The sequence below is a fragment of the Mytilus trossulus genome, chromosome 2 (assembly GCF_036588685.1).
Source record: "Mytilus trossulus isolate FHL-02 chromosome 2, PNRI_Mtr1.1.1.hap1, whole genome shotgun sequence".
Taxonomy (NCBI): domain Eukaryota; kingdom Metazoa; phylum Mollusca; class Bivalvia; order Mytilida; family Mytilidae; genus Mytilus; species Mytilus trossulus.
In genome coordinates, this window is record NC_086374.1 from 17,114,508 (window position 1) to 17,186,596 (window position 72,089).

A 72,089-nucleotide genomic window follows, 5' to 3' on the forward strand; every position below is an offset into this window, starting at 1 on the left:
TCTCTTTCTGGTATAGATTCTCTATTCTAAGAGAGAGAATGCTTTGTTTACAGTAAACTTTACTCATAGATTGTATATAAGAGAGAGATAATATTCCATATAAATTTATATAAAAAAATGTATTGCTACCATTGTAAAATCAAAATTTTAACTTATAATGTTATATCAACAAATGGTGCGCATGTGATATTCATGATTTGGTATAGGCATATTCTACAGCAAATGGTGTGTTCATTTTGGTTTTAGAGCTAGCTTAACCTTCCCCTTGTATAACAGTTGTTTATATATTGTGTGTAGTACCGTTATATTGACACAATTGGATGTGCTACCAAAACAAACATAATTGGCTTATATGACAGTTATTTAGATTCAACAACCAAAATTGTGTAAACATACATCACTAACATACAATGAACAACACAACTGACTAACATATACTCAAACAAACAAATGTACAAATAAATATGACAAAAAGATGTTCTTTGATATGGTATTACGTATATTTCCCTATCTAGAATGCTCGCCAGTGATTTTCTTTGTCATTAGTTGATAGTTTATTATTTTTTGTATTCTGGAAATGTGGTTATGACGGCACATTTTTTATGTTCTCTAGTTTTATCAACAACTTATCATGACTCTGGCCAATTTAAAGCTTGATATTTTGTATTGACATCTGTCTATAATTCAATGTCGTATGTTCTTTTTGTAGACTGGTGTTTTCCTTTTTTTGCCATGAAAATTTCAGTTTGTGTTTTTACTCGTGAATTTGACATGGAAACAGTACAACTCTATCTGTTTGTTCTTGTTTTTTACTATCATTTGAGTATATAAAGTCTCTCTTATGCATCCAGATATCTTTAGTGTTTGTGTCACTGTGTTTTTGTTCACTGATGGATATCTTAAATCTTCGTTTACTAGCATTAAATAAAATAGATAGATATAAGAAGAGAGATGATGAGACAACTCTCCATATAAGTCACAATTTGTAAAAGTGAATCATTAAAGTAAGGCCATAAATACGGAGCCTTGAATCACACCAAATGTGCATGAATTATGATGGAGAAGACGACGAAGTGTGAGATATATGACATTTTAAATGGACATTGAAACGCTTAATCAAATCTCAAAATGTAAACACAATGTGAAACTAGAGGCTCCAAAGAGCCTGTGTCGCTCACCTTGGTCTATGTGAATATTAAACAAAGGACGCATTTGAATTCATGACAAAATTGTGTTTTGGTGATGGTGATGTGTTTGTACATCTTACTTTACTGAACATTCTTGCTGCTTACAAACATTCTATCTATATTGAACTTGGCCTAAGAGTTTCAGTCGAAAATGTTAATTAAAATTTACAAATTTTATGAAAATTGTTAAAAATTGACTTTAAAGGGCAATAACTCCTTATGGGGTCAATTGACCATTTAGGTCATGTTGACTTATTTTTAAGTCTTACTTTGCTGTACATTGTTGCTCTTTACAGTTTATCTCTATCTATAATAATATTCAAGATAATAACAAAAAACGGCGAAATTTCCTTAAAATGACTAATTCAGGGGCATCAACCAAACAGCAGTTTGTCCGATCCATCTGAAAATTTCATGGCAGATAGATCTTGACCTGATAAACAATTTTACTCCCTGTTAGATTTGCTCTAAATGCTTTGGTTTTTGAGTTATAAGCCAAAAACTGCATTTTACCCCTATGTTCTATTTTTAGCCATGGCGGCCATTTTGGTTGGTTGGCCGGGTCACGCCACACATTTTTTAAACTAGATACCCCAATGATGATTGCGGCCAAGTTTGTTTAAATTTGGCCTGGTAGTTTCAGAGAAGAAGATTTTTGTAAAAGATTACTAAGATTTACGAAAAATTGTTAAAAATTGACTATAAAGGGCAATAACTCCTAAAGGGGTCAACTGACCACTTTGATTATGTTGACTTATTTGTAGATCTTACTTTGCTGAACATTATTGTTGTTAACAGTTTATCTCTATCTATAATAATATTCAAGATAATAACCAAAAACAGCAACATTTCCCTAAAATTACCAATTCAGGGGCAGCAACCCAACAACAGGTTGTCTGATTTATCTGAAAATTTTAGAGCAGATAGATCTTGACCTGATGAACATTTTTACCCCATGTCAGATTCGCTCTAAATGCTTTGGTTTTTGAGTTATAAGCCAAAAACTGCATTTTACCCCTATGTTCTATTTTTAGCCGTGGCGGCCATCTTGGTTGGTTGGCGGGGTCACGCCACACAATTTTTAAACTAGATACCCAAATGATGATTATGGCCAAGTTTGGATTAATTTGGCCCAGCAGTTTCAGAGGAGAAGATTTTTGTAAAAGTTAACGACGACGGACGCAGGACGACGCCGGACGCCGGACGCCAAGTGATGAGAAAAGCTCACTTGGCCCTTCGGGCCAGGTGAGCTAAAAAATGAGATGAGCCACATATACAATGGTATGGAATACAAGCAATGTTAAAGTCGGTCAAATTCATGAAAAACTGTGTTAGTTTTTGTTCACATATTTGGACATGGTTCTTCGTGTCATTTTGTGCATTATAAATACCAATTCAGCTTAATATAAAGTTAAATCACAAAAATACTGAACTCCCGAAGAATATTCAAAACGGAAATTCCGCAATCAAATGGCAACCTCTAAAGCACACATCAAACGAATGAATAACAAATGTCATATTCCTGACTTGGTACAGGCATTTTCTTATGTAAAAGCTAAACCGTTAATGTGTTATGACAGTCGTGAATCAACTTGAATTCCATTATATTGACAACGATGCGTGAACAAAATAAATAGACATAAAATGTAAAAAATAAAAAGGACACAGCAGTCAACATTGTGTTATAATCTTAAAATCACTCTAAAAAAAACAAATATGTAAGAAGGAAGCACAAAAACATACATCAACAGCCTCATTCAATGCTTTTTTTTTATTATTATTATAAGATTTTAATTACCTATGTTAAATCAATCCATAAAGGATTGAAATATTTAAAGTACGAGGACCGAATTATTACTCTGCCAGGCACATGGTTAGGCTAGCATTAACTCTGACATATAATCGCGCGTTTGACGTACATCAGTTGATCAGTTGATCAACATGTAAACATCACACAGGTAGACATAAAATGATTTTGTCGTTCAAAGTATGAACAGAATAATAGTCTATAGTTATTTTAGGCATATCCTCTGCAGAATTTAAATTAGAAGTTTCCCTATAAGTTTATTGTGCATTTCTTCTAAAAGGGGTATAAAAGAAACACAAAAGGGCATATAGACAAAGCATTAACAAATATGAAAACACGAATACAAACATTATCATAGAACAATAATACAATGGCGTTGGTGTTTAAGTACAGCTCCACGTCATATGTTTCAATGAAAGACAAAAAGTCATGTACACAAAGCATTTTAGCAAAAGCGAAAGATAAGAATACAACAATTATAGAACAATAATTATAGAAAAATAACGCAATGACGGGATGCATAAGTACAGAGACACGTCAAATGAATATCACCAAAAACTCACAAAACAGTAAAAGTAATATTAATAAAGTCAAATAAGAGAATACTATAACACGTTATTAACATAAAGATGTTAAACAACGTCAATATCTATACTTCAAGACAAGCATGTATCATTTGTGAAGTTGATACGTAATATTTATCAACAAGGCCTTGGTACCTTCCGATGAACTTTTTGTTTAGAAAAAGGATTAGACTTTCTTTGACATACCCCTGGTTCATAAACTTTCTGTTCAGGCACTGGTGACGTTTTACAGAGTCTGAGTAGGAGCTGTAAGTTCTTGAATACTGAATCGGTTGGAAAATGTATAGCCCATGTGCAGGTGAAGTTGGTAAATTGCTAATAAGGTGGGGACATTTATAATTTCAAAATTAAAACCATCTCGTTGGTCATAGATTCTGGTACTGAGATCACTGTGTGTGTCAAAATTCGAGGTTTAAGTTTTAAAATGAGGCGGAAGAAGCCTTGTCTGTTTTTCTTACATTTCTAGTTCTGGGGGATATATTAATGAAACCCAATCAGAAAAGTTCGGATAGAGTATTTGTCGTATTTGCTATTTCTAATATGTGTTAATTTCGGGGTGTTTTTTTTATATAGTTATACCCCCGCTTTAAAAAAAGGGGGGGTCCTGTTTTACCTCTGTCTGTCCGTCCATCCATCCGTCCTACCGTTCGTCAGTCCGTCCGTCCTATGAATATTTTTCGTCACATTTTTTCAACTACAAAACTAGGATTTCTTAAATTTGGTTTCAGGGTTAATATAAGTCTGCTATCCCGTGTGATGCGTTTTCAGATTCATCACTTGACAACTTCCTGCTTACCAAACACTTGTATTATTTTACACATGATAGCCAAGTTGAAAAGTTTTGTTACATTTTTTTCTCAGGAACTACAATACAAGGATTTCTGAAATTTTGTTTCAGGGTTTATATAAGTCTGCTATACCGTTTGATGCGTTTTCAGATTCATCACTCAACAAATTCCTGTTTACCGAAAACTTGTATGATTTGACACATGATAGCCAAGATGAAAATTTTTGTCACATTTTTCTAAGGAATTACAATACAAGGATTTCTGAAATTTTGTGTAAGGGTTTATACAAGTCAGCTCTACCTTGTGATGCGTTTTCAGATTCATCACTTAACAACTTCCTGTTTACCGAACACTTGGATATTTTTACACTATTAAAATTATCCATTTGCGGAAGGGGTATCATCAATGAGCAGTAGCTCGCAGTTTCACTTGTTTTTCTTGTGTTGTGCTTTAACATCCCTGCTTCATATTAGGGGAGGGTAGCCTATAAACTAGTTTAACTTTGACACATTCTCTATGTGCCTATTCAAAATCAGGAACATTTGGTTTAGTGGTTTTCGTTGGTTCGTGACTACCATATTTGTGCTTCGCAAATCGTTTTGTTTTAAACTAGGACGTTGGGTTTCACAATTGAATTATTTCATATTTTTCATTTCGGTCGACTATATGGTATTGGGTTTCACACTGTTGAAAGCCTAATGGTTGTCTATAAAAACCGCGATATAATTGCTTGCATCAACTTCATTACTTTATGAGATAGTCTCTCATTTGCAGTTAGACCACATCCATATCATTGAAACTTTTTTACGAACTAACGCTTTTACATTCTGTATTTCACTACATATTTGTTAATTTGAAAGAGTTGAAAAAAATCATGTTTAACCGGACTAGATTTAACAGTATGCATTTAAGATCATTTAAGGCAACGGTGCAGATAATCTGGTACACCCAGCCTATAAACTTGTTCTTCGTGTGTTGAAAACTCGCAAAATCACTGTTCTTTATACAAAATAATCACACCGGAACCTCGCCCCTGGTAATGCAAGCATTCAACACATGATTGAACGTTAGTTACCTCTTCGTAAATAGTACATTATCAAACATAGTTCCAATGAACTAAACACATAAAATAATAATGGGAAAGTAATTACTCAAACTCGAATGATAATTTCATTTGGTTTTCAAATTGCGTTCCTCTGATTTACTGAAGTATATAGTTGTAATTCATCGAGAAACAATTAAATTGTTCATTATTCCGAATGACCACTTCCTACACGCAATTTTGCTGAAGTTTTGGTTCAGACAGAGATTTATTAAGACAAGCAATTTCCTAAACTTGTTATGGACGTTTCATTTAAATGTATTTTGCTAAGAGTTTAGGAATTTCAGTTATGAGTATTTTGTACATTAACTCACATACAGTATCTGATCATTGATAGTTATATAAACCACACTATAGCCACAAAAATGTGACACTTCTACTCATTAGCGGAAGTTTGAAATAGACATATTTTCTTTTATGACCGAGCACATGCCACTACGATTATATAGATCATTTTACATCTACGCTATCAGCATATATTTCAGCATAGATATAATCTCAGTTATAACTCAGCATCCAAACCTCAAATGTGTGCTCAATATAATTTTGTACAGTATAAAAAAAACTTCACTATATATATTGTTTTGGTGTTGAGATCTTGAGCAATTACAAGATATTTGAATATATTCAAATGGTTTAGTTTAAACATATTTTATTTGTTAAAGTACGAATTGGATAAGACACAAGTCAAACAGACTAATGAAGTCTTCTCCATAACATTCAAATGGTAGGGGAAAGGGGGGGGGGGGGGGTGACCATTAAGACTAGCCCTGTATGACATTCAAATAGTCTTTACGTGACAAACAGAAGTAAACTTTGGTTCAGGGGTGGGAGTCTCAATCATATACTAGTACAAGATATTGGAAAATTCTCAAATTGCAGAAAAAATGAGGTGGACATTATAACCAATCATATATTTCATTCGATTCTTTTTATCTTGTAGACCATTTGCAGTTATATAGATTCTCCAACTGTCTTTTTGTAATTGAAAAACAATTATCAAGGCCAGTCAAGGCTATAAGTGACCATCGACCTTTGAATTTGAAGAAGGTCATGGATCCTAAATGCTCTTCAACTTTGTACTTGTTTGGCTTATAAATATTTTGATATGAGCGTCACTGATGAGTCTTGTGTAAACGAAACGCGCGTCTGGCGTACTAAATTATAACTTGATCCTGGTACCTTTGACAACTATCATGTGCTACTGATGGCCCCGTCTGTCTATCACTTACTGTTCTTTAAGTTTTAATAATTTAAAGATTTTAAAAAAGAAAAGAAAGAAAAGAAAGAAAAGAAAAGAAAAGAAAAGAAAGAAAAGAAAAGAAAAGAAGAATTTATTTGTTATAGCTAATTTCAAACAGCGTGTTATGAGTATATTTACAACCACTGGATCGATGCAACTGTTGGTTGAGTATAGATTCTCTGAGGGTTTCACCAGCCCAGTAGTGAGCACTTTTGTGCTGACATGAATTATCATTGATATGGTCATATTTATAAATTAACTGTTTACAAAACTTTTGATTTTTTTAAATACTAAGGCTTTTCTACCTCCGGAATAGCTTCCCTTAGCTGTATTTGGCAACACTTTTAGGAATTTTGGTCCTCAATGCTCTTCAACTTTGTACTATAAATATGGCCTTTTTTTTAACATTTTTCGGATTCGAGCGTCACTGACTTGTAGATTAAACGTGCGTCAGGCGTAAATACAAAATTTAATCATGGTATCTATGATGAGTTTATTTAATTAATTTGATGAGACTGTCAACAAAGTGAGAGGTTAAGCGCTATAAAACCAGGTTTAATACAGCATTTTCTACATTTGAATACCAAGTCAAAAATATGACAGTTCTTGTCCATTCGTTTTTGATGTGTTTTGTCATTTGATTTCTCCATGTGACTAGAGTCTCTCCGATTTGATTTTCCTCGTGAGTTCAGTACTTTTGTGAAGACAATCTTGAGCAAATGACACCCAATCAGAATCAAAGTTTGACCATCAGACATTTGAATAAAATAAACTCATAATATTTCACATACGGTTGAACCCCAGTTTGTCTTGAATACTATCGTAAAAGCTTTTTTTTTACGTGAGGAAAAAATGCACAAACTATGTTATTGTTTATTTTCACTAAGTAAACATTTAACTTTATTGTATATTCATTGCTTCATGTCTTTATGTTCCGAAATATAAATGGTACTTTGTTAAGATCGATATTTCATAGGAAATTATATGCTTGCTTGAAAACTTGGAAAGAAACTACGGATCCATCACGGAAACAGCCAAAACTTTCAGACAACAAATAGATTGGTCTGATAGTTTCCCACCTGAAAACATTTTAACTGGCAATGAATCCAATGATCACGTCTCAAACAAATTTGAAAATATATGCAGAAACTTTCATAAATAAAAAATATAATACACAACATAAAATAAACGATGTAACGATGTCTCCTTGAAACCAATTTGACAAAGCAATTATTAAGTACCTTGAAAGATTTTCTCATTAAAATTGTTCACGTCCGCTATCATAGGCAAGCCATGCGAATTTTACAAGAGTCTTTTCAGACAAACTATGCAAATATTAGTCTTTAAACAAATAGCATGTCTACTTGCGATTGAATAATGAATTGTGATGTATTGTTGACAATATATATCAAGTTATACCTGACTTACGCTCGAAAGATTGAATTATTTCTAACGCATGTGTGAAAGATCATTTATACCTTAAAATTACTAACAGAAAACCATTTCTAAAAATAGTAGATATACTCTAGTTTTTCACCTGCAACGGAATACAATCTGAATTAAAAAACTCATTTGAAAGAAAGTTTTTAAAGGTAGCAAACTGTTAAATATGTAAAATAATGTTGTCATTCGTTCAGAACGTGTACACTTAAAGTTAACATAACCTATATATATAATGAATATTGATAATTTCCGCATGACATATTACATTAGCATACAGTATCACTTAGTTCCCACATGTTGTAGGCTAATTTTAGACATAGTGTTCGCTTTATACTGTTGCATCATTTTTCCATCATCTTGCACGAGATAGGGTAAGATTTTATCAATTTGCCATTTTCTTCTTTCTTTCTGGACAGTAAGGTTTGTATCTGCTTTTTTATATATATAAATAGCGAACACTATAGAAATTTCAATTTGTATATATCTGATATATCTGATTGTATAAATAATTTCAAATTTGCAGCAATAACAACATGTGTGGAATTTGGGCAATTTTCGGTAGCCCCGATGATACCAGTATACAATGTAACGCTGCTCACAAGATAACGCATAGAGGCCCAGATGCTTTCCGAATAGAAACAATTCATCATTTCCCGACATGCTGTCTCGGATTTCATCGATTGGCTATTGTGGATGATCTACAAGGGATGCAGCCAATGAGAGTATTTCGATATCCTCATGTATGGTTGATCTATAATGGAGAAATATACAACCACCAACAGGTATGTTAAGACTACGCGTTTTTCTGCTTAAAATACCATAGGAACGTGGGGACAGGGCAACTTTTTGTAGCACTGCCCCTTTTTTTCCAAAAATCGTTATGTCTTATATCAGTTTCACTTACTTTGCAATTCCGTAAAAAAAAAATGAAACTAATAGTAAAATTAATACCAAATACAAATTATTTCTAGTGTATCTAAGTTTATATAATACAGCAAAATGCGAAATTAATAGAAAAGAAGAAAGTTACGGATTTTGGGAAAAAGGGGGGGGGGGGGGGGGGGAGGGCTAAAAAATTGTCCTGTCCTCGCGGCGATCATATGCTTAATACCGCAAATACATAATCAAAAGATGTTCGAATATAAACATTATCATTCTCTTAGACATTTTTTATAGATTTATTTGTTCGTTCAATTTTCACAGGCATTGTGCTTTACTGTATCCGTTTAAATTTAAACATATTTTCCATATCTTGCTTTATTTCTTGTGTGTGATTGAATATTCTAATGACGGTAAAGTCACGGGGGGGAGGGGGTAACTTCGATATTTTTTTGGTAGGGGTGTGCCATTTTTGCCTAAAAAAACGTACCCATTTTCATATAACATTCACTGAAATTCAGTACCTATAGTTATATAAATATTTAAGAAAGAATGACCTATACTTATATGTGACCAGCCACGACATATCCAGGCTTATGGAGGTAAAACGTCATTGTGAGAAAATCGCCGTTAACTATATGTGACTAGCCATTTCCAGGCTTAGTTGGGTACATTGTCTAAAATTTGATTTTTGTATATTTATCTAAAATATTCCGAAACAAAACTCTCTGTCATGTTATTATGACATATTTGTTGTAATATCAATGAAACGAGTCATTTCGAATACCGGTATGAAAATGAGACTGTTCTATGACGACTTTTATTTATTGAAGCCACTAATTTATAAAACACAAAATTATTGTATTTATCGGCTTTTAGTGATGTTGAATAGCGTATTTGAATAAAATTTCAAAGACTTAAATTTACTGCAATGCAAACAATTCTTAGCTCTATTTTAGAACATGTAATTTAAACTTGTTGAAATGAAGTTAGTTTGAAATTTGTCAAAGTAAGCTTTAAGAATTCCTTTTTTTTAATTTAGATTTATTATGCATGTCTCTATACATAGTGAGCGACGCGTAACAGTTTATAAGTAGGTGTTCTCATATATTAATTTGATACGGTGCATTTATTCTGGATATATTTCAGACTTCATTTATGAAAGAAACACTTTAGAGCAGAGCAGTATTTGTTTGTTTGTAGCTCTATTTTAGAACATTTAATTTAAACTTGTTGAAATGAAGTTAGTTTAAAATTTATCAAAGTAAACTTTAAGAATTCCTTTTTTTAATTTAGATTTATTATGCATGTCTCTATACATAGTAAGCGACGCGTAACAGTTTATAAGTAGGTGTTCTCTTATATGCATTTGATACGGTGCATTTATTATGGATATATTTCAGACTTCATTTATGAAAGGAAATCTATAAAGCAGAAATTTGATTTTTTTTGTATCAATTTAAAATGTAGATTCAAATATTTTTCACTTCACACGATAAAGTAAAACTTCTTCAAAACTTATATATGATGTATAGTTCGGCGTCCGCAAAAAAGAAGCCAACGAAAGTGTTTATCTTTTCTTCACACATACGTATTTCATTGAATCTCGATATTTATCATGTTTATAATTTTTCTAACAATGACGTTCTACCTCCATAAGCCTGCAAATGTCATGGCGGGTCACATATATGAAATATATGATATTTTTAAATGTCAGATACTTCCATGCAGAAAAGTGCAAATATAATCAGATTTGCAGAAGAATAGATTGAATTTATATATGATATTTGATCATACCCCAGATCAATATACAGTTATCAAACGTAAATGCATTTTGATATAGGATGTCATTAAAAAGGAGGGTCATTTTTATATAAAATCTCGCAAAATTATGACCCATATTTTTGGCACATCCCCGTATACCCAATTATAGGAAGTTACCCCTTCCCGGGTAAAGTCATAACGGCTTATTACAAATCTTATCATTCTTTCTCTATATACTCTATCCATGTATATTAAAACTTAATATTCGGAACGATTCAACCTAGTTATTGGCATTGCATCTTCTCATTGCAGTTGCAGAAATAATTTGACTTTCACTATGCCACAAAATGTGACGGAGAAGCCATAATACATTTATATGCTCAAGGAGGGATCGAATTTGCTGCAAAGCATTTAGACGGTGTGTTCTCTTTCTGTCTACTTGATACAGCTAACAGAAAAGTTTTCCTGGGAAGAGATACGTATGGCGTCCGGCCGATGTTCAGACTTTATAATGACAATGGGTTTCTTGCCGTCTGCTCTGAAGCCAAAGGTAAGAAAGGATCAAAAGTGTTGAAGTAGAAGGGTGTTGTGCCATATCTTACCCTTCCCGTTTTTGTTTAAGGGTAATTATATATTGACAATTCAATTGGTAACCTTAACTTTATCCAACGACATTTGCGAGAGTATTCAACCCCTAACGACATAAAAGTCCTTGCATACAGTTTACAACTTTATCTACTGGATCTGTTAAACGTTCACTAAATCTTTTTCGTGCCCCATCCGCATCAAGGGCACAAGTCTGTCTGTACGTCTAAACATACATTATTCCGTCTATCCGTAGGTCCAAAAATATAGTATCCGTTTTCGAAATTTAGATTTATAAAACATAAATTTAACATAAAAAGCAGGCTTTACTGTATAATTAAGCAGATACAAGCGACATTCCAAGCTCTTTGTACTTCAAATTTTTCGTTTATATTTGGATGTATCTCTATTTGATTGATCAGCGAGTCGAAAACTAAAAATTTTAAGGACACCTTCGACTTGACTTAATATTTGCCATGACATGCGCTTTAAGAAAAATTAGATAATTTCAATCAATCCATTCCGTAACATAACAAAGCTGATTAGTTCTGTTATGCAGCAAGATTGTTTTGAAGTTAATTAAACTAATTTCTTAAGGTCCTCAATGAACGAATGAATTTAATATTTTAATGAAACTGATTAAAGTGTTCTCTTTCCTAAATCCCCAGTGTGTTTGATGTTTTCTACATAACGAAATGAAAAAAATAATGATTAAAATGTCTCAAAAACAACAACTTTATTTGAAATGCATGTGTTGTTCACTTTGAAAAATATTTTCAATTCAATCATAATTATTTTAATCCAACTATAGTATGTTTTTAAGGACTGCAGTTTAATTCAAGATAATTCTTTTGATAGGTGAAAATCTGCAAAATAAAATACCCAGTTCAATTGATGATCATTGATAATACAAGAGCGAAACCGACAACATGAAACATTTGATAAAAAAATATATTGTCTATACAATTTTAGAATAGATGCCTTGTATTACTATTTCTATATCTATCTAGTTATAATTAAGACTGAACTACCAAACTGAGGGACAATCGTGTTATACCCTATATATTTTTCACAGGTTTAATAGGATTGTCCCAGGAAGCCTACAGTGAACATGTAGAACCATTCTTACCAGGACATGTTGAAACGTATAAACTAGACATGCTAGGTAAAGCTTCATTCGAAGAACGAATTAGATTCCACAAAATTGGAAAAGCACCAGCATATAACACAGTAGCTGAAATTCAAGGTATTACATAAAGCATTGTACGTATGTTGAATTTGCAATAAATCAACGTATCGAGCATAGATCATGATTTGATGAATACAAATGGACTGATTCTTAACTAAAAAAATAAATCAAATCCCTTAGATAAGTTCGATGTTTTCGCTCTGAGCATTACCGATGAAGGTAATTAAATCCATAAATGCTCATTGAAAGAAGCAAACAAGGTTTACTAGTGTTGTCAATACTCAAACCTGCCAAGAGGCTTTGAGAAGACGAATAGACAAAAGTGATTGAACAATTGATTAAGTCCTCTGTAAATACTTGACAATTTAATGATTTCCCAGTCAAGACGAAGTTGACCGAGGCTGACCAAAGGCCAAAATATTAATAGAAAACTATCAACAGCTGAAGCTTTGATGAAGCTCTTGAATTATTTCCTTTTATTTACTTGTCTTTAGGGGCACGACATCGTGCTTTGTTTTGTGCTTAAAAAAGGATTGAACAACAGTGGTGTATATTAGAATCTGTATGAGGATAAAATAATCTGTCAAATAACCATTTACAATCAAAGTCAAATCCATATGTACAAGTGTTGTGCACGCCAAACTCAACTATATTTAAACTGACAATTATATATTTAACTTTGAACAGATAAAAACGAAGTAGAAGAGAATATACGCATCTTGTTTGAAGCAGCAGTTGAAAAAAGATTGATGGCTGAAAGACGCATAGGATGCCTATTATCTGGTATATAATGGATGAGTTAAATCATGTCTGCTACACATATTTAAAGTACTACTAACAATACTTGTTTCTCTATCGGTCTTATTCGTAGACTTAAATGAAATTATACAATGATTTATGTTATTGCTTACTGTCTAGTAAATATAAAACCTTTTATCTTTTATTGTGACAAATTCAAATACATATCTGATGTTATACAACATTATGAAGTAATATGTAATCCTTAGTTACATTTTTAAAAGTATTAACTTGAAAATTTATTTTTACATAAGAAGTATGCTTTGTTTATTTGTGGTTTAAGGCATTTAAACACGACAAAGACGCATATTTACTATTAGAAATTGAACTTTATTTCCCTAGGTGGACTTGATTCTAGTCTTGTAGCTTCAATACTTGCAAAGAAGGCAAAAGAAATGAAACTGTCCTATCGTATTCAGACTTTTTCAATAGGAATGGAGAACAGTACAGATCTGTTAGCAGCAAGAAAGGTGCACAATTCTAGATATTTACATATGTTCTCAAATATAATGTTCTCTGTCTTTGTGTTCTTCTGAATACATGGATATATTATTCCTTCCACTTTCCTATAGTCCTAAACATGCATGAAATATTTGCCACTAGACGTTAAACAGCTTAATTAAATGAGCATTGCAGTGGCTAATAATGACACGTTTGATATTCAAACACAATGATTTGGTGACGACTTGCTGCAACCATTCAGCAGAAACATCACGTTCCCTGGTGTCGGAAAAAAAGATGCACTATTACCTTTAAAATAAGAGAAAACAATTATAGGCAACCGTAATGTCTTCAAAAATAAGAAACAATCCAATTGAGAAAACTAATGGCCTCTAATTTTATAACAAAACACTTTTCCATAAACAAAGATGACGGACATGAACCAACGTCAACCACTGAAGTAAAGTCCCTGACAGGCGCATTAAGCTAATGTATGCTCCTACCTACTCATTTAGTCTTGGAGGTAGTTTGTAAGTTGCTCCTCTACCTAGCAAGAGAGACGAATGATAAGCAGCACACACAAAAACAGGTTGTATTAATGGCTATAAGTCAGGAACCTGTTACTCAGTTTTTGCCGTTGGTTGCTGTGTTATATATTTGTTTTTCGTTCCTTATTTTGTACATAAATTATACTGTTAGTTTTCTTGTTTGAATTGTTTTACGTTTGTCATTTAAGGGCCTTTAACAGCTGACTATTTCCGTGTCATTTGCCACGGTCTCGTGTGAATAGTTGTCTCATTGGCAATCATACCACATCTCCTTTTTTATATGAATTTAAAAAAATGATGATGTTTTTCTTTTTGAAAATATGTGTAACATAGAAAAAAAAGAAGGGTTCATGCCAAAAAAATACCTCTTAAAATGAGCACAAAATAAGTTGGGTTTTTTTCAATTTGCTTCAGGTGGCAAACTTCTTAGAAACAGAACATCACGAGGTTGTATTTACCCCAGAAGAGGGTATCGCTGCCCTCGAAGATGTAATTTATCACCTAGAAAGTTATGACGTCACAACCATACGTGCTTCGGTCGGTAAGTTGTCGTATTATAAGTTATTCAATGTAAGGGTTATATGTAAAGTATTGCTAATTATGAAGTTTAACAAACAAACATACCAAAAAAGTTGATCTCGCATATTTTAGAAATCCAACGAATATGATAAAAATAATATAGTTCCTGTCCAAGTACAAAATGTATGTCGTATTCTTATATTAATCTTGGAGAACTAATTTTTTTGATTCAACAATCAACAATGGGACCACGACAAAACTTCTCACCGCGCTACGTTAAATGATTTTATTGACACAACCACGATTCATATTAGGAACATGGAATTATACTGGTAACATTAGTACTTCCAGAAATAGCAAGTATTATTATGAATCCTTCAAATATTTACCATAAGAGGATTCTAAACAAAAACAATATGTCAAGTGAACGAGCACTTCTCATCTCGTGTAATTTGTAATGTGACTGGTTATTATCTGTTCTATATATATTGTATTCATCATTAGGTTTGGTTTTCTGGTATAAAAGTGACGATTCAGATATGTGATTGCAAAATTATTTTATCGTGGACAACACAGTTTCTTTGACTTTTTAAACATACAAAAGAACCCAAAAATAAAAAAATAAAACAAACTTTTATATTGTGTTAAAACGAATTTATAATGAAATACAACAAAAAAAGCAGCAAAACAAAAAAGTGTCAAAAATGTGGATGATATTTTATAATAAGCACAGAAAGTAACAAACTAAAATGTCGTTGTATCTCGCCTGTCCAAAGAAGTCAGTGCGAGCGATCACCAATACTTAACCAAATGTACATGTGGTTTTTTTATAGACAAGACTGTCGCTCATGTTATAATATTTTTTTTTCCAAAACCATAACATATTTGAATAATTTAATTTGGGATGTTACGCGTCTTCTGATTGGCTGACGTTATTTTGTTATCGGCCCATGGACATAATTTAGTCATGTGACCGTGACGTCATCAACGGTTTTCATGGTTTTCTACGGTTTAAAATCAAATTATAAGAAATGATCGTAATATTTTTTCTGTCTATTCGAAATAAAATAAAAAATGTGGTACAAACTGTTAAATAATCCTCTACGCGCGTTATTCAGTGTGCACCAAATTTTTCATGTTATATTTCCTTTAAAGACAGAAAAAAATATTACAGTCATTCCTGAATTAATGCATACGTTTGACTCATGTTTAATTTACAATTGACATGACATATATATTTTAGTTTGTTACTAAAAGTAACGTGCTATATCATACTGTTTATTTGAAATAATAAGTGATAATTTATTTTTAAATGTAACGCGTCTTCTGATTGGCTGCCATTATTTTGTTATCAGCCCATAAACATAACTTAGTCATGTGACCGCGACGTCATCGGCGTTTTTTCATGGTTTTTACGATTTGAAAGTGAATTCAGAATTAAATTATAAGAAATGACAGTAATATTGTTTCTGTTTATTTGAAATAACATAAAAAAAAATGGTGCACACTGTTAAATAACCCGCTACGCGCGTTATTCAGTGTGCACCAAATTTTATGTTATTTCTTCATAGACAGAAAAAATGTAACAGTCATTCCTTAAAAACTTTTGAAAATATTGAAAACATTAAATATTTGTTTTCTGCAAATTCTGGGTCCAATGTTAGTTCCTCTCCTCTGGTTTATATATATTATAAAAAGGGTTACGCATTATGATGAAAACATGGTGATAGAAGTTAAAACACATTTTTTTTTTATCATTTTAGGCATGTTTCTTCTTAGTAAATATATAAAAGAAAAGACCGACACAACAGTTATTTTGTCTGGAGAAGGATCAGACGAGATAGCTCAGGGATATATATACTTTCACAATGCGCCATCGGGTGCAGATGCAGACATCGAAAGTAAACGACTTTGCGAGGATCTGTATATGTTTGATGTTTTACGTAGTGATAGGTCAACATCTGCGTGGGGGTAAGTGCAAACTTTTTATTTTAATGAGATTATAGGTTTATTATAGCTAAAAGGGGTTAGTAATAAGTAGTAGTGCTTTACGAATGTACATATCAACAGCTTCCTATGAGAGATGTTTATTTGGGAAAAGCAAAAAGCAAGTTCTTCATTTTCTAACTTTTAACATGTCTAACTTGTAAATCAAAAGCTACATTCTTTATGGACGATTGAAATTATAGTAATTGTTTTTGAATGTACCTGAATTATCTGGACATTCATTTCAATTTTTGCTTTAATAAAACTCAAACGTAACATTCTGAATGGTCAAAGTGTCACGAAATAGAAATTCCTTCATAATACAAGTTCAAAGAGGAAGAAATATTCCGTAACATTATTTTGACTGAAACAAATATTACAGTATTTGTTCCTATCGGAATACAGGGTATAGAATATGTGTTCCAATTGGACCATGTTATGTCATTGTGTATAGCAAAGGTTCCAATGGGACATCTGATATAAGTTGACAGACGTTAATCATCGGTTGTACTATTACCTTTTTTCAGGTTAGAAATTCGTGTGCCTTTTCTTGACCACAAGTTTAGTAGCTATTACCTTTCACTCTCGGACAGTATAAAACAACCACAAAAAGGCATAGAGAAATACCTACTACGTTCTGCATTTGATGGTATTGATCTCCTTCCAAAAGATATTTTGTGGAGACCAAAGGAAGATTTCAGTGATGGTGTATCATCAAAGACGAGATCATGGTTTGAAATACTACAAAAATTTATATGTGAACAGGTAATTTAATGAGGGTTTTTTTCTGTTCTGAGGTTTAAAAAAACATATCTCACTTATATTTGGGGTTTGAAAATACATTGTATATTTACGGTACTGAATCACTTTTGTAATTAGCGAATTCCTTTTTTTTTCTGTATGTCGAAGACTTTAGTGAAAAACAAGAGTCTATAATTGTAGAAAGTAAACGCGGACTTGAGCTGTGTTAGTGTAAACCTGAGTAGATAATGATGCATGAAACTGGACAATATTATGTTGGCCTTTGCAAAACAAATATCTGACACTACGTTAAATTTATTTTACAGGAGAAAGACCCTCAAAAAAATGTTGTCACTTTGTGATTACTAGTACATTAAATCTTAACTTCTGTTTCAGGTGAACGACAGTGATTTAGAATCTCTAGCATTAACATATAAACATAACACACCAAGGACCAAAGAAGCCCTTTACTATAGACAAATATTTGAGAAATTTTACTCAGGACAAGGTGAATGGATTCCATATTACTGGATGCCTAAATGGACTGATGCTACAGATCCCTCAGCCAGAACATTGAAACATTATAAGCAGTAGATTATTCATGTTTCATTTTAGGTTTTACATTACTCATTACAGCAATAAAAACTAGGGACAAAACAATCATGTTGTAGGAAATTACATCAATTCATTTATTTTGAAAACGTCACCAATCAATCAATTAATCATTTTGACATATTTTTTTCCTCAAGTATTCCACAATCAATTTAAGAGTGCAATATAGGTAATCTTTATAATGTTTACGTATATGGTGTTTTCATGGTTCCTACTGCATTTGTGTTGCTACAAGATGCAAAACAGAATCACCTTAGACCACTCGACCTCCTAGGCTAAAGAAAACCGAACTTTTCGTTGATTGATGTAATACCTTTCCTTGTCGGCTTTATCTAGGGTTGTAACACAGTACATGATGTATAGTGGCAAGACGATGGCGTACCTTTCAGAGTCAAATTCGTTTCAAGTTTAGCCCAACGATGTTGGATCTTCAAGTTTGCGTTAGCTAATTTTTGTTTTTCCCTCAGGCATGTTTTTATGTATTCTATGGGCACGGTTCAGATGAATGTTGCCACAATGTTACAAAGCATGAGTTCAAATCCCGCTGAAAAAAGAAAACCAATTGCTAACCAAAAAAAGATCTAACGTTGGTGGACTAAATTTGGGACGTCGAATTATATATTTTATGGTGTGAGTCATGTATAACCAAGTGTTATCCGACGAAGAATGTCTGTCATAAAGTTGTCACATGTTTTAAGACGCATAAAACAAATAATACTTAATGTGGTACCATGGTAACTGAACTCTTCATCCTTTACGACAGACAAAAAAGTTAATTTAAAATTACTCCATCTTCTTGCCATTATATAGCATGTACAGTGTTCCATCCTGAGATCAAGTCGACGAGGAAAGGCATTGCATCGATCACCGAAAGCTAAATTTATATTTAGCCTGTGTGGTCAAGTGTCTAGGTATACAATAATGATATATTCAACAGACATATAGATTTAAATTAAGGTCTGCTTTATTTGTCTACAATAGACTCATAAGTGACTCTTGAATCAAAGAGGTTAAAAAGACTAAATAAAGTAAGAATTTGAGTACAGACTGTTATAGACTATGTTTCAAACTCGAAACAGGCATATTGAAGTGTGGCTGGATAACAACCAACGCATACAGGGTTGAAGTGTGGCTGGATAACAACCAACTCATATAGGGTTGAAGTGTGGCTGGATAACAACCAACTCATACAGGGTTTAAGTGTGGCTGGATAACAACCTACTCATACAGGGTTGAAGTGTGGCTGGATAACAACCAACTCATACAGGGTTAAGTGTGGCTGGATAACAACCAACTCATACAGGGTTTAAGTGTGGCTGGATAACAACCTACTCATACAGGGTGTAAGTGTGGCTGGATAACAACCAACTCATACAGGGTGGAAGTGTGGCTGGATAACAACCAACTCATACAGGGTTGAAGTGTGGCTGGATAACAACATACTCATACAGGGTTGAAGTGTGGCTGGATAACAACCAACTCATACAGGGTTGAAGTGTGGCTGGATAACAACCTACTCATACAGGGTTGAAGTGTGGCTGGATAACAACCAACACATACAGGGTGTAAGTGTGGCTGGATAACAACCTACTCATACAGGGTGTAAGTGTGGCTGGATAACAACCTACTCATACAGGGTGGAAGTGTGGCTGGATAACAACCAACTCATACAGGGTTGAAGTGTGGCTGGATAACAACCAACTCATATAGGGTGTAAGTGTGGCTGGATAACAACCTACTCATACAGGGTGTAAGTGTGGCTGGATAACAACCTACTCATACAGGGTGGAAGTGTGGCTGGATAACAACCAACTCATACAGGGTGGAAGTGTGGCTGGATAACAACCAACTCATACAGGGTTGAAGTGTGGCTCGATAACAACCTACTCATACAGGGTTGAAGTGTGGCTGGATAACAACCAACTCATACAGGGTTGAAGTGTGGCTGGATAACAACCAACTCATACAGGGTTGAAGTGTGGCTGGATAACAACCAACTCATACAGGGTTGAAGTGTGGCTGGATAACAACCAACTCATACAGGGTTTAAGTGGCTGGATAACAACCAACTCATACAGTGTTGAAGTGTGGCTGGATAACAACCTACTCATACAGGGTTGAAGTGTGGCTGGATAACAACCTACTCATACAGGGTTGAAGTGTGGCTGGATAACAACCAACTCATACAGGGTTTAAGTGTGGCTGGATAACAACCTACTCATACAGGGTGGAAGTGTGGCTGGATAACAACCAACTCATACAGGGTTGAAGTGTGGCTGGATAACAACCAACTCATACAGGGTTGAAGTGTGGCTGGATAACAACCAACTCATACAGGGTTGAAGTGTGGCTGGATAACAACCTACTCATACAGGGTGTAAGTGTGGCTGGATAACAACCTACTCATACAGGGTGTAAGTGTGGCTGGATAACAACCTACTCATACAGGGTTGAAGTGTGGCTGGATAACAACCTAAAGTGTGGCTGGATAACAACCTACTCATACAGGGTTGAAGTGTGGCTGGATAACAACCTACTCATACAGGGTTGAAGTGTGGCTGGATAACAACCAACTCATACAGGGTTTAAGTGTGGCTGGATAACAACCTACTCATACAGGGTGTAAGTGTGGCTGGATAACAACCAACTCATACAGGGTTCAATTGTGGCTCGATAACAACCTACTCATACAGGGTTAAAGTGTGGCTGGATAACAACCAACTTATACAGGTTTTAAGTGTGGCTGGATAACAACCAACTCATACAGGGTTGAAGTGTGGCTGGATAACAACCAACTCATACAGGGTTAAAGTGTGGCTGGATAACAACCTAAAGTGTGGCTGGATAACAACCTACTCATACAGGGTTGAAGTGTGGCTGGATAACAACCAACTCATACAGGGTTGAAGTGTGGCTGGATAACAACCTACTCATACAGGGTTGAAGTGTGGCTGGATAACAACCAACTCATACAGGGTTTAAGTGTGGCTGGATAACAACCTACTCATACAGGGTGTAAGTGTGGCTGGATAACAACCTACTCATACAGGGTGTAAGTGTGGCTGGATAACAACCAACTCATACAGGGTTTAAGTGTGGCTGGATAACAACCTACTGATACAGGGTTGAAGTGTGGCTGGATAACAACCAACTCATACAGGGTTTAAGTGTGGCTGGATAACAACCAACTCATACAGGGTTTAAGTGTGGCTGGATAACAACCTACTGATACAGGGTTGAAGTGTGGCTGGATAACAACCAACTCATACAGGGTTTAAGTGTGGCTGGATAACAACCAACTCATACAGGGTTTAAGTGTGGCTGGATAACAACCTACTCATACAGGGTGTAAGTGTGGCTGGATAACAACCAACTCATACAGGGTTGAAGTGTGGCTGGATAACAACCAACTCATACAGGGTTTAAGTGTGGCTGGATAACAACCAACTCATACAGGGTTGAAGTGTGGCTGGATAACAACCAACTCATACAGGGTTTAAGTGTGGCTGGATAACAACCTACTGATACAGGGTTGAAGTGTGGCTGGATAACAACCAACTCATACAGGGTTTAAGTGTGGCTGGATAACAACCAACTCATACAGGGTGTAAGTGTGGCTGGATAACAACCTACTCATACAGGGTGTAAGTGTGGCTGGATAACAACCAACTCATACAGGGTTGAAGTGTGGCTGGATAACAACCAACTCATACAGGGTTGAAGTGTGGCTGGATAACAACCAACTCATACAGGGTTTAAGTGTGGCTGGATAACAACCTACTCATACAGGGTGTAAGTGTGGCTGGATAACAACCAACTCATACAGGGTGGAAGTGTGGCTGGATAACAACCAACTCATACAGGGTTGAAGTGTGGCTGGATAACAACCTAAAGTGTGGCTGGATAACAACCTACTCATACAGGGTTGAAATGTGGCTGGATAACAACCAACTCATACAGGGTTGAAGTGTGGCTGGATAACAACCTACTCATACAGGGTTAAAGTGTGACTGGATAACAACCAACTCATACAGGGTTGAAGTGAGGCTGGATAACAACCTACTCATACAGGGTTGAAGTGTGGCTGGATAACAACCTAAAGTGTGGCTGGATAACAACCTACTCATACAGGGTTGAAGTGTGGCTGGATAACAACCTACTCATACAGGGTTGAAGTGTGGCTGGATAACAACCAACTCATACAGGGTTGAAGTGTGGCTGGATAACAACCTACCCATACAGGGTTGAAGTGTGGCTGGATAACAACCAACTCATACAGGGTTTAAGTGTGGCTGGATAACAACCAACTCATACAGGGTTTAAGTGTGGCTGGATAACAACCTACTCATACAGGGTGTAAGTGTGGCTGGATAACAACCAACTCATACAGGGTTTAAGTGTGGCTGGATAACAACCTACTCATACAGGGTTGAAGTGTGGCTGGATAACAACCAACTCATACAGGGTTTAAGTGTGGCTGGATAACAACCAACTCATATATTATCTTATTAAATACAGTACTCAATCTTCACGAATGATTACAGTTTTGCTTATGTTTTCGAGCAGTTTGTCATTATTTGAATAGACTAGAACAGTAACCATTGTTACGTAGTACACGTGATTAAAATATGTAAACCACTTATGTCTTGTTTAGTAAATATTTAAACAATCGCAGGGATATAAAAAGAGAGTTCCTCAAGGGAAAGATCAGCTATACGATGGTAAAAAAGACTAAAGTTTAAGCTTTTGGTTTGGTAGCCTCTTACAGGAACACTAACATTAACATTTTTTTAGACAGACTCTTAATCTCTTGACGCTTATTTATAGTCTACTTCTTTTCAAGATAATAAAGGTATTGAATGTGATTTCTTAAACGATTGCTTATAAGATTTGCGTAAACCCAGAGGCTAGAAATGAAAATTTATTGAGACTGTTCAACATGTCATGTATCCTGACTTTGTTGATGCAATGAAGGAATAAAAGATAGATTTGGTTCAATTGAAGCATTCTATATTAGCCCAGTAAATCTAATAATCAGATTCATGGTTGCTCAAGTGTTAAATCTTGTCTTACTTTATAAGTCATACAGGAAGTGTATATTCAGTAATCAATCCACGAAATGAATAACGACATTTGACAAAAGGAAAATACAACCACTTTACAGTAAGATGGCGATAACGTATGATAATCGGACAAATGAAAATAGTATAATCGGAAATAAACAAGGACAGAGACACTTCTTGTTCATATTAAAGCTAAAAGTGAAAGAATATATGGAATTATACTGCTTGATTGGTATGACCAAATGCACTTGTAATGTAAAAGGTGATAGACGAAGCTAGGAAGAGGCCTTTGTCGTGATTCTTTTTTTTTTTAATTTTAGAAATGATCTTAAAATGCAGTTGGTATCTTTTTAGAAAAAAGTCAGAGTTTAAAATAAAACTGTGAATCCTGTCCCTGAAAAAATGTCATTAAATTCTGTTTGAATTAATTCTGCACCTGGTCCAAAACAAAATACTTTAAACTTGAAAAGTTGTGAAAATCCCCTTTTCCAATTCAGAATTTCAGACTCACCTAAATCTCTTTCTGGTATAGATTCTCTATTCTAAGAGAGAGAATGCTTTGTATACAGTAAACTTTACTCATAGATTGTATATAAGAGAGAGATAATATTCCATATAAATTTATATAAAAAAATGTATTGCTACCATTGTAAAATCAAAATTTTAACTTATAATGTTATATCAACAAATGGTGCGCATGTGATATTCATGATTTGGTATAGGCATATCCTACAGCAAATGGTGTGTTCCTTTTGGTTTTAGAGCTAGCTTAACCTTCCACTTGTATAACAGTTGTTTATACATTGTGTGTAGTACCGTTATATTGACACAATTGGATGTGCTACCAAAACAAACATAATTGGCTAATGTGACAGTTATTTAGATCCAGCAGCCAAAATTGTGTAAACATACATCACTAACATACAATGTACAACACAACTGACTAATATATACTCAAACAAACAAATGTACAAATAAATATGACAAAAAGATGTTCTTTGATATGGTATTACGTATATTTCCCTATCTAGAATGCTCGCCAGTGATTTTCTTTGTCATTAGTTGATAGTTTATTATTTTTTGTATTCTGGAAATTTGGTTATGACGGCACATTTTTTTATGGTCTCTGATTTAATCAACAACTTGTCATGACTGTGGCCAATTTAAAGCTTGATATTCTGTATTGGCATCTGTCTATAATTCAATGTCGTATGTTCTTTTTTTATACTAGTGTTTGCTTTTTGGTCGTTTTCTTTTTTATTGCCATGACAATGTCAGTTTGTTTTTGACTCGTGAATTTGACCTGGAAACAGTATATCTCAATCTGTTTGTTCTTGGTTTTTACTATCATTTGAGCATATAACGTCTCTCTTAGGCATCCAGATATATCTGGTGTTTGTGTCACTGTGTTTTTGTTTCACTGATGGATATCTTAAATCTTCTTTTACTAGCATTAAATAAAATAGATAGATATAAGAAGAGAGATGATGAGACAACTCTCCATATAAGTCACAATTTGTAAAAGTGAATCATTATAGGCCAAAGTAAGGCCATAAATACGGAGACTGGAATCACACCAAATATGCATGAATTGTGATGTAGAAGACGACGAAGTGTGAGATATATGATAGTTATCAAAGGTACCAGGATAATAATTTAGTACGCCAGACGCGCGTTTCGTCTACATAAGACTCATCAGTGACGCTCAAATCAAATATATTTATAAACCCAAACAAGTACAAAGTTGAAGAGCACAGAGGATCCAAAATTCCAAAAAGTTGTGCCAAATATGGCTAAGGTTATCTATGCATGGGATAAGAAAATCCTTAGTTTTTCAAAAAGTTCAAAGTTTTGTATACAGGAAATTTATAAAAATGATCACATTATTGATATTCATGTCAACACCGAAGTGTTGACTATATGACATATTAAATGGACATTGAAACGCTTAAACGAATCTCAAAATGAAAACACAATGTGAAAAAAATGAGATGAGCCACATATACAATGGTATGGAATACAAGCAATGTTAAAGTCGGTAAAATTCATGAAAAACTGTGTTAGTTTTTGTTCACATATTTGGACATGGTTCTTCGTGTCATTTTGTGCAGTATAAAGACCAATTCGCCTAAAGATAAAGTTAAATCACAAAAATACTGAACTCCCGAAGAAAATTCAAAACGGAAAGTCCGCAATCAAATGGCAAACTCAAAAGCACACATCAAACGAATGGATAACAAATGTTATATTCCTGACTTGGTACAGGCATTTTCTAATGTAAAAGCTAAACCGTTAATGTTTTATGACAGTCGTGTTATAACCTTAAAATCACTTTAAAAACAAACAAATATGTAAGAAAGAAGCACAAAAGACATACATCAACAGCCTCATTTAATGCTTTTTTTTTTTTATTATTATAAGATTTTAATTACCTATGTTAAATCAATCCATAAAGGATTGAAATGTTTAAAGTACGATGACCGAATCCTTACTCTGCCAGGCACATGGTTAGGCTAGCATTAACTCTGACATATAATCGCGCGTTTGACGTACATCAGTTGATCAGTTGATCAATATGTAAACGTCACATAGGTAGACATAAAATGATTTTGTCGTTCAAAGTATGAACAGAATAATAGTCTATAGTTATTTTAGGCATATCCTCTGCAGAATTTAAATTAGAAGTTTCCCTATATGCTTATTGTGCATTTCTTCTAAAAGGAGTATAAAAGAAAGACAAAAGGGCGGCATATAGACAAAGCATAAGCAAATATGAAAGACACGAATACAAACATTATCATAGAACAATAATACAATGGCGTTGGTGTTTAAGTACAGATCCACGTCATATGTTTCAATGAAAGACAAAAAGTCATGTACACAAAGCATTTTAGCAAAAGCGAAAGATAAGAATACAACAATTATAGAACAATAACGCAATGACGGGATGCATAAGTACAGAGACACGTCAAATGGATATCACCAAAAACTCACAAAACAGTAAAAGTAATATTAACGAAGTCAAATAAAAGAATACTGTAACAAGTTATTAACATAAAGATGTTAAACAACGTCAATATCTATACTTCAAGACAATCGTGTATCATTTGTGAAGTTGATACGTAATAGTTATCAACAAGGCCTTGGTACCTTCCGATGAACTTTTTTTTTAGAAAAAGGATGAGACTTTCTTTGACATACCCCTGGTTCATAAGCTTTCTGTTCATGCACTTGTGACGTTTTACCGAGTCTGAGTAGGAGCTGTAAGTTCTTGAATACCGAATAGGTTGGAAAATGTATAGCCCATGTGCAGGTGAAGTTGGTAAATTGCTAATAAGGTGGGGACATTTATAATTCCAAAATTAAAACCATCTCGTTGGTCATAGATTCTGGTACTGAGATCACTGTGTGTCCAAATTCGAGGTTTAAGTTTTAAAATGAGGCGGAGGAAGCCTTGTCTGTTTTTCTTAAATTTCTAGTTCTGGGGGATAAATTGATGAAACCCAATCAGAAAAGTTCGGATTGAGTATTTGTTGTATTTGCTATTTCTAATATGTGTTAATTTCGGGGTTTTTTGGTTTTTTTTTTCTTTCATAGTTATACCCCCGCTTTGGAAAAAAGAGGGGGTTTCCTGTTTTACCTCTGCCTGTCCGTCCATCCATCCGTCCTATCGTTCGTCAGTCCGTCCGTCCCATGAATATTTTTCGACACATGTTTTTAACTACAAAACAAGGATTTCTTAAATTTGGTTTCAGGGTTAATATAAGTCTGCTATACCGTGTGATGCCTTTTCAGATTCATCACTTGACAACTTCCTGCTTATCAAACACTTGTATGATTTTACACATGATAGCCAAGATGAAAATTTTTGTCACATTTTTCTAAGGAACTACCATACAAGGATTTCTGAAATTTTGCTTCATGGTTTATACAAGTCAGCTCTTCCTTGTGATGCGTTTTCAGATTCATCACTTAACAACTTCCTGTTTACCGAACACTTGCATATTTTTACACTATTAAAATTATCCATTTTACGGAAGGGGTATCATCAATGAGCAGTAGCTCGCAGTTTCACTTGTTTTTCTTGTGTTGTGCTTTAACATCCCTGCTTCATATTAGGGGAGGAAGCCTATAAACTAGTTTAACTTTGCCACATTCTCTATGTGCATATTCAAAATCAGGAACATTTGGTTTGGTGGTTTTCGTTGGTTCATGACTACCATATTTGTGCTTCGCAAATCGTTTTGATATAAATTAGGACGTTGGGTTTCACAATTGAATTATTTCATATTTTTTATTTCGGTCGACTATATGGTATTGGGTTTCTCACTGTTGAAAGCCTAATGGTTGTCTATTAGAACCGCGATATAATTGCTTACATCAACTTCATTATAACTTTATAAGATAGTTGTCTCTCATTTGCAGTTAGACCACATCCATATCATGGAAACTTCTTTACGAACTAACGCTTTTTCATTCTGTATTTCACTACATATTTGTTAATTTGAAAGAGTTGAAAAAAAATAATGTTTAACCGGACTCGATTTATCAGTATGCATTTAAGGCAACGGTGCAGATAATCTGGTACACCCAGCCTATAAACTTGTTCTTCGTGTGTTGAAAACTCGCAAAATCACTGTTCTTTATACAAAATAATCACACCGGAACCTCGCCCCTGGTAATGCAAGCATTCAACACATGATTGAACGTTAGTTACCTCTTCGTAAATAGTACATTATCAAACATAGTTCCAATGAACTAAACACATAAAATAATAATGGGAAAGTAATTACTCAAACTCGAATGATAATTTCATTTGGTTTTCAAATTGCGTTCCTCTGATTTACTGAAGTATATAGTTGTAATTCATCGAGAAACAATTAAATTGTTCATTATTCCGAATGACCACTTCCTACACGCAATTTTGCTGAAGTTTTGGTTCAGACAGAGATTTATTAAGACAAGCAATTTCCTAAACTTGTTATGGACGTTTCATTTAAATGTATTTTGCTAAGAGTTTAGGAATTTCAGTTATGAGTATTTTGTACATTAACTCACATACAGTATCTGATCATTGATAGTTATATAAAGAGAGAAATACAACTATAGCCACAAAAATGTGACACTTCTACTCATTAGCGGAAGTTTGAAATAGACATATTTTCTTTTATGACCGAGCACATGCCACTACGATTATATAGATCATTTTACATCTACGCTATCAGCATATATTTCAGCATAGATATAATCTCAGTTATAACTCAGCATCCAAACCTCAAATGTGTGCTCAATATAATTTTGTACAGTATAAAAAAAACTTCACTATATATATTGTTTTGGTGTTGAGATCTTGAGCAATTACAAGATATTTGAATATATTCAAATGGTTTAGTTTAAACATATTTTATTTGTTAAAGTACGAATTGGATAAGACACAAGTCAAACAGACTAATGAAGTCTTCTCCATAACATTCAAATGGTAGGGGAAAGGGGGGGGTGACCATTAAGACTAGCCCTGTATGACATTCAAATAGTCTTTACGTGACAAACAGAAGTAAACTTTGGTTCAGGGGTGGGAGTCTCAATCATATACTAGTACAAGATATTGGAAAATTCTCAAATTGCAGAAAAAATGAGGTGGACATTATAACCAATCATATATTTCATTCGATTCTTTTTATCTTGTAGACCATTTGCAGTTATATAGATTCTCCAACTGTCTTTTTGTAATTGAAAAACAATTATCAAGGCCAGTCAAGGCTATAAGTGACCATCGACCTTTGAATTTGAAGAAGGTCATGGATCCTAAATGCTCTTCAACTTTGTACTTGTTTGGCTTATAAATATTTTGATATGAGCGTCACTGATGAGTCTTGTGTAAACGAAACGCGCGTCTGGCGTACTAAATTATAACTTGATCCTGGTACCTTTGACAACTATCATGTGCTACTGATGGCCCCGTCTGTCTATCACTTACTGTTCTTTAAGTTTTAATAATTTAAAGATTTTAAAAAAGAAAAGAAAGAAAAGAAAGAAAAGAAAAGAAAAGAAAAGAAAGAAAAGAAAAGAAAAGAAGAATTTATTTGTTATAGCTAATTTCAAACAGCGTGTTATGAGTATATTTACAACCACTGGATCGATGCAACTGTTGGTTGAGTATAGATTCTCTGAGGGTTTCACCAGCCCAGTAGTGAGCACTTTTGTGCTGACATGAATTATCATTGATATGGTCATATTTATAAATTAACTGTTTACAAAACTTTTGATTTTTTTAAATACTAAGGCTTTTCTACCTCCGGAATAGCTTCCCTTAGCTGTATTTGGCAACACTTTTAGGAATTTTGGTCCTCAATGCTCTTCAACTTTGTACTATAAATATGGCCTTTTTTTTAACATTTTTCGGATTCGAGCGTCACTGACTTGTAGATTAAACGTGCGTCAGGCGTAAATACAAAATTTAATCATGGTATCTATGATGAGTTTATTTAATTAATTTGATGAGACTGTCAACAAAGTGAGAGGTTAAGCGCTATAAAACCAGGTTTAATACAGCATTTTCTACATTTGAATACCAAGTCAAAAATATGACAGTTCTTGTCCATTCGTTTTTGATGTGTTTTGTCATTTGATTTCTCCATGTGACTAGAGTCTCTCCGATTTGATTTTCCTCGTGAGTTCAGTACTTTTGTGAAGACAATCTTGAGCAAATGACACCCAATCAGAATCAAAGTTTGACCATCAGACATTTGAATAAAATAAACTCATAATATTTCACATACGGTTGAACCCCAGTTTGTCTTGAATACTATCGTAAAAGCTTTTTTTTTACGTGAGGAAAAAATGCACAAACTATGTTATTGTTTATTTTCACTAAGTAAACATTTAACTTTATTGTATATTCATTGCTTCATGTCTTTATGTTCCGAAATATAAATGGTACTTTGTTAAGATCGATATTTCATAGGAAATTATATGCTTGCTTGAAAACTTGGAAAGAAACTACGGATCCATCACGGAAACAGCCAAAACTTTCAGACAACAAATAGATTGGTCTGATAGTTTCCCACCTGAAAACATTTTAACTGGCAATGAATCCAATGATCACGTCTCAAACAAATTTGAAAATATATGCAGAAACTTTCATAAATAAAAAATATAATACACAACATAAAATAAACGATGTAACGATGTCTCCTTGAAACCAATTTGACAAAGCAATTATTAAGTACCTTGAAAGATTTTCTCATTAAAATTGTTCACGTCCGCTATCATAGGCAAGCCATGCGAATTTTACAAGAGTCTTTTCAGACAAACTATGCAAATATTAGTCTTTAAACAAATAGCATGTCTACTTGCGATTGAATAATGAATTGTGATGTATTGTTGACAATATATATCAAGTTATACCTGACTTACGCTCGAAAGATTGAATTATTTCTAACGCATGTGTGAAAGATCATTTATACCTTAAAATTACTAACAGAAAACCATTTCTAAAAATAGTAGATATACTCTAGTTTTTCACCTGCAACGGAATACAATCTGAATTAAAAAACTCATTTGAAAGAAAGTTTTTAAAGGTAGCAAACTGTTAAATATGTAAAATAATGTTGTCATTCGTTCAGAACGTGTACACTTAAAGTTAACATAACCTATATATATAATGAATATTGATAATTTCCGCATGACATATTACATTAGCATACAGTATCACTTAGTTCCCACATGTTGTAGGCTAATTTTAGACATAGTGTTCGCTTTATACTGTTGCATCATTTTTCCATCATCTTGCACGAGATAGGGTAAGATTTTATCAATTTGCCATTTTCTTCTTTCTTTCTGGACAGTAAGGTTTGTATCTGCTTTTTTATATATATAAATAGCGAACACTATAGAAATTTCAATTTGTATATATCTGATATATCTGATTGTATAAATAATTTCAAATTTGCAGCAATAACAACATGTGTGGAATTTGGGCAATTTTCGGTAGCCCCGATGATACCAGTATACAATGTAACGCTGCTCACAAGATAACGCATAGAGGCCCAGATGCTTTCCGAATAGAAACAATTCATCATTTCCCGACATGCTGTCTCGGATTTCATCGATTGGCTATTGTGGATGATCTACAAGGGATGCAGCCAATGAGAGTATTTCGATATCCTCATGTATGGTTGATCTATAATGGAGAAATATACAACCACCAACAGGTATGTTAAGACTACGCGTTTTTCTGCTTAAAATACCATAGGAACGTGGGGACAGGGCAACTTTTTGTAGCACTCCCCCTTTTTTCCAAAAATCGTTATGTCTTATATCAGTTTCACTTACTTTGCAATTCCGTAAAAAAAAAATGAAACTAAAAGTAAAATTAATACCAAATACAAATTATTTCTAGTGTATCTAAGTTTATATAATACAGCAAAATGCGAAATTAATAGAAAAGAAGAAAGTTACGGATTTTGGGAAAAAGGGGGGGGGGAGGGCTAAAAAATTGTCCTGTCCTCGCGGCGATCATATGCTTAATACCGCAAATACATAATCAAAAGATGTTCGAATATAAACATTATCATTCTCTTAGACATTTTTTATAGATTTATTTGTTCGTTCAATTTTCACAGGCATTGTGCTTTACTGTATCCGTTTAAATTTAAACATATTTTCCATATCTTGCTTTATTTCTTGTGTGTGATTGAATATTCTAATGACGGTAAAGTCACGGGGGGGAGGGGGTAACTTCGATATTTTTTTGGTAGGGGTGTGCCATTTTTGCCTAAAAAAACGTACCCATTTTCATATAACATTCACTGAAATTCAGTACCTATAGTTATATAAATATTTAAGAAAGAATGACCTATACTTATATGTGACCAGCCACGACATATCCAGGCTTATGGAGGTAAAACGTCATTGTGAGAAAATCGCCGTTAACTATATGTGACTAGCCATTTCCAGGCTTAGTTGGGTACATTGTCTAAAATTTGATTTTTGTATATTTATCTAAAATATTCCGAAACAAAACTCTCTGTCATGTTATTATGACATATTTGTTGTAATATCAATGAAACGAGTCATTTCGAATACCGGTATGAAAATGAGACTGTTCTATGACGACTTTTATTTATTGAAGCCACTAATTTATAAAACACAAAATTATTGTATTTATCGGCTTTTAGTGATGTTGAATAGCGTATTTGAATAAAATTTCAAAGACTTAAATTTACTGCAATGCAAACAATTCTTAGCTCTATTTTAGAACATGTAATTTAAACTTGTTGAAATGAAGTTAGTTTGAAATTTGTCAAAGTAAGCTTTAAGAATTCCTTTTTTTTAATTTAGATTTATTATGCATGTCTCTATACATAGTGAGCGACGCGTAACAGTTTATAAGTAGGTGTTCTCATATATTAATTTGATACGGTGCATTTATTCTGGATATATTTCAGACTTCATTTATGAAAGAAACACTTTAGAGCAGAGCAGTATTTGTTTGTTTGTAGCTCTATTTTAGAACATTTAATTTAAACTTGTTGAAATGAAGTTAGTTTAAAATTTATCAAAGTAAACTTTAAGAATTCCTTTTTTTAATTTAGATTTATTATGCATGTCTCTATACATAGTAAGCGACGCGTAACAGTTTATAAGTAGGTGTTCTCTTATATGCATTTGATACGGTGCATTTATTATGGATATATTTCAGACTTCATTTATGAAAGGAAATCTATAAAGCAGAAATTTGATTTTTTTTGTATCAATTTAAAATGTAGATTCAAATATTTTTCACTTCACACGATAAAGTAAAACTTCTTCAAAACTTATATATGATGTATAGTTCGGCGTCCGCAAAAAAGAAGCCAACGAAAGTGTTTATCTTTTCTTCACACATACGTATTTCATTGAATCTCGATATTTATCATGTTTATAATTTTTCTAACAATGACGTTCTACCTCCATAAGCCTGCAAATGTCATGGCGGGTCACATATATGAAATATATGATATTTTTAAATGTCAGATACTTCCATGCAGAAAAGTGCAAATATAATCAGATTTGCAGAAGAATAGATTGAATTTATATATGATATTTGATCATACCCCAGATCAATATACAGTTATCAAACGTAAATGCATTTTGATATAGGATGTCATTAAAAAGGAGGGTCATTTTTATATAAAATCTCGCAAAATTATGACCCATATTTTTGGCACATCCCCGTATACCCAATTATAGGAAGTTACCCCTTCCCGGGTAAAGTCATAACGGCTTATTACAAATCTTATCATTCTTTCTCTATATACTCTATCCATGTATATTAAAACTTAATATTCGGAACGATTCAACCTAGTTATTGGCATTGCATCTTCTCATTGCAGTTGCAGAAATAATTTGACTTTCACTATGCCACAAAATGTGACGGAGAAGCCATAATACATTTATATGCTCAAGGAGGGATCGAATTTGCTGCAAAGCATTTAGACGGTGTGTTCTCTTTCTGTCTACTTGATACAGCTAACAGAAAAGTTTTCCTGGGAAGAGATACGTATGGCGTCCGGCCGATGTTCAGACTTTATAATGACAATGGGTTTCTTGCCGTCTGCTCTGAAGCCAAAGGTAAGAAAGGATCAAAAGTGTTGAAGTAGAAGGGTGTTGTGCCATATCTTACCCTTCCCGTTTTTGTTTAAGGGTAATTATATATTGACAATTCAATTGGTAACCTTAACTTTATCCAACGACATTTGCGAGAGTATTCAACCCCTAACGACATAAAAGTCCTTGCATACAGTTTACAACTTTATCTACTGGATCTGTTAAACGTTCACTAAATCTTTTTCGTGCCCCATCCGCATCAAGGGCACAAGTCTGTCTGTACGTCTAAACATACATTATTCCGTCTATCCGTAGGTCCAAAAATATAGTATCCGTTTTCGAAATTTAGATTTATAAAACATAAATTTAACATAAAAAGCAGGCTTTACTGTATAATTAAGCAGATACAAGCGACATTCCAAGCTCTTTGTACTTCAAATTTTTCGTTTATATTTGGATGTATCTCTATTTGATTGATCAGCGAGTCGAAAACTAAAAATTTTAAGGACACCTTCGACTTGACTTAATATTTGCCATGACATGCGCTTTAAGAAAAATTAGATAATTTCAATCAATCCATTCCGTAACATAACAAAGCTGATTAGTTCTGTTATGCAGCAAGATTGTTTTGAAGTTAATTAAACTAATTTCTTAAGGTCCTCAATGAACGAATGAATTTAATATTTTAATGAAACTGATTAAAGTGTTCTCTTTCCTAAATCCCCAGTGTGTTTGATGTTTTCTACATAACGAAATGAAAAAAATAATGATTAAAATGTCTCAAAAACAACAACTTTATTTGAAATGCATGTGTTGTTCACTTTGAAAATTATTTTCAATTCAATCATAATTATTTTAATCCAACTATAGTATGTTTTTAAGGACTGCAGTTTAATTCAAGATAATTCTTTTGATAGGTGAAAATCTGCAAAATAAAATACCCAGTTCAATTGATGATCATTGATAATACAAGAGCGAAACCGACAACATGAAACATTTGATAAAAAAATATATTGTCTATACAATTTTAGAATAGATGCCTTGTATTACTATTTCTATATCTATCTAGTTATAATTAAGACTGAACTACCAAACTGAGGGACAATCGTGTTATACCCTATATATTTTTCACAGGTTTAATAGGATTGTCCCAGGAAGCCTACAGTGAACATGTAGAACCATTCTTACCAGGACATGTTGAAACGTATAAACTAGACATGCTAGGTAAAGCTTCATTCGAAGAACGAATTAGATTCCACAAAATTGGAAAAGCACCAGCATATAACACAGTAGCTGAAATTCAAGGTATTACATAAAGCATTGTACGTATGTTGAATTTGCAATAAATCAACGTATCGAGCATAGATCATGATTTGATGAATACAAATGGACTGATTCTTAACTAAAAAAATAAATCAAATCCCTTAGATAAGTTCGATGTTTTCGCTCTGAGCATTACCGATGAAGGTAATTAAATCCATAAATGCTCATTGAAAGAAGCAAACAAGGTTTACTAGTGTTGTCAATACTCAAACCTGCCAAGAGGCTTTGAGAAGACGAATAGACAAAAGTGATTGAACAATTGATTAAGTCCTCTGTAAATACTTGACAATTTAATGATTTCCCAGTCATGACGAAGTTGACCGAGGCTGACCAAAGGCCAAAATATTAATAGAAAACTATCAACAGCTGAAGCTTTGATGAAGCTCTTGAATTATTTCCTTTTATTTACTTGTCTTTAGGGGCACGACATCGTGCTTTGTTTTGTGCTTAAAAAAGGATTGAACAACAGTGGTGTATATTAGAATCTGTATGAGGATAAAATAATCTGTCAAATAACCATTTACAATCAAAGTCAAATCCATATGTACAAGTGTTGTGCACGCCAAACTCAACTATATTTAAACTGACAATTATATATTTAACTTTGAACAGATAAAAACGAAGTAGAAGAGAATATACGCATCTTGTTTGAAGCAGCAGTTGAAAAAAGATTGATGGCTGAAAGACGCATAGGATGCCTATTATCTGGTATATAATGGATGAGTTAAATCATGTCTGCTACACATATTTAAAGTACTACTAACAATACTTGTTTCTCTATCGGTCTTATTCGTAGACTTAAATGAAATTATACAATGATTTATGTTATTGCTTACTGTCTAGTAAATATAAAACCTTTTATCTTTTATTGTGACAAATTCAAATACATATCTGATGTTATACAACATTATGAAGTAATATGTAATCCTTAGTTACATTTTTAAAAGTATTAACTTGAAAATTTATTTTTACATAAGAAGTATGCTTTGTTTATTTGTGGTTTAAGGCATTTAAACACGACAAAGACGCATATTTACTATTAGAAATTGAACTTTATTTCCCTAGGTGGACTTGATTCTAGTCTTGTAGCTTCAATACTTGCAAAGAAGGCAAAAGAAATGAAACTGTCCTATCGTATTCAGACTTTTTCAATAGGAATGGAGAACAGTACAGATCTGTTAGCAGCAAGAAAGGTGCACAATTCTAGATATTTACATATGTTCTCAAATATAATGTTCTCTGTCTTTGTGTTCTTCTGAATACATGGATATATTATTCCTTCCACTTTCCTATAGTCCTAAACATGCATGAAATATTTGCCACTAGACGTTAAACAGCTTAATTAAATGAGCATTGCAGTGGCTAATAATGACACGTTTGATATTCAAACACAATGATTTGGTGACGACTTGCTGCAACCATTCAGCAGAAACATCACGTTCCCTGGTGTCGGAAAAAAAGATGCACTATTACCTTTAAAATAAGAGAAAACAATTATAGGCAACCGTAATGTCTTCAAAAATAAGAAACAATCCAATTGAGAAAACTAATGGCCTCTAATTTTATAACAAAACACTTTTCCATAAACAAAGATGACGGACATGAACCAACGTCAACCACTGAAGTAAAGTCCCTGACAGGCGCATTAAGCTAATGTATGCTCCTACCTACTCATTTAGTCTTGGAGGTAGTTTGTAAGTTGCTCCTCTACCTAGCAAGAGAGACGAATGATAAGCAGCACACACAAAAACAGGTTGTATTAATGGCTATAAGTCAGGAACCTGTTACTCAGTTTTTGCCGTTGGTTGCTGTGTTATATATTTGTTTTTCGTTCCTTATTTTGTACATAAATTATACTGTTAGTTTTCTTGTTTGAATTGTTTTACGTTTGTCATTTAAGGGCCTTTAACAGCTGACTATTTCCGTGTCATTTGCCACGGTCTCGTGTGAATAGTTGTCTCATTGGCAATCATACCACATCTCCTTTTTTATATGAATTTAAAAAAATGATGATGTTTTTCTTTTTGAAAATATGTGTAACATAGAAAAAAAAGAAGGGTTCATGCCAAAAAAATACCTCTTAAAATGAGCACAAAATAAGTTGGGTTTTTTTCAATTTGCTTCAGGTGGCAAACTTCTTAGAAACAGAACATCACGAGGTTGTATTTACCCCAGAAGAGGGTATCGCTGCCCTCGAAGATGTAATTTATCACCTAGAAAGTTATGACGTCACAACCATACGTGCTTCGGTCGGTAAGTTGTCGTATTATAAGTTATTCAATGTAAGGGTTATATGTAAAGTATTGCTAATTATGAAGTTTAACAAACAAACATACCAAAAAAGTTGATCTCGCATATTTTAGAAATCCAACGAATATGATAAAAATAATATAGTTCCTGTCCAAGTACAAAATGTATGTCGTATTCTTATATTAATCTTGGAGAACTAATTTTTTTGATTCAACAATCAACAATGGGACCACGACAAAACTTCTCACCGCGCTACGTTAAATGATTTTATTGACACAACCACGATTCATATTAGGAACATGGAATTATACTGGTAACATTAGTACTTCCCGAAATAGCAAGTATTATTATGAATCCTTCAAATATTTACCATAAGAGGATTCTAAACAAAAACAATATGTCAAGTGAACGAGCACTTCTCATCTCGTGTAATTTGTAATGTGACTGGTTATTATCTGTTCTATATATATTGTATTCATCATTAGGTTTGGTTTTCTGGTATAAAAGTGACGATTCAGATATGTGATTGCAAAATTATTTTATCGTGGACAACACAGTTTCTTTGACTTTTTAAACATACAAAAGAACCCAAAAATAAAAGAATAAAACAAACTTTTATATTGTGTTAAAACGAATTTATGATAAAATACAACAAAAAAAGCAGCAAAACAAAAAAGTGTCAAAAATGTGGATGATATTTTATAATAAGCACAGAAAGTAACAAACTAAAATGTCGTTGTATCTCGCCTGTCCAAAGAAGTCAGTGCGAGCGATCACCAATACTTAACCAAATGTACATGTGGTTTTTTTATAGACAAGACTGTCGCTCATGTTATAATATTTTTTTTTCCAAAACCATAACATATTTGAATAATTTAATTTGGGATGTTACGCGTCTTCTGATTGGCTGACGTTATTTTGTTATCGGCCCATGGACATAATTTAGTCATGTGACCGTGACGTCATCAACGGTTTTCATGGTTTTCTACGGTTTAAAATCAAATTATAAGAAATGATCGTAATATTTTTTCTGTCTATTCGAAATAAAATAAAAAATGTGGTACAAACTGTTAAATAATCCTCTACGCGCGTTATTCAGTGTGCACCAAATTTTTCATGTTATATTTCCTTTAAAGACAGAAAAAAATATTACAGTCATTCCTGAATTAATGCATACGTTTGACTCATGTTTAATTTACAATTGACATGACATATATATTTTAGTTTGTTACTAAAAGTAACGTGCTATATCATACTGTTTATTTGAAATAATAAGTGATAATTTATTTTTAAATGTAACGCGTCTTCTGATTGGCTGCCATTATTTTGTTATCAGCCCATAAACATAACTTAGTCATGTGACCGCGACGTCATCGGCGTTTTTTCATGGTTTTTACGATTTGAAAGTGAATTCAGAATTAAATTATAAGAAATGACAGTAATATTGTTTCTGTTTATTTGAAATAACATAAAAAAAAATGGTGCACACTGTTAAATAACCCGCTACGCGCGTTATTCAGTGTGCACCAAATTTTATGTTATTTCTTCATAGACAGAAAAAATGTAACAGTCATTCCTTAAAAACTTTTGAAAATATTGAAAACATTAAATATTTGTTTTCTGCAAATTCTGGGTCCAATGTTAGTTCCTCTCCTCTGGTTTATATATATTATAAAAAGGGTTACGCATTATGATGAAAACATGGTGATAGAAGTTAAAACACATTTTTTTTTTATCATTTTAGGCATGTTTCTTCTTAGTAAATATATAAAAGAAAAGACCGACACAACAGTTATTTTGTCTGGAGAAGGATCAGACGAGATAGCTCAGGGATATATATACTTTCACAATGCGCCATCGGGTGCAGATGCAGACATCGAAAGTAAACGACTTTGCGAGGATCTGTATATGTTTGATGTTTTACGTAGTGATAGGTCAACATCTGCGTGGGGGTAAGTGCAAACTTTTTATTTTAATGAGATTATAGGTTTATTATAGCTAAAAGGGGTTAGTAATAAGTAGTAGTGCTTTACGAATGTACATATCAACAGCTTCCTATGAGAGATGTTTATTTGGGAAAAGCAAAAAGCAAGTTCTTCATTTTCTAACTTTTAACATGTCTAACTTGTAAATCAAAAGCTACATTCTTTATGGACGATTGAAATTATAGTAATTGTTTTTGAATGTACCTGAATTATCTGGACATTCATTTCAATTTTTGCTTTAATAAAACTCAAACGTAACATTCTGAATGGTCAAAGTGTCACGAAATAGAAATTCCTTCATAATACAAGTTCAAAGAGGAAGAAATATTCCGTAACATTATTTTGACTGAAACAAATATTACAGTATTTGTTCCTATCGGAATACAGGGTATAGAATATGTGTTCCAATTGGACCATGTTATGTCATTGTGTATAGCAAAGGTTCCAATGGGACATCTGATATAAGTTGACAGACGTTAATCATCGGTTGTACTATTACCTTTTTTCAGGTTAGAAATTCGTGTGCCTTTTCTTGACCACAAGTTTAGTAGCTATTACCTTTCACTCTCGGACAGTATAAAACAACCACAAAAAGGCATAGAGAAATACCTACTACGTTCTGCATTTGATGGTATTGATCTCCTTCCAAAAGATATTTTGTGGAGACCAAAGGAAGATTTCAGTGATGGTGTATCATCAAAGACGAGATCATGGTTTGAAATACTACAAGAATTTATATGTGAACAGGTAATTTAATGAGGGTTTTTTTCTGTTCTGAGGTTTAAAAAAACATATCTCACTTATATTTGGGGTTTGAAAATACATTGTATATTTACGGTACTGAATCACTTTTGTAATTAGCGAATTCCTTTTTTTTTCTGTATGTCGAAGACTTTAGTGAAAAACAAGAGTCTATAATTGTAGAAAGTAAACGCGGACTTGAGCTGTGTTAGTGTAAACCTGAGTAGATAATGATGCATGAAACTGGACAATATTATGTTGGCCTTTGCAAAACAAATATCTGACACTACGTTAAATTTATTTTACAGGAGAAAGACCCTCAAAAAAATGTTGTCACTTTGTGATTACTAGTACATTAAATCTTAACTTCTGTTTCAGGTGAACGACAGTGATTTAGAATCTCTAGCATTAACATATAAACATAACACACCAAGGACCAAAGAAGCCCTTTACTATAGACAAATATTTGAGAAATTTTACTCAGGACAAGGTGAATGGATTCCATATTACTGGATGCCTAAATGGACTGATGCTACAGATCCCTCAGCCAGAACATTGAAACATTATAAGCAGTAGATTATTCATGTTTCATTTTAGTTATTACATTACTCATTACAGCAATAAAAACTAGGGACAAAACAATCATGTTGTAGGAAATTACATCAATTCATTTATTTTGAAAACGTCACCAATCAATCAATTAATCATTTTGACATATTTTTTTCCTCAAGTATTCCACAATCAATTTAAGAGTGCAATATAGGTAATCTTTATAATGTTTACGTATATGGTGTTTTCATGGTTCCTACTGCATTTGTGTTGCTACAAGATGCAAAACAGAATCACCTTAGACCACTCGACCTCCTAGGCTAAAGAAAACCGAACTTTTCGTTGATTGATGTAATACCTTTCCTTGTCGGCTTTATCTAGGGTTGTAACACAGTACATGATGTATAGTGGCAAGACGATGGCGTACCTTTCAGAGTCAAATTCGTTTCAAGTTTAGCCCAACGATGTTGGATCTTCAAGTTTGCGTTAGCTAATTTTTGTTTTTCCCTCAGGCATGTTTTTATGTATTCTATGGGCACGGTTCAGATGAATGTTGCCACAATGTTACAAAGCATGAGTTCAAATCCCGCTGAAAAAAGAAAACCAATTGCTAACCAAAAAAAGATCTAACGTTGGTGGACTAAATTTGGGACGTCGAATTATATATTTTATGGTGTGAGTCATGTATAACCAAGTGTTATCCGACGAAGAATGTCTGTCATAAAGTTGTCACATGTTTTAAGACGCATAAAACAAATAATACTTAATGTGGTACCATGGTAACTGAACTCTTCATCCTTTACGACAGACAAAAAAGTTAATTTAAAATTACTCCATCTTCTTGCCATTATATAGCATGTACAGTGTTCCATCCTGAGATCAAGTCGACGAGGAAAGGCATTGCATCGATCACCGAAAGCTAAATTTATATTTAGCCTGTGTGGTCAAGTGTCTAGGTATACAATAATGATATATTCAACAGACATATAGATTTAAATTAAGGTCTGCTTTATTTGTCTACAATAGACTCATAAGTGACTCTTGAATCAAAGAGGTTAAAAAGACTAAATAAAGTAAGAATTTGAGTACAGACTGTTATAGACTATGTTTCAAACTCGAAACAGGCATATTGAAGTGTGGCTGGATAACAACCAACGCATACAGGGTTGAAGTGTGGCTGGATAACTACCAACTCATATAGGGTTGAAGTGTGGCTGGATAACAACCAACTCATACAGGGTTTAAGTGTGGCTGGATAACAACCTACTCATACAGGGTTGAAGTGTGGCTGGATAACAACCAACTCATACAGGGTTAAGTGTGGCTGGATAACAACCAACTCATACAGGGTTTAAGTGTGGCTGGATAACAACCTACTCATACAGGGTGTAAGTGTGGCTGGATAACAACCAACTCATACAGGGTGGAAGTGTGGCTGGATAACAACCAACTCATACAGGGTTGAAGTGTGGCTGGATAACAACATACTCATACAGGGTTGAAGTGTGGCTGGATAACAACCAACTCATACAGGGTTGAAGTGTGGCTGGATAACAACCTACTCATACAGGGTTGAAGTGTGGCTGGATAACAACCAACACATACAGGGTGTAAGTGTGGCTGGATAACAACCTACTCATACAGGGTGTAAGTGTGGCTGGATAACAACCTACTCATACAGGGTGTAAGTGTGGCTGGATAACAACCTACTCATACAGGGTTGAAGTGTGGCTGGATAACAACCAACTCATATAGGGTGTAAGTGTGGCTGGATAACAACCTACTCATACAGGGTGTAAGTGTGGCTGGATAACAACCTACTCATACAGGGTGGAAGTGTGGCTGGATAACAACCAACTCATACAGGGTGGAAGTGTGGCTGGATAACAACCAACTCATACAGGGTTGAAGTGTGGCTCGATAACAACCTACTCATACAGGGTTGAAGTGTGGCTGGATAACAACCAACTCATACAGGGTTGAAGTGTGGCTGGATAACAACCAACTCATACAGGGTTGAAGTGTGGCTGGATAACAACCAACTCATACAGGGTTTAAGTGGCTGGATAACAACCAACTCATACAGTGTTGAAGTGTGGCTGGATAACAACCTACTCATACAGGGTTGAAGTGTGGCTGGATAACAACCTACTCATACAGGGTTGAAGTGTGGCTGGATAACAACCAACTCATACAGGGTTTAAGTGTGGCTGGATAACAACCTACTCATACAGGGTGGAAGTGTGGCTGGATAACAACCAACTCATACAGGGTTGAAGTGTGGCTGGATAACAACCAACTCATACAGGGTTGAAGTGTGGCTGGATAACAACCAACTCATACAGGGTTGAAGTGTGGCTGGATAACAACCTACTCATACAGGGTGTAAGTGTGGCTGGATAACAACCTACTCATACAGGGTGTAAGTGTGGCTGGATAACAACCTACTCATACAGGGTTGAAGTGTGGCTGGATAACAACCTAAAGTGTGGCTGGATAACAACCTACTCATACAGGGTTGAAGTGTGGCTGGATAACAACCTACTCATACAGGGTTGAAGTGTGGCTGGATAACAACCAACTCATACAGGGTTTAAGTGTGGCTGGATAACAACCTACTCATACAGGGTGTAAGTGTGGCTGGATAACAACCAACTCATACAGGGTTGAATTGTGGCTCGATAACAACCTACTCATACAGGGTTAAAGTGTGGCTGGATAACAACCAACTCATACAGGGTTTAAGTGTGGCTGGATAACAACCAACTCATACAGGGTTGAAGTGTGGCTGGATAACAACCAACTCATACAGGGTTAAAGTGTGGCTGGATAACAACCTACTCATACAGGGTTGAAGTGTGGCTGGATAACAACCAACTCATACAGGGTTGAAGTGTGGCTGGATAACAACCTACTCATACAGGGTTGAAGTGTGGCTGGATAACAACCAACTCATACAGGGTTTAAGTGTGGCTGGATAACAACCTACTCATACAGGGTGTAAGTGTGGCTGGATAACAACCTACTCATACAGGGTGTAAGTGTGGCTGGATAACAACCAACTCATACAGGGTTTAAGTGTGGCTGGATAACAACCTACTGATACAGGGTTGAAGTGTGGCTGGATAACAACCAACTCATACAGGGTTTAAGTGTGGCTGGATAACAACCAACTCATACAGGGTTTAAGTGTGGCTGGATAACAACCTACTGATACAGGGTTGAAGTGTGGCTGGATAACAACCAACTCATACAGGGTTTAAGTGTGGCTGGATAACAACCAACTCATACAGGGTTTAAGTGTGGCTGGATAACAACCTACTCATACAGGGTGTAAGTGTGGCTGGATAACAACCAACTCATACAGGGTTGAAGTGTGGCTGGATAACAACCAACTCATACAGGGTTTAAGTGTGGCTGGATAACAACCAACTCATACAGGGTTGAAGTGTGGCTGGATAACAACCAACTCATACAGGGTTTAAGTGTGGCTGGATAACAACCTACTGATACAGGGTTGACGTGTGGCTGGATAACAACCAACTCATACAGGGTTTAAGTGTGGCTGGATAACAACCAACTCATACAGGGTTTAAGTGTGGCTGGATAACAACCTACTCATACAGGGTGTAAGTGTGGCTGGATAACAACCAACTCATACAGGGTTGAAGTGTGGCTGGATAACAACCAACTCATACAGGGTTTAAGTGTGGCTGGATAACAACCAACTCATACAGGGTTGAAGTGTGGCTGGATAACAACCAACTCATACAGGGTTGAAGTGTGGCTGGATAACAACCTACTCATACAGGGTGTAAGTGTGGCTGGATAACAACCAACTCATACAGGGTTGAAGTGTGGCTGGATAACAACCAACTCATACAGGGTTTAAGTGTGGCTGGATAACAACCAACTCATACAGGGTTGAAGTGTGGCTGGATAACAACCTACTCATACAGGGTGTAAGTGTGGCTGGATAACAACCAACTCATACAGGGTGGAAGTGTGGCTGGATAACAACCAACTCATACAGGGTGGAAGTGTGGCTGGATAACAACCAACTCATACAGGGTGGAAGTGTGGCTGGATAACAACCTACTCATACAGGGTTGAAATGTGGCTGGATAACAACCAACTCATACAGGGTTGAAGTGTGGCTGGATAACAACCTACTCATACAGGGTTAAAGTGTGACTGGATAACAACCAACTCATACAGGGTTGAAGTGAGGCTGGATAACAACCTACTCATACAGGGTTGAAGTGTGGCTGGATAACAACCTAAAGTGTGGCTGGATAACAACCTACTCATACAGGGTTGAAGTGTGGCTGGATAACAACCTACTCATACAGGGTTGAAGTGTGGCTGGATAACAACCAACTCATACAGGGTTGAAGTGTGGCTGGATAACAACCTACCCATACAGGGTTGAAGTGTGGCTGGATAACAACCAACTCATACAGGGTTTAAGTGTGGCTGGATAACAACCAACTCATACAGGGTTTAAGTGTGGCTGGATAACAACCTACTCATACAGTGTGTAAGTGTGGCTGGATAACAACCAACTCATACAGGGTTTAAGTGTGGCTGGATAACAACCTACTCATACAGGGTTGAAGTGTGGCTGGATAACAACCAACTCATTCAGGGTTTAAGTGTGGCTGGATAACAACCAACTCATATATTATCTTATTAAATACAGTACTCAATCTTCACGAATGATTACAGTTTTGCTTATGTTTTCGAGCAGTTTGTCATTATTTGAATAGACTAGAACAGTAACCATTGTTACGTAGTACACGTGATTAAAATATGTAAACCACTTATGTCTTGTTTAGTAAATATTTAAACAATCGCAGGGATATAAAAAGAGAGTTCCTCAAGGGAAAGATCAGCTATACGATGGTAAAAAAGACTAAAGTTTAAGCTTTTGGTTTGGTAGCCTCTTACAGGAACACTAACATTAACATTTTTTTAGACAGACTCTTAATCTCTTGACGCTTATTTATAGTCTACTTCTTTTCAAGATAATAAAGGTATTGAATGTGATTTCTTAAACGATTGCTTATAAGATTTGCGTAAACCCAGAGGCTAGAAATGAAAATTTATTGAGACTGTTCAACATGTCATGTATCCTGACTTTGTTGATGCAATGAAGGAATAAAAGATAGATTTGGTTCAATTGAAGCATTCTATATTAGCCCAGTAAATCTAATAATCAGATTCATGGTTGCTCAAGTGTTAAATCTTGTCTTACTTTATAAGTCATACAGGAAGTGTATATTCAGTAATCAATCCACGAAATGAATAACGACATTTGACAAAAGGAAAATACAACCACTTTACAGTAAGATGGCGATAACGTATGATAATCGGACAAATGAAAATAGTATAATCGGAAATAAACAAGGACAGAGACACTTCTTGTTCATATTAAAGCTAAAAGTGAAAGAATATATGGAATTATACTGCTTGATTGGTATGACCAAATGCACTTGTAATGTAAAAGGTGATAGACGAAGCTAGGAAGAGGCCTTTGTCGTGATTCTTTTTTTTTTTAATTTTAGAAATGATCTTAAAATGCAGTTGGTATCTTTTTAGAAAAAAGTCAGAGTTTAAAATAAAACTGTGAATCCTGTCCCTGAAAAAATGTCATTAAATTCTGTTTGAATTAATTCTGCACCTGGTCAAAAACAAAATACTTTAAACTTGAAAAGTTGTGAAAATCCCCTTTTCCAATTCAGAATTTCAGACTCACCTAAAATCTCTTTCTGGTATAGATTCTCTATTCTAAGAGAGAGAATGCTTTGTATACAGTAAACTTTACTCATAGATTGTATATAAGAGAGAGATAATATTCCATATAAATTTATATAAAAAAATGTATTGCTACCATTGTAAAATCAAAATCTTAACTTATAATGTTATATCAACAAATGGTGCGCATGTGATATTCATGATTCGGTATAGGCATATTCTACAGCAAATGGTGTGTTCATTTTGGTTTAAGAGCTAGCTTAACCTTCCACTTGTATAACAGTTGTTTATACATTGTGTGTAGTACCGTTATATTGACACAATTGGATGTGCTACCAAAACAAACATAATTGGCTAATGTGACAGTTATTTAGATCCAGCAGCCAAAATTGTGTAAACATACATCACTAACATACAATGTACAACACAACTGACTAATATATACTCAAACAAACAAATGTACAAATAAATATGACAAAAAGATGTTCTTTGATATGGTATTACGTATATTTCCCTAACTAGAATGCTCGCCAGTGATTTTCTTTGTCATTAGTTGATAGTTTATTATTTTTTGTATTCTGGAAATGTGGTTATGACGGCACATTTTTTTATGGTCTCTGATTTAATCAACAACTTGTCATGACTGTGGCCAATTTAAAGCTTGATATTCTGTATTGGCATCTGTCTATAATTCAATGTCGTATGTTCTTTTTTTATACTAGTGTTTGCTTTTTGGTCGTTTTCTTTTTTATTGCCATGACAATGTCAGTTTGTTTTTGACTCGTGAATTTGACCTGGAAACAGTATATCTCAATCTGTTTGTTCTTGGTTTTTACTATCATTTGAGCATATAACGTCTCTCTTAGGCATCCAGATATATCTGGTGTTTGTGTCACTGTGTTTTTGTTTCACTGATGGATATCTTAAATCTTCTTTTACTAGCATTAAATAAAATAGATAGATATAAGAAGAGAGATGATGAGACAACTCTCCATATAAGTCACAATTTGTAAAAGTGAATCATTATAGGCCAAAGTAAGGCCATAAATACGGAGACTGGAATCACACCAAATATGCATGAATTGTGATGTAGAAGACGACGAAGTGTGAGATATATGATAGTTATCAAAGGTACCAGGATAATAATTTAGTACGCCAGACGCGCGTTTCGTCTACATAAGACTCATCAGTGACGCTCAAATCAAATATATTTATAAACCCAAACAAGTACAAAGTTGAAGAGCATTGAGGATCCAAAATTCCAAAAAGTTGTGCCAAATATGGCTAAGGTAATCTATGCATGGGATAAGAAAATCCTTAGTTTTTCAAAAAGTTCAAAGTTTTGTATACAGGAAATTTATAAAAATGATCACATTATTGATATTCATGTCAACACCGAAGTGTTGACTATATGACATATTAAATGGACATTGAAACGCTTAAACGAATCTCAAAATGAAAACACAATGTGAAAAAAATGAGATGAGCCACATATACAATGGTATGGAATACAAGCAATGTTAAAGTCGGTAAAATTCATGAAAAACTGTGTTAGTTTTTGTTCACATATTTGGACATGGTTCTTCGTGTCATTTTGTGCAGTATAAAGACCAATTCGCCTAAAGGTAAAGTTAAATCACAAAAATACTGAACTCCCGAAGAAAATTCAAAACGGAAAGTCCGCAATCAAATGGCAAACTCAAAAGCACACATCAAACGAATGGATAACAAATGTTATATTCCTGACTTGGTACAGGCATTTTCTAATGTAAAAGCTAAACCGTTAATGTTTTATGACAGTCGTGAATCAACTTGAATTCCATTATATTGACAACGATGCGTGAACAAAATAAATAGACATAAAATGTAAAAAAAAAAAAGACACAGCAGTCAACATTGTGTTATAATCTTAAAATCACTTTAAAAACAAACAAATATGTAAGAAAGAAGCACAAAAGACATACATCAACAGCCTCATTTAATGCTTTTTTTTTTTTTATTATTATAAGATTTTAATTACCTATGTTAAATCAATCCATAAAGGATTGAAATGTTTAAAGTACGATGACCGAATCCTTACTCTGCCAGGCACATGGTTAGGCTAGCATTAACTCTGACATATAATCGCGCGTTTGACGTACATCAGTTGATCAGTTGATCAATATGTAAACGTCACATAGGTAGACATAAAATGATTTTGTCGTTCAAAGTATGAACAGAATAATAGTCTATAGTTATTTTAGGCATATCCTCTGCAGAATTTAAATTAGAAGTTTCCCTATATGCTTATTGTGCATTTCTTCTAAAAGGAGTATAAAAGAAAGACAAAAGGGCGGCATATAGACAAAGCATAAGCAAATATGAAAGACACGAATACAAACATTATCATAGAACAATAATACAATGGCGTTGGTGTTTAAGTACAGATCCACGTCATATGTTTCAATGAAAGACAAAAAGTCATGTACACAAAGCATTTTAGCAAAAGCGAAAGATAAGAATACAACAATTATAGAACAATAACGCAATGACGGGATGCATAAGTACAGAGACACGTCAAATGGATATCACCAAAAACTCACAAAACAGTAAAAGTAATATTAACGAAGTCAAATAAAAGAATACTGTAACAAGTTATTAACATAAAGATGTTAAACAACGTCAATATCTATACTTCAAGACAATCGTGTATCATTTGTGAAGTTGATACGTAATAGTTATCAACAAGGCCTTGGTACCTTCCGATGAACTTTTTTTTTAGAAAAAGGATGAGACTTTCTTTGACATACCCCTGGTTCATAAGCTTTCTGTTCATGCACTTGTGACGTTTTACCGAGTCTGAGTAGGAGCTGTAAGTTCTTGAATACCGAATAGGTTGGAAAATGTATAGCCCATGTGCAGGTGAAGTTGGTAAATTGCTAATAAGGTGGGGACATTTATAATTCCAAAATTAAAACCATCTCGTTGGTCATAGATTCTGGTACTGAGATCACTGTGTGTCCAAATTCGAGGTTTAAGTTTTAAAATGAGGCGGAGGAAGCCTTGTCTGTTTTTCTTAAATTTCTAGTTCTGGGGGATAAATTGATGAAACCCAATCAGAAAAGTTCGGATTGAGTATTTGTTGTATTTGCTATTTCTAATATGTGTTAATTTCGGGGTTTTTTTTTTTTTTTTTTCTTTCATAGTTATACCCCCGCTTTGGAAAAAAGAGGGGGTTTCCTGTTTTACCTCTGCCTGTCCGTCCATCCATCCGTCCTATCGTTCGTCAGTCCGTCCGTCCCATGAATATTTTTCGACACATGTTTTTAACTACAAAACTAGGATTTCTTAAATTTGGTTTCAGGGTTAATATAAGTCTGCTATACCGTGTGATGCCTTTTCAGATTCATCACTTGACAACTTCCTGCTTATCAAACACTTGTATGATTTTACACATGATAGCCAAGATGAAATTTTTTGTCACATTTTTCTAAGGAACTACCATACAAGGATTTCTGAAATTTTGCTTCATGGTTTATACAAGTCAGCTCTTCCTTGTGATGCGTTTTCAGATTCATCACTTAACAACTTCCTGTTTACCGAACACTTGCATATTTTTACACTATTAAAATTATCCATTTTACGGAAGGGGTATCATCAATGAGCAGTAGCTCGCAGTTTCACTTGTTTTTCTTGTGTTGTGCTTTAACATCCCTGCTTCATATTAGGGGAGGAAGCCTATAAACTAGTTTAACTTTGCCACATTCTCTATGTGCATATTCAAAATCAGGAACATTTGGTTTGGTGGTTTCGTTGGTTCATGACTACCATATTTGTGCTTCGTAAATCGTTTTGATATAAATTAGGACGTTGGGTTTCACAATTGAATTATTTCATATTTTTTATTTCGGTCGACTATATGGTATTGGGTTTCTCACTGTTGAAAGCCTAATGGTTGTCTATTAGAACCGCGATATAATTGCTTACATCAACTTCATTATAACTTTATAAGATAGTTGTCTCTCATTTGCAGTTAGACCACATCCATATCATGGAAACTTCTTTACGAACTAACGCTTTTTCATTCTGTATTTCACTACATATTTGTTAATTTGAAAGAGTTGAAAAAATAATGTTTAACCGGACTCGATTTATCAGTATGCATTTAAGGCAACGGTGCAGATAATCTGGTACACCCAGCCTATAAACTTGTTCTTCGTGTGTTGAAAACTCGCAAAATCACTGTTCTTTATACAAAATAATCACACCGGAACCTCGCCCCTGGTAATGCAAGCATTCAACACATGATTGAACGTTAGTTACCTCTTCGTAAATAGTACATTATCAAACATAGTTCCAATGAACTAAACACATAAAATAATAATGGGAAAGTAATTACTCAAACTCGAATGATAATTTCATTTGGTTTTCAAATTGCGTTCCTCTGATTTACTGAAGTATATAGTTGTAATTCATCGAGAAACAATTAAATTGTTCATTATTCCGAATGACCACTTCCTACACGCAATTTTGCTGAAGTTTTGGTTCAGACAGAGATTTATTAAGACAAGCAATTTCCTAAACTTGTTATGGACGTTTCATTTAAATGTATTTTGCTAAGAGTTTAGGAATTTCAGTTATGAGTATTTTGTACATTAACTCACATACAGTATCTGATCATTGATAGTTATATAAAGAGAGAAATACAACTATAGCCACAAAAATGTGACACTTCTACTCATTAGCGGAAGTTTGAAATAGACATATTTTCTTTTATGACCGATCACATGCCACTACGATTATATAGATCATTTTACATCTACGCTATCAGCATATATTTCAGCATAGATATAATCTCAGTTATAACTCAGCATCCAAACCTCAAATGTGTGCTCAAAATAATTTTGTACAGTATAAAAAAAACTTCACTATATATATTGTTTTGGTGTTGAGATCTTGAGCAATTACAAGATATTTGAATATATTCAAATGGTTTAGTTTAAACATATTGTATTTGTTAAAGTACGAATTGGATAAGACACAAGTCAAACAGACTAATGAAGTCTTCTCCATAACATTCAAATGGTAAGGGGGGGGGACCATTAAGACTAGCCCTGTATGACATTCAAATAGTCTTTACGTGACAAACAGAAGTAAACTTTGGTTCAGGGTCTCAATCATATACTAGTACAAGATATTGGAAAATTCTCAAATTGCAGAAAATGAGGTGGACATTGTAACCAATCATATATTTCATTGGGCCCATTTCATTCGATTCTTTTTATCTTGTAGACCATTTGCAGTTATATAGATTCTCCAACTGTCTTTTTGTAATTGAAAAACAATTATCAAGGTCAAGGCTATAAGTGACCATCGACCTTTGAATTTGAAGAAGGTCATGGATCCTCAATGCTCTTCAACTTTGTACTTGTTTGGCTTATAAATATTTTGATATGAGCGTCACTGATGAGTCTTGTGTAGACGAAACGCGCGTCTGGCGTACTAAATTATAACTTGATCCTGGTATACCTTTGATAACTATCATGTGCTACTGATAACCCCATCTGTCTATCACTTACTGTTCTTTAAATTTTAATAATTTAAAGATTTTAAAAAAGAAAAGAAAGAAAAGAAAGAAAAGAAAAGAAAAGAAAAGAAAGAAAAGAAAAAAAAAGAAGAATTTATTTGTTATAGCTAATTTCAAACAGCGTGTTATGAGTATATTTACAACCACTGGATCGATGCAACTGTTGGTTGAGTATAGATTCTCTGAGGGTTTCACCAGCCCAGTAGTGAGCACTTTTGTGCTGACATGAATTATCATTGATATGGTCATATTTATAAATTAACTGTTTACAAAACTTTTGATTTTTTTAAATACTAAGGCTTTTCTACCTCCGGAATAGCTTCCCTTAGCTGTATTTGGCAACACTTTTAGGAATTTTGGTCCTCAATGCTCTTCAACTTTGTACTATAAATATGGCCTTTTTTAACATTTTTCGGATTCGAGCGTCACTGACTTGTAGATTAAACGTGCGTCAGGCGTAAATACAAAATTTAATCCTGGTATCTATGATGAGTTTATTTAATTAATTTGATGAGACTGTCAACAAAGTGAGAGGTTAAGCGCTATAAAACCAGGTTTAATACATCATTTTCTACATTTGAATACCAAGTCAAAAATATGACAGTTCTTGTCCATTCGTTTTTGATGTGTTTTGTCATTTGATTTCTCCATGTGACTATAGTCTTTCCGATTTGATTTTCCTCGTGAGTTCAGTACTTTTGTGAAGACAATCTTGAGCAAATGACACCCAATCAGAATCAAAGTTTGACCATCAGACATTTGAATAAAATAAACTCATAATATTTCACATACGGTTGAACCCCAGTTTGTCTTGAATACTATCGTAAAAGCTTTTTTTTTACGTGAGGAAAAAATGTACAAACTATGATATTGTTTATTTTCACTAAGTAAACATTTAACTTTATTGTATAGTCATTGCTTCATGTCTTTATGTTCCGAAATATAAATGGTACTTTGTTAAGATCGATATTTCATAGGAAATTATATGCTTGCTTGAAAACTTGGAAAGAAACTACGGATCCATCACGGAAACAGCCAAAACTTTCAGACAACAAATAGATTGGTCTGATAGTTTCACACCTGAAAACATTTTAACTGCCAATGAATCCAATGATCACGTCTCAAACACATTTGAAAATATATGCAGAAACTTTCAACAATAAAAAATATAATACACAACATAAAACAAACGATGTAACGATAATGTCTCCTTGAAACCAATTTGACAAAGCAATTTTTAAGTACCTTGAAAGATTTTCTCATTAAAATTGTTCACGTCCGCTATCATAGGCAAGCCATGCGAATTTTACAAGAGTCTTTTCAGACAAACTATGCAAATATAGTCTTAAACAAATAGCATGTCGACTTGCGATTGAATAATGAATTGTGATGTATTGTTGACAATATATATCAAGTTATACCTGACTTACGCTCGAAAGATTGAATTATTTCTAACGCATGTGTGAAAGATCATTTATACCTTAAAATTACTAAAAGAAAACCATTTCTAAAAATAGTAGATATACTCTAGTTTTTCACCTGCAACGGAATACAATCTGAATTAAAAAACTCATTTGAAAGAAAGTTTTTAAAGGTAGCAAACTGTTAAATATGTAAAATAATGTTGTCATTCGTTCAGAACGTGTACACTTAAAGTTAACATAACCTATATATATAATAAATATTGATAATTTCCGCATGACATATTACATTAGCATACAGTATCACTTAGTTCCCACATGTTGTAGGCTAATTTTAGACATAGTGTTCGCTTTATACTGTTGCATCATTTTTCCATCATCTTGCACGAGATAGGGTAAGATTTTATCAATTTGCCATTTTCTTCTTTCTTTCTGGACAGTAAGGTTTGTATCTGCTTTTTTATATATATAAATAGCGAACACTATAGAAATTTCAATTTGTATATATCTGATATATCTGATTGTATAAATAATTTCAAATTTGCAGGAATAACAACATGTGTGGAATTTGGGCAATTTTCGGTAGCCCCGATGATACCAGTATACAATGTAACGCTGCTCACAAGATAACGCATAGAGGCCCAGATGCTTTCCGAATAGAAACAATTCATCATTTCCCGACATGCTGTCTCGGATTTCATCGATTGGCTATTGTGGATGATCTACAAGGGATGCAGCCAATGAGAGTATTTCGATATCCTCATGTATGGTTGATCTATAATGGAGAAATATACAACCACCAACAGGTATGTTAAGACTACGCGTTTTTTCTGCTTAAAATACCATAGGAACGTGGGGACAGGGCAACTTTTTGTAGCACTCCCCCTTTTTTCCAAAAACCGTTATGTCTTATATCAGTTTCACTTACAGTTTGCAATTCCGTAAAAAAAACAATGAAACTAATAGTAAAATTAATACCAAATACAAATTATTTCTAGTGTATCTAAGTTTATATAATACAGCAAAATGCGAAATTAATAGAAAAGAAGAAAGTTACGGATTTTGGGAAAAAAAGGGGGGGGGGGGGGCTAAAAAATTGTCCTGTCCTCGCGGCGATCATATGCTTAATACCGCAAATACATAATCAAAAGATGTTCGAATATAAACATTATCATTCTCTTAGACATTTTTTATAGATTTATTTGTTCGTTCAATTTTCACAGGCATTGTGCTTTACTGTATCCGTTTAAATTTAAACATATTTTCCATATCTTGCTTTATTTCTTGTGTGTGATTGAATATTCTAATGACGGTAAAGTCACGGGGGGGGGGGGGGGGGGTAACTTCGATATTTTTTTGGTAGGGGTGTGCCATTTTTGCCTAAAAACGTACCCATTTTCATAACATTTACTGAAATTCAGTACCTATAGTTATATAAATATTTAAGAAAGAATGACCTATACTTATATATGAAATATATGATATTTTTAAATGTCAGATACTTCCATGCAGAAAAGTGCAAATATAATCAGATTTGCAGAAGAATAGATTGAATTTATATATGATATTTGATCATACCCCAGATCAATATACAGTTATCAAACGTAAATGCATTTTGATATAGGATGTCATTAAAAAGGAGGGTCATTTTTATATAAAATCTCGCAAAATTATGACCCATATTTTTGGCACATCCCCGTATACCCAATTATAGGAAGTTACCTCTTCCCGGGTAAAGTCATAACGGCTTATTACAAATCTTATCATTCTTTCTCTATATACTCTATCCATGTATATTAAAACTTAATATTCGGAACGATTCAACCTAGTTATTGGCATTGCATCTTCTCATTGCAGTTGCAGAAAGAATTTGACTTTCACTATGCCACAAAATGTGACGGAGAAGCCATAATACATTTATATGCTCAAGGAGGGATCGAATTTGCTGCAAAGCATTTAGACGGTGTGTTCTCTTTCTGTCTACTTGATACAGCTAACAGAAAAGTTTTCCTGGGAAGAGATACGTATGGCGTCCGGCCGATGTTCAGACTTTATAATGACAATGGGTTTCTTGCCGTCTGCTCTGAAGCCAAAGGTAAGAAAGGATCAAAAGTGTTGAAGTAGAAGGGTGTTGTGCCATATCTTACTCTTCCCTTTTTGTTTAAGGGTAATTATATATTGACAATTCAATTGGTAACCTTAACTTTATCCAACGACATTTGCGAGAGTATTCAACCCCTAACGACATAAAAGTCCTTGCATACAGTTTACAACTTTATCTACTGGATCTGTTAAACGTTCACTAAATCTTTTTCGTGCCCAATCCGCATCAAGGGCACAAGTCTGTCTGTACGTCTAAACATAAATTATTCCGTCTATCCGTAGGTCCAAAAATATAGTATCCGTTTTCGAAATTTAGATTTATAAAACATAAATTTAACATAAAAAGCAGGCTTTACTGTATAATTAAGCAGATACAAGCGACATTCCAAGCTCTTTGTACTTCAAATTTTTCGTTTATATTTGGATGTATCTCTATTTGATTGATCAGCGAGTCGAAAACTAAAAATTTTAAGGACACCTTCGACTTGACTTAATATTTGCCATGACATGCGCTTTAAGAAAAATTAGATAATTTCAATCAATCCATTCCGTAACATAACAAAGCTGATTAGTTCTGTTATGCAGCAAGATTGTTTTGAAGTTAATTAAACTAATTTCTTAAGGTCCTCAATGAACGAATGAATTTAATATTTCAATGAAACTGATTAAAGTGTTCTCTTTCCTAAATCCCCAGTGTGTTTGATGTTTTCTACATAACGAAATGAAAAAATAATGATTAAAATGTCTCAAAAACAACAACTTTATTTGAAATGCATGTGTTGTTCACTTTGAAAAATTATTTTCAATTCGATCATAATTATTTTAATCCAACTATAGTATGTTTTTAAGGACTGAAGTTTAATTCAAGATAATTCTTTTGATAGGTGAAAATCTGCAAAATAAAATACCCAGTTCAATTGATGATCATTGATAATACAAGAGCGAAACCGACAACATGAAACATTTGATAAATAAATATATTGTCTATACAATTTTAGAATAGATGCCTTGTATTACTATTTCTATATCTATCTAGTTATAATTAAGACTGAACTACCAAACTGAGGGACAATTGTGTTATACCCCTATATATTTTTCACAGGTTTAATAGGATTGTCCCAGGAAGCCTACAGTGAACATGTAGAACCATTCTTACCAGGACATGTTGAAACGTATAAACTAGACATGCTAGGTAAAGCTTCATTCGAAGAACGAATTAGATTCCACAAAATTGGAGAAGCACCAGCATATAACACAGTAGCTGAAATTCAAGGTATTACGTAAAGCATTGTACGTATGTTGAATTTGCAATAAATCAACGTATCGAGCATAGATCATGATTTGATGAATACAAATGGACTGATTCTTAACTAAAAAAATAAATCAAATCCCTTAGATAAGTTCGATGTTTTCGCTCTGAGCATTACCGATGAAGGTAATTAAATCCATAAATGCTCATTGAAAGAAGCAAACAAGGTTTACTAGTGTTGTCAATACTCAAACCTGCCAAGAGGCTTTGAGAAGACGAATAGACAAAAGTGATTGAACAATTGATTAAGTCCTCTGTAAATACTTGACAATTTAATGATTTCCCAGTCAAGACGAAGTTGACCGAGGCTGACCAAAGGCCAAAATATTAATAGAAAACTATCAACAGCTGAAGCTTTGATGAAGCTCTTGAATTATTTCCTTTTATTTACTTGTCTTTAGGGGCACGACATCGTGCTTTGTTTTGTGCTTAAAAAAGGATTGAACAACAGTGGTGTATATTAGAATCTGTATGAGGATAAAATAATCTGTCAAATAACCATTTACAATCAAAGTCAAATCCATATGTACAAGTGTTGTGCACGCCAAACTCAACTATATTTAAACTGACAATTATATATTTAACTTTGAACAGATAAAAACGAAGTAGAAGAGAATATACGCATCTTGTTTGAAGCAGCAGTTGAAAAAAGATTGATGGCTGAAAGACGCATAGGATGCCTATTATCTGGTATATAATGGATGAGTTAAATCATGTCTGCTACACATATTTAAAGTACTACTAACAATACTTGTTTCTCTATCGGTCTTATTCGTAGATTTAAATGAAATTATACAATGATTTATGTTATTGCTTACTGTCTAGTAAATATAAAACCTTTTATCTTTTATTGTGACAAATTCAAATACATGTCTGATGTAATACAACATTATGAAGTAATATGTAATCCTTAGTAACATTTTTAAAAGTATTAACTTGAAAATTTATTTTTACATAAGAAGTATGCTTTGTTTATTTGTGGTTTAAGGCATTTAAACACTACAAAGACGCATATTTACTATTAGAAATTGAACTTTATTTCCCTAGGTGGACTTGATTCTAGTCTTGTAGCTTCAATACTTGCAAAGAAGGCAAAAGAAATGAAACTGTCCTATCGTATTCAGACTTTTGCAATAGGAATGGAGAACAGTCCAGATCTGTTAGCAGCAAGAAAGGTGCACAATTCTAGATATTTACATATGTTCTCAAATACAATGTTCTCTGTCTTTGTGTTCTTCTGAATACATGGATATATTATTCCTTCCACTTTCCTATAGTCCTAAACATGCATGAAATATTTGCCACTAGACGTTAAACAGCTTAATTAAATGAGCTTTGCAGTGGCTAATAATGACACGTTTGATATTCAAACACAATGATTTGGTGACGACTTGCTGCAACCATTCAGCAGAAACATCACGTTCCCTGGTGTCGGAAAAAAAGATGCACTATTACCTTTAAAAATAAGAGAAAACAATTATAGGCAACCGTACTGTCTTCAAAAATAAGAAACAATCCAATTGAGAAAACTTATGGCCTCTAATTTTATAACAAAACACTTTTCCATAAACAAAGATGACGGACATGAACCAACGACAACCACTGAAGTGAAGTCCCTGACAGGCGCATTAAGCTAATGTATGCTCCTACCTTCTCATTTAGTCTTGGAGGTAGTTTGTAAGTTGCTCCTCTACCTAGCAATAGAGACGAATGATAAGCAGCACACACAAAAACAGGTTGTATTAATGGCTATAAGTCAGGAACCTGTTACTCAGTTGTTGCCGTTGGTTGCTGTGTTATATATTTGTTTTTCGTTCCTTATTTTGTACATAAATTATACTGTTAGTTTTCTTGTTTGAATTGTTTTACGTTTGTCATTTAAGGGCCTTTAACAGCTGACTATTTCCGTGTCATTTGCCACGGTCTCGTGTGAATAGTTGTCTCATTGGCAATCATACCACATCTCCTTTTTTATATGAATTTAAAAAAATGATGATGTTTTTCTTTTTGAAAATATGTGTAACATAGAAAAAAAAGAAGGGTTCATGCCAAAAAAATACCTCTTAAAATTAGCACAAAATAAGTTAGGTTTTTTTTTAATTTGCTTCAGGTGGCAAACTTCTTAGAAACAGAACATCACGAGGTTGTATTTACCCCAGAAGAGGGTATCGCTGCCCTCGAAGATGTAATTTATCACCTAGAAAGTTATGACGTTACAACCATACGTGCTTCGGTCGGTAAGTTGTCGTATTATAAGTTATTCAATGTAAGGGTTATATGTAAAGTATTGCTAATTATGAAGTTTAACAAACAAACATACCAAAAAAGTTGATCTCGCATATTTTAGAAATCCAACGAATATGATAAAAATAATATAGTTCCTGTCCAAGTACAAAATGTATGTCGTATTCTTATATTAATCTTGGAGAACTAATTTGTTTGATTCAACAATCAACAATGGGACCACGACAAATCTTCTCACCGCGCTACGTTAAATGATTTTATTGACACAACCACGATTCATATTAGGAACATGGAATTATACTGGTAACATTAGTACTTCCAGAAATAGCAAGTATTATTATGAATCCTTCAAATATTTACCATAAGAGGATTCTAAACAAAAACAATATGTCAAGTGAACGAGCACTTCTCATCTCGTGTAATTTGTAATGTGACTGGTTATTATCTGTTCTATATATATTGTATTCATCATTAGGTTTGGTTTTCTGGTATAAAAGTGACGATTCAGATATGTGATTGATTTTTATTAGCTCACCTGGCCCGAAGGGCCAAGTGAGCTTTTCTCATCACTTGGCGTCCGTCGTCTGTCGTCGTCCGTCGTCGTCGTCCTGCGTCCGGCGTTAACTTTTACAAAAATCTTCTCCTCTGAAACTACTGGGCCAAATTTAATCAAACTTGGCCACAATCATCATTGAGGTATCTAGTTTGAAAATTGTGTCCGGTGACCCTGCCAACCAACCAAGATGGCCGCCATGGCTAAAAATAGAACATAGGGGTAAAATGCAGTTTTTGGCTTATAACTCAAAAACCAAAGCATTTAGAGCAAATCTGACAATGTAAAATTGTTTATCAGGTTAAGATCTATCTGCCTAGAAATTTTTAGATGAATCTGACATTCCGTTGTTAGGTTGCTGCCCCTGAATCGGTAATTTTAAGGAAATTTTGCTGTTTTTGGTTATTATCTTGAATATTATTATAGATAGAGAAAAACTGTAAACAGCAATAATGTTCAGCAAAGTAAGATCTACAAATAATTCAACACGACCAAAATGTTCAGTTCACCACTGTAGGAGTTATTGCCCTTTATAGTCAATTTTTAACCATTTTACGTAAATCTTAGTTATCTTTTAGAAAAATCTTCTCCTCTGAAACTACTGGGCCAAATTAATTGAAACTTGGCCACAATCATCTTTGGGGTATCTGGTATAAAAATTGTGTCCCTTAACTCGGCCAACCAACCAAGATGGCGGCCATGGCTAAAAATAGAACATGGGGGTAAAATGCAGTTTTTGGCTTATAACCCAAAAAACAAAGCATTAAGAGCAAATCTGACAGAGGTGAAATTGTTGATCAGGTCAAGAATCTCCCCTGGAATTTTCAGATGAATTGGATCATCGGTTGTTAGGTTGCTGCCCCTAAATTGGTAATTTTGAGGAAATTTTGCTGTTTTTTTGTTATTATCTTGAATATTATTATAGATAGAGATAAACTGTAAACAGCAATAATGTACAGTAAAGTAAGAACTAAAAATGAGTCAACATGACCAAAATAGTCAATGACCCCTGAGGAGTTATTGCCCTTCATAGTCATTTTTTAACAATTTTCACTAACATTTTCCACAGAAACTACTGTTATAGATAGAGATAATTGTAAGCAGCAAAAATGTTTAGTAAAGTAAGATCTTCAAACACATCACCATCACCAAAACACAATTTTGTCATGAATTCATTTGTGTACAATGTTTAATATTAACATAGACCAAGGTGAGCGACACAGGCTCTTTAGAGCCTCTAGTTCTATTTCTTATTCAGTTTCAGTAGTATGTTTGTCTGTAAAAAATGTGGTCTTTCTAATGTGCTTCTGTACCTATTAACAGATACAAATTTAACATATGGATCAAAATTATTTTATCGTGGACAACACAGTTTCTTTGACTTTTTAAACATACAAAAGAACCCAAAAATAAAAGAATAAAACAAACTTTTATATTGTGTTAAAACGAATTTATGATAAAATACAACAAAAAAAGCAGCAAAACAAAAAAGTGTCAAAAATGTGGATGATATTTTTGGTATCAAATCGCCCCTAACGGACAACGTTTTCTCCTGAAAAAAACGTGTTGTTTTTTTTAATTTGAACACAATATTTCCGTAGAGTATGGGAAAATAAACTGTTGATTTTAGGGGCAATATGATTATTTTTTTATTAATTACGCCGTGTATTTTTGAGTGAAACTATTCAAAGTATGATTAAAACTTGAACTCAAGTGAAAAAAAGTGATTAAAAGTGTACCAACGCAATCATTTACTTGAAATGCACTCTCAATTTGTGGTCATTTCTTTCCAAATTAATTGAAAAAAAGACAAAAAAGACAAAAAGTCATAAATTTTTTTTTTCGAAGTTGAAATAGATGTAACAGAACATTGTTTCTGAAGTGCCTGGTTATGGAAATGTCGAAAACACTTTTGTTCAAATAAAGAAACCGGTAAAAGTCTAGAAAAAAATGGCAGACTAAAGTATGATATCATCCTATATTTGCTCAAAATAATGGGTTTTACAACAATTCTATGTTATATCGAGACATAATTTCTATACGAAAACAGTAAACAGGCTGATTATTTGATTACTTTCACTTCGTTCCTTAATGAAAGAGTTAAGTATTAAAAATTCGGTCTTTAAACTGGAACTCCCGTGGTTCAGTGGGAAGCTGCACTAGCCCACAGCAGGAAGACTGAATGTACGAATCTCAACGCCGGAGGTGAAAAAATAATTTCCTATATTAAATGAAACTTAACTTAACTTGTAAATGAAACTTAACTTAACTTTACTTTCAATTTCAAAAAGAGGGTCATGAATACATACAAAACTCAACTTAAAAACAATGTTTGTATGTTTTTAAAGAATGTGTGTCCTAATTACACCCCCCCCCCTTTTAAACTAAAACATCATAGGCCCAAAGCACCAAAGTAATTATTGGGAATTCATTGAATCTTAACTTTCAAAGTCAAAATTCTATGTGCTGCTTGAAAAAACATAATTTTAGCTAAAATTTGAGTCAAAGATAAGATTTTTGACGAAAAAACGGCTGAAAACCGTTATTTTGCATGTTGCAGGCATCAACGTTTGGAGGGCATATAGCACGTATTTCTTGCAACTATACCATAATGGTAACTTTTCTGTGTCTATCAGACTTAGGACATTGCTTTGACACTAAAACTTTATCCTATTAGCCATTATAAAAGACTCCACACGACCTTTTTCGGAAGACTTTTGTATTTTTTTACTTTTTTTTCGCAAGTCACGTGACTTTTGGACAGATAACACGTGACTTCAAAATACAAAATTTCTGATATATTATATTTTTTGAAATATTTTATCAATTATCTCTCAAATGGACCTAAAACGACCTTTATGTAAGCCTCAGTGCGAATGCTATATGCGATTGAACTTTGATAGTGTCTTTCCATAAGTTTACGTCCAATTTGGCGGAACGTGAAAGGGTTAAAAATCAAATTATAAGAAATGATCGTAATATTTTTTCTGTCTATTCGAAATAAAATAAAAAAAGGTGGTACAAATTGTTAAATAATCCTCTACGCGCGTTATTCAGTGTGCACCAAATTTTTCATGTTATATTTCCTTTAAAGACAGAAAAAAATATTACAATCAATCCTGAATTAATGCATACGTTTGACTCATGTTAAATTGACAATTGACATGACATATATATTTTAGTTTGTTACTAAAAGTAACGTGCTATGTCATACTGTTTATTTGAAATAATAAGTGATAATTTAATTTTAAATGTAACGCGTCTTCTGATTGGCTGCCATTATTTTGTTATCAGCCCATAAACATAACTTAGTCATGTGACCGTGACGTCATCGGCGTTTTTTCATGGTTTTTACGAATTGAAAGTGAATTCAGAATTAAATTATAAGAAATGACAGTAATATTGTTTTGCTATTTGAAATAACATAAAAAAATTGGTGCACACTGTTAAATAACCCGCTACGCGCGTTATTCAGTGTGCACCAAATTTTATGTTATTTCTTCATAGACAGAAAAAATGTAACAGTCATTCCCTAAAAACTTTTGAAAATATTGAAAACATTAAATATTTGTTTTCTTCAAATTCTGGGTCCAATGTTAGTTCCTCTCCTCTGGTTTATATATATATTATAAAAAGGGTAACGCATTATGATGAAAACATGGTGATAGAAGTTAAAACATTTTTTTTTATCATTTTAGGCATGTTTCTTCTTAGTAAATATATAAAAGAAAAGACCGACACAACAGTTATTTTGTCTGGAGAAGGATCAGACGAGATAGCTCAGGGATATATATACTTTCACAATGCGCCATCGGGTGCAGATGCAGACATCGAAAGTAAACGACTTTGCGAGGATCTGTATATGTTTGATGTTTTACGTGGTGATAGGTCAACATCTGCGTGGGGGTAAGTGCAAACTTTTTATTTTAATGAGATTATAGGTTTATTATAGCTAAAAGGGGTTAGTAATAAGTAGTAGTGCTTTACGAATGTACATATCAACAGCTTCCTTTGAGAGATGTTTATTTGGGAAAAGCAAAAAGCAAGTTCTTCATTTTCTAACTTTTAACATGTCTAACTTGTAAATCAAAAGCTACATTCTTTATGGACGATTGAAATTATAGTAATTGTTTTTAAATGTACCTGAATTATCTGGACATTCATTTCAATTTTTGCTTTAATAAAACTCAAACGTAACATTCTGAATGGTCAAAGTGTCACGAAATAGAAATTCCTTCATAATACAAGTTCAAAGAGGAAGAAATATTCCGTAACATTATTTTGACTGAAACAAATATTACAGTATTTGTTCCTATCGGAATACAGGGTATAGAATATGTGTTCCAATTGGACCATGTTATGTCATTGTGTATAGCAAAGGTTCCAATGGGACATCTGATATAAGTTGACAGACGTTAATCATCGGTTGTACTATTACCTTTTTTCAGGTTAGAAATTCGTGTGCCTTTTCTTGACCACAAGTTTAGTAGCTATTACCTTTCACTCTCGGACAGTATAAAACAACCACAAAAAGGCATAGAGAAATACCTACTACGTTCTGCATTTGATGGTATTGATCTCCTTCCAAAAGATATTTTGTGGAGACCAAAGGAAGCTTTCAGTGATGGTGTATCATCAAAGACGAGATCATGGTTTGAAATACTACAAGAATTTATATGTGAACAGGTAATTTAATGAGGTTTTTTTTCTGTTCTGAGGTTTGAAAAAACATATCTCACTTATATTTGGGGTTTGAAAATACATTGTATATTTACGGTACTGAATCACTTTTGTAATTAGCGAATTCCTTTTTTTTCTGTATGTCGAAGACTTCAGTGAAAAACAAGAGTCTATAATTGTAGAAAGTAAACGCGGACTTGAGCTGTGTTAGTGTAAACCTGAGTAGATAATGATGCATGAAACTGGACAATATTATGTTGGCCTTTGCAAAACAAATATCTGACACTACGTTAAATTTCTTTTATAGGAGAAAGACCCTCAAAAAAATGTTGTCACTTTGTGATACTAGTACATTAAATATTAACTTCTGTTTCAGGTGAACGACAGCGATTTAGAATCTCTAGCATTAACATATAAACATAACACACCAAGGACCAAAGAAGCCCTTTACTATAGACAAATATTTGAGAAATTTTACTCAGGACAAGGTGATTGGATTCCATATTACTGGATGCCTAAATGGACAGGTGCTACAGATCCATCAGCAAGAACATTGAAGCATTATAAGCAGTAGATTATTCATGTTTCATTTTAGTTATTACATTACTCATAACACCAATAAAAACAAGGGACAAAACAATCATGTTGTAGGAAACTACATCAATTCATTTACTTTGAAAACGTCACCAATCAATCAATTATTCATTTTGACATATTTTTTTCAAGTATTCCACTAGCAATTTAAGAGTGCAAAATAGGTAATCTTTAAAATGTTTACGTATATGGTGCTTTCATGGTTCCTACTGCATTTGTGTTGCTACAAGATGCAAAACAGAATCACCTTAGACCACTCGACCTCCTAGGCTAAAGAAAACCGAACTTTTCGTTGATTGATGTAATACTTTTCCTTGTCGGCTTTATCTAGGGTTGTAACACAGTACATGATGTGTAGTGGCAAGACGATGGCGTACCTTTCAGAGTCAAATTCGTTTCAAGTTTAGCCCAACGATGTTGGATCTTCAAGTTTGCGTTAGCTAATTTTTGTTTTTCCCTCAGGCATGTTTTTATGTATTCTATGGGCACGGTTCAGATGAATGTTGCCACAATGTTACAAAGCATGAGTTCAAATCCCGCTGAAAAAAGAAAACCAATTGCTAACCAAAAAAAGATCTAACGTTGGTGGACTAAATTTGGGACGTCGAATTATATATTTCATGGTGTGAGTCATGTATAACCAAGTGTTATCCGACGAAGAATGTCTGTCATAAAGTTGTCACATGTTTTAAGACGCATAAAAAAAATAATACTTAATGTGGTACCATGGTAACTGAACTCTTCATCCTTTACGACAGACAAAAAAGTTAATTTAAAATTACTCCATCTTCTTGCCATTATATAGCATGTACAGTGTTCCATCCTGAGATCAAGTCGACGAGGAAAGGCATTGCATCGATCACCGAAAGCTAAATTTATATTTAGCCTGTGTGGTCAAGTGTCTAGGTATACAATAATGATATATTCAACAGACATATAGATTCGAATTAAGGTCTGCTTTATTTGTCTACAATAGACTCATAAGTGACTCTTGAATCAAAGAGGTTAAAAAGACTAAATAAAGTAAGAATTTGAGTACAGACTGTTATAGACTATGTTTCAAACTCGAAACAGGCATATTGAAGTGTGGCTGGATAACAACCAACTCATACAGGGTTGAAGTGTGGCTGGATAACAACCAACTCATACAGGGTTTAAGTGTGGCTGGATAACAACCAACTCATACAGGGTTGAAGTGTGGCTGGATAACAACCAACTCATACAGGGTTGAAGTGTGGCTGGATAACAACCTACTCATACAGGGTTGAAGTGTGGCTGGATAACAACCAACTCATACAGGGTTGAAGTGTGGCTGGATAACAACCTACTCATACAGGGTTTAAGTGTGGCTGGATAACAACCAACTCATACAGGGTTGAAGTGTGGCTGGATAACAACCTACTCATACAGGGTTTAAGTGTGGCTGGATAACAACCTACTCATACAGGGTTGAGTCGTGGCTGGATAACAACCAACTCATACAGGGTTTAAGTGTGGCTGGATAGCAACCTACTCATACAGGGTTGAAGTGTGGCTGGATAACAACCAACTCATACAGGGTTGAAGTGTGGCTGGATAACAACCTACTCATACAGGGTTTAAGTGTGTCACGGTGGGATTTGAAAATGGTTAATATACAAATAGACGCGGGGAACATGCTATCTGGAATGCAGAAAACCAAAATAACAGATTTACCAAATATTATTTATTTCAGACCTATGTTAAATTATTAAACATCATATTTTTGTTTAAAAAATTTAACTTTCTCGAGTAGATAGCTATTGCGTGACCAAAGCATTTTTTTAAACAAAACATTTTACAAACACTAAAAAAACATGCAGATCTTGTTCATCCACATTTACAAAGAAAAGGAAACGTTTTGATAAAGGTTTTCAACAATTAAAATAGGAATCTGATGTACAGTAGTTGTCGTTTGTTTATGTAATATATACGTGTTTCTCGTTTCTCGTTTTTATACATAGATTAGACCGTTGGTTTTCCCGTTTGAATGGTTTTACACTAGTAATTTTGGGGCCCTTTATAGCTTGTTGTTCGGTGTGAGCCAAGGCTCCGTGTTGAAGGCCGTACATTGACCTACAATGGTTTACTTTTTTTTTAAATTGTTATTTGGATGGAGAGTTGTCTCATTGGCACTCACACCACATCTTCCTATATATATTGGGTGTTTTCAGCATTTAAAATGTTTGACTATGGTTATTTCTAATTATATCATTGACATCTAGATGTTTATTGTTTCATTTGTTCTTGGATTGCTTTCTCATTGACGTTCAGTACATTTTCTGTTTATTCATATTATTATCTCGTTAGTTTTGCGGATAAACCGTTCACTAACCTTCATTAAGGTCCAAGTGAAGGTTGTAAAACAGTTGTTATCATTATAATAGGATGATGATAGTATATAAACTCATCATAGATACCAGGACTAAATTTAGTATATACGCCAGACGTTTCGTCTACAAAAGACTCACCAATGACGTTCGAATCCAAAAAAGTTAAAAAGGCCAAATAAAGCACGAAGTTGAAGAGCATTGAGAACCAAAATTCCTAAAAGTTTTGCCAAATACAGCTAAGGTAATCTATGCCCGAGGTAGAAAGCCTTAGTATTTCAAAAAATTAAAAAAAATTGTTAACTAGAATAAACAGTAATTTGGATGGAGAGTTGTCTCATTGGCACTCACACCACATCTTCCTATATCTATAAACAGTAAATAATAAATATAACCATATCAATGACAATTCATGTCAGCACAAATAATGCTGACTGCTAGGCTTGTGTTACCCTCGGGGAAATAAATCTCCACCAGCAGTTGCATCGGCCCAGTGGTTGTAAATAAACTCATCATAGATACCAGGAATAAATTAAGTATATACACTAGACGCGTATGAGATGGGCGAAAAAAATCAAAGGAATAATTCATCTCATCTATCTGATAAATAAACTCATACATACTGGAGCGACATAGTTTACTACAGACGCACGTTTCGTCTTTAAAAGACTCGTAAGTGATGCTCGAATCAAAACAGTTACTAGCCAAAATAAAGTTTGAAGTTGAAGTCCTTTATCAAACGGCAAAATCAAAAGCTCAAAACGCAGAAAACGCAATGCATATAGACAAGCACATTAGCAAAAATGAAGGACAAGAATAAGAGCCACGTCAAATGGGTATCAATAAAAGCAGACTGAACAGTAAAAATAATAAACAGCATCAAGACAAATAAAAGAATAATATAACACGTTATTAAGATGATTTTAAAACAACGTCAGTATCCAGAATCTATACTTCAAGACCATCGTGTATTATTTGTGAAGCTAAAACGGAATAATTATCAACAAGGTCTTGGTACCTTCCGATGAACTTTTTTTAGAAAAATAACGAGACGTTCTTTGACATACCGCTGGTTCTGCTTAGACACTAGTTTTACAAAGTCTGGGTAGAATAAGGTGGGAAATGTATGTCCCGTATGCAGGGGAAGTTAGTATATTGCTACTAAGGTGGGGGAAATTGGTCATTTCAAAATTAAAATTGTTGTTTGTCATAGATTCTGGTACTGAGGTGACCGTGTATGTCAAATTTGATGTATAGATCTTAAACGAGGCTGAAGAAGCCGTGTCTGTTGTTTCTTTAATTTCAAGTTCTTGGGAAAATATCAATGGAATCCAATCAGAAAATAGTGCATTCGTGGTGGGAGGTATTAAATTGTTTTACAGATCGCAATAATGTTAAAGAAAAATGTATAAATGTAGACAGAGATAAAAGTTTCAAATAAAACAATGTTGCAAAATATCTTAAAACAACTGGAGAAGGTTGCAGTTATTCAGATGGTGAAAAAGAAAAGAAAGACACAGAAAGAAATTGTTCAGTCTTTAGGGGGAAAAAGCTACTGAGCAAGGAGCTTCTGAGAAAAAATGTTCATGTTAAAACAGTTTGCACTTAATGAAGCAATGAGAAAGAATCTTGAACTGGAACAAATATTGTAAATGATTTACTATATACCAATGACCAGGCACAAAGAAGCAATATGGGAGGAGAGAAAAACATAGTACTGAAAAAGAATGTAGAATTGCAGATATACTGATTTACTACAAAGGACCAGCTAGAGGAAGTATTCGATGAGAAAGATAGTCAAGGTGTCAAAGACGTGATTTTTAGAAATCAGGATGGAGCGTGACCTATATCACTGAGGATTCAGGGGTAAAAAAAAGTTTATATATAAGAAATTGTTGGTGAACGAGTCACTACAGAAAAACAGATTTATATAGTTATTTTGCTTTACCGTTTTTCCCCCTTTTAAAAAGAGTAGTGAAGAGGGACGAAAGATACCTAAGGGACAGTCAAACTCATAAATCTAAAATAAACTGACAACGCCTTGGCTGAAAATGAAAAAGACAAACAGACAAACAATAGTACACATGACACAACACAGAAAACTAAAGAATAAACAACACGAAGCACACACTTAAAGAAAAAGGACAAATTCATGATATAAAAATAAAAGTCAGAGCAGAATAGAAACTTAATACAATAGCAAAACGAACCCCATTATTCAGTTTGGCATTAGCATTTTGTCAATCTTCAGATACAAATCAAGATAACAAACATAAACTGAGGGAATAATATAAACTCTAAAGATACGAGGCATGGTACATTGGCAATGTATGTATCGCTTGGTTTTCGTGCATCACTCTCCATACACGATCAACACACAACCAGTCGACTTTTGCGATTACTGGACTGCAAAAATATGTCTTGTGAGTTAAGACAGATCGAGTACAGGTCAACAAATTTGTGGAGGTAACCGTAAAAGTTTCGATTTTAGACTATTAGAGCATTTTATGCGTGGAGCACACCCCTGGAAATTATGTCTTTATAGGGTGAACATGCAATTGATATATTTTGTGTAATGTTTACGCCATACGATGGGAAAGAGAAAATGTTACTGCTGAGATTCTGCCGAAGACGAAGGGAAAGATACGTTGAAATTAGCAAAGATTCAACTTTGAAATCCATCAGAGGAGATATCGAGGAAAAGATGAAGATTGGAAGTAGACCTTTTGGGTTAGGTAGAATTTTTAGTGTCATGATTAATATCATAGGACATATGAGATGTTAGCACTAAAATGTAGGTTACTGAGTGATAATACATAATCAATGCCTCATATATAGTAAGAGTAAAATTGGGGAAAAGCTATTCCGAATGCTTTTTTCTGTTTGTCATTAGCAAGTTCAGCTTCATACTAGTAAAAAAAACCAAGAATCATGTGCTTTCTCATAATGTCTATGTACGGAAACCCATCTCCACACATCAATGAGATAAGTGTCCATCACAACTTTACAAGGTCCAAGTTTCTTTGGCAGCTCTAGGCATTTGTGAATCAATTCAACAAAAACAAACTCGCAAGTTTGCAAAAGTATTCAAACATTTGACTTTTCTACACTTTTCAAAAGTATTCTCTATTCCAAACTAAAAGACAAATTGAAAGAGTTGGTATTGCTGTGTTTCATAAAAAAGAATGGCCAACGTAGATACAAGTATCTTGATTAGGGAGGGATAAATCCTACTTTCTAAACGATCACTCTGATTAAGAAAAAATATTCTCTGAAACTGACATTATCGCTTGATTTTTTGATTGTCAGCATTTTTCTTACGTTCGGAGGACGTGTTTTTCAATAGACTGTCGGCATTCCAATGGGAACCTATTGTGCCCTCTTCTCTTGTCGACTTGTTTCTTTATTATTAGGCGGCTAACTTCATACAGGATCTTCTTAAGAAGAAAGATAAGAAGTTAGCAATGTCCTTTAACTTTGCTTTTCGTTATATAGATGAAGTTCTAAATATTTCAAAATTTGTTGACTATGTTGAACGCATAGATCTATCCCATAGAACTAGAGATAAAGGATACAACAGATACAGTTAAGTCGGCCTCATATCTTGACTTACATCTAGAAATTGACAATGAGGGTCGGTTGAAAACAAAAATTTACGACAAAAGAGATGATTTCAGCTTTCTAATTGTGAACTTTTCATTTCTAAGTAGCAACATTCCAGAAGCACCTGCATACGGGGTACATATCTCCCAATTGATATGATATTCCCGTGCTTGTATTTCCTGTCATGATTTTCTTGATATAGGGTTGCTGCTCACAAGGAAGCTATTAAACCAGGAGTTCCAAATGGTGATGCTGAAATCATCACTTCGTAAATTTTACGGACGCCATCACGAGTTGGTTGACCGTTATGGAATAACCGTTTCACAGATGATTTTGGATATGTACCAAACGTTGTTACTACAATCCCCTTCCATTTCTTGAATGTGACCTACCAAGTTATGACTATTTACCTGGGTTTTTTTATAACAGGAGCAACACGACGGGTGCAACATGTGGAGCAGGATCTACCTACCCTTCCGGAGCACCTGAGATCACCCTTAGTTTTTGATGGAGTTCGTGTTGCTTATTCTTTAGTTTTCTATGTTGTGTCATGTGTACTACTGTTTTTCTGTTTGTCTTTTTTCTTTTTTAGCCATGACGTTATCAGTTTATTTTCGATTTATGAGTTTGACTGTCCCTCTGGTATCTTTCGTCCCTCTTTTGTAACGAACCCCATTTTACCAAATGACTAAAATTCAAAGATATGATGACGTTTTGTATTTTATAAAGTTCCCAGAGATTATTTCAGCTTTATCAGTACTGGCATCACGATATTTGCTACATCATTTCTTCATTACAGACTAATTGATAAGTCTTTGTATGTGTCTGTCTCGTCAAAATTGATTTATATAAGAAAACAGAAGATGTGGTATGATTGCCAATGAGACAACTCTCCACATGAGCCCAATTGACACTGGAATCTACATCGATACGTCACTCTTCGGCCTTTGACAATGAGCAAAACCCATACCACATAGTCAGCTATACAAACAATCCAAACGAGAAGAATAACGGTCTAATAAATGTACAAAAACAAATGTACGAAAAAACAAATATGTAAAACAGCAACAAACACAACCACTGTATTACAGGCTCGACTTGGAACCTGCATACAGACTGTGGCTTAGTTAAACACGTTAGCGGGATCCTAAGGTGTTTTTTCATCTGAAAAAACAAAAATATCATTGTCAAATT

The 72,089-nt window shown here is 34.0% G+C and overlaps 2 protein-coding genes and 1 pseudogene across 4 annotated transcripts; all 3 read left to right on the top strand.

The window, feature by feature from the left end:
- Positions 1–11,121: 11,121 nt before the first annotated feature.
- Positions 11,122–19,349, top strand: LOC134705633 (asparagine synthetase [glutamine-hydrolyzing]-like; the record flags this gene model as incomplete). The annotated part of the gene is made up of 8 exons (XM_063564353.1): positions 11,122–11,347; positions 12,458–12,628; positions 13,259–13,354; positions 13,712–13,839; positions 14,773–14,899; positions 16,641–16,848; positions 17,391–17,628; positions 18,001–19,349. Coding segments are annotated over 8 exons (1,392 nt in total), but the record flags the coding sequence as incomplete, so codon positions are not given.
- An 11,714-nt stretch (positions 19,350–31,063) lies between these two features.
- Positions 31,064–40,810, top strand: LOC134706618 (asparagine synthetase [glutamine-hydrolyzing]-like; annotated as a pseudogene).
- A 12,802-nt stretch (positions 40,811–53,612) lies between these two features.
- LOC134706619 (asparagine synthetase [glutamine-hydrolyzing]-like) lies at positions 53,613–64,990 on the top strand. Of its 3 annotated transcripts, none has more exons than XM_063565716.1 (10): positions 53,613–53,634; positions 54,009–54,267; positions 55,319–55,556; positions 56,667–56,837; positions 57,468–57,563; positions 57,921–58,048; positions 58,984–59,110; positions 63,369–63,576; positions 64,119–64,356; positions 64,727–64,990. In XM_063565716.1, exons 2-10 carry the CDS (start codon positions 54,019–54,021, stop codon positions 64,922–64,924), a joined length of 1,653 nt encoding a protein of 550 aa, XP_063421786.1. In that variant the 5' UTR covers positions 53,613–53,634; positions 54,009–54,018; the 3' UTR covers positions 64,925–64,990. The 3 variants fall into 3 exon arrangements, with proteins under 3 accessions (XP_063421786.1, XP_063421783.1, XP_063421784.1); XM_063565713.1 differs by lacking the exon at positions 53,613–53,634 and adding an exon at positions 53,720–53,856; XM_063565714.1 differs by lacking the exon at positions 53,613–53,634 and adding an exon at positions 53,807–53,905.
- Positions 64,991–72,089: the final 7,099 nt, after the last annotated feature.

What these genes read in the sequence shown, in the direction of transcription:
- LOC134706619 (XM_063565716.1), top strand. Translation starts at nt 54,019, where the DNA reads ATGTGTGGAATTTGGGCAATTTTCGGTAGCCCCGATGATACCAGTATA. An exon ending in CATAGGATGCCTATTATCTG is followed by an intron (nt 57,564 to 57,920) that starts GTATATAATGGA and finishes TTATTTCCCTAG; the next exon opens with GTGGACTTGATTCTAGTCTT. An exon ending in ATCTGTTAGCAGCAAGAAAG is followed by an intron (nt 58,049 to 58,983) that starts GTGCACAATTCT and finishes AATTTGCTTCAG; the next exon opens with GTGGCAAACTTCTTAGAAAC.